Raw genomic sequence first — 72089 nt, 5'->3', positions numbered from 1 at the left:
AATGATGATGATAGCTAATAGATAGTGCTTCCTATGTGTTAGGCAATGTTCTAAGTGCTTTATATCTATTCAGGTAGCATTCAAGAATGATGAGCTATTGCTGTTTCTTTTGTTATTATTATTAATTCCAAATAGTTTGGTTTCCTTAGTGGGCATTAAGGGAGGTTATAGATGCTGGTTTGGTGTTCCAGAGGCACTACTGTTCTGATGTGAGGTTAATGATGTCCCCTGAGACCTCTCTGGAAGTAGCAGAGAAAGTGGGGAGGGGGCTTCCCTAGAACAGAGACCCACAGGTCTCCAGAACTGTGTGTCAGCTCTAGGGCCACCTGGCAGACAGCAGAACTGTCCTATGGGAGGGCTGTGTCCCACTGTGATAACTGAATTCCTTCATGTAGGCTGTGCTTTAGGCCTGTTCAGAGCTATATGTGAAGGTGTCTGGACATGATGAGAACTTTATCTGGGTTCTTCAACTCAACTATTATTTACTGACCACTCATAGGCACCAGTGTATCTAAGCCTGTCATTGACTTTGAGAAGTAGAGATGGTTATCCCCATTCTCCAGGTCAGGAAGCTGAGGCTTACAGAGGCTAAATAACTTGCCCAAATTCACACAGCCAGTGAGCATCAGAGCCAGGACTGAAACTGGAATACCCTAAATTCAAGTTCGGACTTCTTCGTCTCCCATGCATGTCATTTTTTTTTTAACCAAGTTTTGAGGAGGTAGGGCTATGGCCAAATTTTAAAAACCAAAACCAAGACCTAGAAAGACTTCACCTTCAATATGCTAGCAGGGGAAGGGAAATGGGCAAAGGACATAGGTAATTTGCAGAAGAGGCACACAAACACCAAAAATAAAAAGTGAATAAATGCAAACACACATTTTAAACATTTTAAACACACATTTTAAAAATATACACACATCATTTTAAGCCCATGAGATTCATTTTTTAGATGTATAAAAGTCAGAAAATAACAAGCCTTGGAAAGGATATGAGTAACACAACCCCAAGACACTATTGTAGATTTGTGCAATGACCACAGAGAGCAAGATAATGACCACAGTGAGCAAGAAATGCTCACTCCTGAATCGTTTGAACCCAAGAAGTGGAGGTTGCAGTGAGCCAAGATCACGCCACTGCACTCCAGCCTCAGCCACAGAGCAAGACTCTGTCTCAAAAAAAGAAATGCTCACTTCCTACAACCCAGCAATTCCACTCTAAGTAGAGTCCACAGAGAAACTTCTCTCACTTGTGTGCAAGGAGAAATATACAAGGACATTTCCATCGGTAACAGGAAACAGGAAACTATTTAAATGTCCAATATTAGAGAATGGATACATTAAAAGAGGTAAATTCACACTACATACTGTCTAGTAGTTCAAGTGATTAGACTAGATCAAAATATACCATATATGAATAGATCTGAAATGGGCAGACTTGATGGGAAAAGGCAGGTTTGCAGAACGATGCATGGAATATGGTATCATTGACTAAAAGAAGTGATTTGTAGGAAAAGTATAGGTCCTTGAACTAGCACAGAGTGAAGAGGGGACATATTTAGGGCCAGAGGATCTGTGGTTCAAACTTCTTGACATGTTTGTGTCAAAACTCTCCTCATTTTTTTCCAACTCCCTCCTCACCACTGTCTCCCCCTCCCTCCCTTCCTCCTTTCTTCTCTTAGAATCTCCTAATCTAAGTTCCATGAGTGGGTTTCAGAGAAACTGTAAATCCCCTAACATTTTAAGTAAAAAAAAAAAATTGTATTTATGAATATTTTTCTGGGGAATGGGTCCATGTCTTTCATCAGATTCTCAGAGAGGTTACAGACCCATAAGATTAAAATTCATGGAAAAAAATGTTCAGAGCATAAATGTAGCTTTGATGCAGTTTCACTGGTCTATCATGCCTTGGGAGTAGGAGTTATTTCTCATCAGAAGGAAAAAAAAAAACGAGAGAGAGAAAATGTGAAGTGATTTGTTCTGACCCTGTTTCCACTCGTCCTGTGCCCTAGGAGAAAATGCCCTGCCTTAAGAAATAGAAACATCTCCATCCTTCCCGGCCTGCCGGGCCGCTCATCCATCATCTCAGGCAGGCTCTGGGTAAATGCAGCCAGCTTCCTTTTCTGCCATTCATGACCCTTTCCATCAGATGTCCGGGTCTGACTCTGGCCAGCGTGTTGACAGTTATGAAGATTTTTCTAACCCAACCCAACAGCCTCTGCACCATCAGAACACTCCAGCTAAGGAAACTACAAGAGATCAGGAAGGGATAAACAGTTTTACAAAGGATGCCCCAGGAGAGTGTCCAAATTCATAGGTCCAAGCACAACAACAAGGAGTCCCCAGGGCCTGAGGATGCTGGGATTGAATTAGGTTTCTCCACCGTCTAGAGCTGTGGGATGCCATAGTTCTCTGCTCTAAACTCACAGGTCCTCTGGGGAGACCAGTGAGATGAAAGCTATCAATGCACACATCTTGGGGCAGCTGATGGTCAGCCATGTGGCTCTGCTGATCCTGACTGGCTTGCTCTCATGTCCAGGTGTCAGCTGGCTATCCAAGCACCTGGACTGGCCTCTGCGGGGCGGCTGGGCTGCTTCAGCTCTCCTGCAAGTGTCTCTCATGCTCCAGCACACAAGTCTGGGCATGTTCTCACGGTGAGGGCAGAGGGACAAGCGACAGCAAGTGCCAGCATGCAAGCCTATTTCAAGACTCTTGCATCACATCTGCAAATACCACATTGGCCAAAGCAAGTCACAGGACCCAGCCTGGAGTCACGGACAGGTCTTGATGCCCTGCCTACAGTGAGAAAGCATGGCAAGCCAAGTGAGAATCTGCAATATTTTTTAAATAATTTCACCTTTTATTTTAGTTTCGGGGGTACATTTGCAGTCTTGTTGTGTTAGTACATTGCATGATGCTGAGGGTTGCAGTATGCTCGATCCCATCACCCAGGTAGTGAGCATAGTACTCAATAGTTGTTCAACGCCTCCCCCCATCTCTTCCTCCCCACTCTAGTAGCCCGCAGTGTCTGTTGTTTCCATCTTTATGTCCATGAGTACCCAACATTTAGCTTCCACTTATAAGTGAGAACATGTAGTCTTTGGTTTTCTATTCTTGCATTAATTCACTTAGGATAATGGCCTCCAGCAGTACCCATGTTGCTGCAAACGAAATGACTGGGTTCTTTATTTATGGCTGTGTAGTATTCCATGGTATATATACACCACAATTTCTTTATCCAATCCACCACTGATGGGCACCTAGGCTGATTCCATGTCTTTGCTATTGTGGATAGCGCTGCAATCAACATGTGAGAGTCCATGTGCTTCTTTGATAGAATGATTTGTTTTCTGTTAGATATATACCCAGTTATGGGATTGCTGGGTCAAATGGTAGTTCTGTTTTAAGTTCATTGAGAAATCTCCAGACTACTTTCTACAGTGGCTGAACTAGTTTACATTCCCAACCACAGTGTATAAGCAAGAACCTGCATTTTGAGGTCAAGCTCTGCTTCTCACCAGCTACGCTGATGTCTTTTAAGTTCTCTGAGCAAATAAGACACTACTTTTCATCTATCTGATTAGTGAAGTTTTTTTTAATGTAATAATACACAGTGAATAATAAGGCAAAGAAACAGGCACCTGAATATGCTCTTGGTGGGATTTTATTCTGTTTTCTACAGCAACTGAATCATACTTATCATGGTGGATTGCAAAATACCCCCTAATTCTTCTCATCTTTGTATGCACTCCCCTTTACAACGTTACTTAGCAGCTCCTACCTCCATGAATCTGGGTTAGTCATGGGCCTTGCTTAGGTCAAGGAGAGAATGGGAAATGTAATGCAACAGAGGCTTGAACATTGGAATTGCCTCCTTTGCTGTGCTTGGAAGCCTGAGGCCACCATGTGAATGAGCCCAAGCCAGCCTGCTATAGAATGAGAGGCCACGTGGAGGAAAACTGAGGTGCCTCAGCTGACCTTAGAAGCATGAGCAAGCCCAGTTAAGATCAGCCAAGCCTGGTCTAGAACAGAAAAGCCAACCACCTCAGCCCACCTCTAGTTGCCAAATCCCAGAATTATGCATGAGCTAGTAAAAGATGCCAATTCATTGTATCACATCCTCATTAAGGTCAGTGTCTTTCATAAGCAGAGCTGTGATGTAGCTCCATTTGACAAATATTTATTAAGCCTATTATTATATGCTAGGATTGTCTAGGCACTGATGAAATAAAATGAAAAAAATAAAAAATGAAAACATGTGTCTGCCCTCACGAAGCTTACATTCTAGAGGTAAGAGACAGAATATTGTTTTGTTTTTTTTGAAATAGGGTCTTGCATTGTCACCCAGGCTGGAGTGCAATGGCGCGATCATAGCTCACTGCAGCCTCAACCTCCCAGGCTCAGGCAATTTTCCCCACTCAGCCTCCTAAGTAGCTGGGACTGCAAGCCCATTCCACTGTGCCAGCTGATTTTTGACTTGTTTGTGGTAAAGATGAGGTCTTACTATGCTGCCCAGGCTGGTCTCCAACTCCTGGGTTCAAACAATCCTCCCACTTCGACCTCCCAAAGTGCTGGGATGACAGGCGTGAGCCACCATGCCCAACCATAGAATTATTTTATTTTTTTTAAATTACTAAGTGTAACAGATTGAACAACAGTGATGAGTTGCTCTGGAGAAAGAGTAACACTATGCATAACACTATGATCCAGGAACCTTTCAAATGAGGGTGGAGAGTGTTGAGAGGGGTTGTAATAGTAAATGAGAAGGCCAGATGAAACCTCTATAAGGAGTTGACCCAGTGAAGATCTGAAGCAGGTGAGGGAATGAGCCTCACTGATATCTGGAGAGGAGTCTTCCAGGGTGAGGGAATAGCAAGAAGAGTTTCTGAGGATGGGCTGGGGCCATATATAGGTGTATAGGATTCAAAGACAGAGAAGTAAAAGGGGGGCCTGATTGCATCAGGTCATATGGCGACTCTAAGGAATCTTTTGTAAATTCTTGTATAGATCTAATATTTTAACCACGTATGTGGTTTATAATTTTTAAAAAACATATATAGATCAAAAACAGGCTGGACGCAGTGGCTCATGCCTATGATATCAGCAGTTTGGGAGGCCAAGGTGGGTGGATCACCTGAGGTCAGGAGTTCGAGACCAGCCTGGGCAACATGGTGAAACCCTGTCTTTACCAAAAATACAAAAATTAGCCAGGCGTGGTGGTGCGTGCCTGTAATCCCAGCTACTCAGGAGGCTAAGGCAGGAGAATCGCTTCAACCCAGAAGGCAGAGGTTGCAGTGAGCTGAGATCACATCATTGCACTCCAGCCTGGGTGTCAGAGGGAGACTCTGTCTCAAAAACGCATACCTGTGTGTGTGTCAAAAACAAATAGCAATCCTGAGCTGCACCCACAGATTGCAGTATTAATGCACTCTACATGAATTTTATTATAATCCCTGGCCCCAAATTCATAGAGCTTGCCGGAGACAGCAAAAGAGAGATGTCATTTTTGGGCACAAGCTGCCCTCTGCTGTTCACTTTTGGATTAACAGCCACCGTTATCACCTGAAGAAGCAAATGCTGTCCTGGTGGAAAACAGATAACTAGTTATCAGGACACCCGTCTTCCTTGCCAATAAGTTTAACTATCTCCAGAAGCTCTTAAAAAACAATATAAGAGGAAAGGATATCTCCCAAATCTTCATCATTCATTTCTATCCAAATATTACACTATCACTTTTTTCTTTTCTTTCTCTTTGTCTTGTCTTGTCCAGTCCTGTCCTGTCCTGTCTTGTCTTTCTGATGGGTCTTGCTGTCTTGCTCAGGCTGGAGTGCAGTGGTGTGATCATACCTCACAGAAGCCTCAAATTCCCAGGCTCAAGCGATCCTCCTGCTTTAAACTTCCAGCTGGGACTACAGGTGCACACCACCCTGCCTGGCTAATTTTTTCATCTTTTGTAGACAGGGTCTCACTATATTGCCCAGTCTGGTCTTGAACTCCTGGGCTCAAGGGATCCTCCCGCCTCAGCCTCCCAAAGTGCTGAGATTATAGTCATAAGTAACCAGCCCTGGCCTATATATATATATATGTGTGTGTGTGTATGTATATATATGTGTGTGTGTGTGTGTGTGTATATATATATATATATATATTTTTTTGAGATGAAGTCTCACTCTGTCACCCGGGCTGGAGTGCAGTGGTGTGATCTCGGCTCACTGCAACCTCCGCCTCCCAGGTTCAAGTGATTCTCCTGCCTCAGCCTCCTGAGTACCTGGGATTACAGGCACCCACCACCATGCCCAGCTAATTTTTTGTATTTTTAGTAGAGATGGGGTTTCACTATGTTGGCCAAGCTGGTCTCAAATGCCTGACCTCGTGATCCACATGCCTCGGCCTCCTGAAGTGCTGGGATAACAGGCATGAGCCACCGCACCCGGCCTTATTTTTTATTTTTTTAAGATTTTTTTTAAAAGCAGTTTTAGGGTCATAGCAACATTATGAGGAAGGCAGAGAGATTTCCCATACACCCCCTTCCCCTACCCATGCATAGCCTCCCCCATGATCAACATCCTCCACCAGAGTGGTACAAATTGTTGCAACTGAGGCACCTACACTGATGCGTCATTATCACCAAATCCCTAATTTACATTAGGGTTCACACTTGACGTTGCATATTCTGTGGGTCTGGACAAAGGTATAATGCCATGTATCCACCATTACAGTATCACACAGAGTATTTTCACTGCCCTAAACTTCTGTGTTCCGCCTATTCATCCCTACCTACCCACCCCTAAACCTTGGCAATCACTAACCTTTTTATTGTCTCCATGGTTTTGCCTGAAAATCTGAAAAGGCTGTATACTGTATGATTCCAACTGTATGACCTCCTGGAAAAGGCAAAACTGTTTAAAGATCTAAAATATTCACCCACTTGTTCATTTGATGTTCTGCAAATGCCTGTGAGGTGAGCTGTGTGGGCAGTGTTAGCCCTTTTTGCAGATGAGAGAACTGAAACTTTGGAAACTTGTAGAACTTGCATTTAGTCTCATTAGCCAGTGCATGGTAAAACCAGGATGACAGTCAGAATGTTCTAACTCAGCTGGGTGCAGTGGCTCACGCCTGTAACCCCAACACTTTGGGAGGCCAAGGTGGCAGGATCGCTTGAGGCCAGGAGCTTGAGACTGGCCTGGGAAATACGGGGAGTCCCCCATCTCAACAACAACAAAAAAATTTAATTAGCTGGGCATGGTAATGCACACCTGTAGTCCCAGCTACTCAGAAGGATGAGGCTGGAGGATTGCTTAAGCATCAAGTCTGCAGTGAGCTATGACTGCATCACTGCACTCTGGCCTGGGTGACAGAGCAAGACCTTGCCTCTTAAAAAAATAAAATATGTCCGGGCACGATGGCTCACGCCTGTAATCCCAATACTTTGGGAGGCCAAGGCAGGTGGATACTAAAAATGCAAAAATTAGCCAGGCATGGTGGCACACACCTGTAGTCCCAGCTACTTGGGAGGCTGAGGCAGGAGAATGGCTTGAATCTGGAAGGTGGAGGTTGCAATGAGCCAAGATCACACCACTGCATTCCCGCCTGGACAATAGAGTGAGACTCTATCTCAACAACAAAAAATAAATAAGAACCTTCCAACCCACTTCAGTACAACTGAAGTGCAAAGAGGGTAAAAGACTTGCTCAGCATCACACAAATTTTAAGCAACAAATCCAAGATAAAAAGCCATGAGTTTTCATCACTCTAACCACAGACATGTCCAAGGAGAAGCCCAGGTAAAGACCCAGGGAGGAGACGGCCATCTACAAGTCAAGGACAGAGACCTCAGAATCAGCCCTGCCAATACCTCGATCTCAGGCTTCTAGCCTCATGAATTGTGAAAAAATACATTTCTATTGTTTAAGCCATCCAATTTGTAGTACTTTGTTATAGCAAATGACTACAAAGGGTCTCCTCTTCTTGATAATGATATGATCATTATGATATTAGAAAAGTCATACAAATGAAGTGAACAGAGCAAACAGTAATTACAGGCAGAACAGCATATGTGCCAGCCAGTTCTACCTCGGCGGAAGCTCCAGGAAGTTGTTCAGAAGGCTTTTGAACAGCGGACTGAGTTTAAGAGTGAATGTGGGCTTAGGGTGTAAATTCAAGGGATTGGGCTGCTGCTGGGAGCTCAGGACATTCTTGGCTACTGCAGCCCTACTTTACCTTTCATTGGCATGGTCATAACTTAGGTGGAAAATGTTGTTTAATCATGTTGCCTTACTTTTTGACCCTGATAACCATTGATCAGTGGAAAGAAACACCTGCACAAGTCAAAGCAGGGCTCATTCCTCGGACGGCTTTGTGAATTGGCTTACTAGCACTCAGAGAGCTTACTGCCTTGTTTGCTTTCTTTATCCCTTGCTGTTACTGAGAAAGATTTGGCCTGATTAGAGAAATTAGGATATACAGAAGGAGTCAACAAACTGCATCAATAATCTCCAATTAAAAGACAAGGACTCAATATAAGGATAGACAAACCGATCGATGGAACAGAATAGAGTACAGGAATAGACCCACACATATTGAATCCACTTATTTTTCACAAAGGTACCAGGTCAATGCAATGGAGAAAGAGAATTTTTTAATAAAATGATGCTGGATTCGATATCCATATAGAAAAAATATAAAAGAACTTCTACCTCTACTTCACTTCATATATAAAAATGAATTAGGGTACATGTTCTCAGGGTTTCCTGAGGCAAGCTGTGTCATGGGCAAAAAATGTTTTTCAATAACAAAATTTAAAGGCTGGGCATGGTGGCTCACGCCTGTAATCCCAACACTTTGGGAGGCTGAGGCTGGTGGATCACCTGAGGTCAGGAGTTCAAGACCAGCCTGGCCAACATGGTGAAACCCACCTCTACTAAAAATACAAAAATTAGTTGGGCATCCTGGCGGGTGCCTGTAATCCCAGCTACTCAGGAGGCTGAGGCAGGAGAATCACTTGAACCCAGGAGGTGGAGGTTGTAGTGAGCTGAGATCGTGCCACTGCACTCCAGTCTGGGTGACAGAGCGAGACTCCATCTCAAAAAAAAAAAAAGTAATGAATATTAATTATTAATGGAACATTTACAGGGTTAGGTCCCACATTGTGATAAAAAGGCTCATGTATACTCTGTCATGTAATCCTAGGAGATGGGTGTTGGTACTGATTACATGGGAACATGAAGCTTAGTAAATTTAAGTTAGTGGCTCTCAATGGCATGCTAATATCATCTTGGGAGATTTTATTTTATAAAAAATTCTGATGATTGGGCTTCATCCCAAGTCTACTGGGTTAGAATCTCTGTGGATGGTGTCCAAGCATCTGTATTTTGTAAGTGCTCTCAGAGGTGACACTGATGTACAACCAGGGCTGAGAACCAATGTGAATGTTAGAGAGACTGGAATTCAGGGCTTTACTGCCACTTCATATACAGAAGATGATATAGATATAGATGTTGATAGTAATATCAATATATATAGACATAGATGATATAGACATAAGTACAGATGTACATACACCTAGTGTATTAGTCCATTTCACACTGCTATAAGGAACTACCTGAGACTAGATCATTTATAATGAAAAGAGGATTAATTCACTCACGGTTCCACATGACTGGAGAAGCCTCAGGAAACTTACAATAATGGTGGAAGGAGAAGGGGAAGCAAGGCACATCATATGTGGTGGCAGGAGAGAGCGCAAGCTAGGAATTGCCACAATTTTTTTTTTTTTCTTTTTTTTTAGACAGGATCTTGTTGTGTCACCCAGGTTGGAATGCAATGGTGTGATCTTGGCTCACTGTAATCTCTGCCTCCCAGGTTCAAGTGATTCTTCTGCCTCAGTCTCCCAAGTAGCTGGGATTATAGGTGTGCACCACCACACCCAGTTAATTTTTGTATTTTCAGTAGACACAGGGTTTTGCCATGTTGGCCAGGCTGGACTCGAACTCCTGATCTCAGGTGATCTGCCTGCTTCAACCCCACAAAGTGCTGGGATTACAAGCATGAGCCACTGCATCCAGCCTACACTTTTAAACCATCAGATCTCATGAGAACTCACTCACTATCACAAGAACAGCTTTGGGGCTGGGCGTGGTGGCTCACGCCTGTACTCCCAACACTGGGAGGCTAAGGCAGGTGGATCACCTAAGGTCAGGAGTTCGAGACCAGCCTGGCCAACATGGTGAAACCCCGTCTCTACTAAAAATACAAAAAAAATTAGGCAGGCGTGGTGGTGGGCGCCTGTAATCCCAGCTACTCAGGAGGCTGAGGCAGAATAATTGCTTGAACCCAGGAGGTGGAGGTTGCAATGAGCCGAGATCGTGCCACTGCACTCCAGCCCAGGCAACAAGAGTGAAACTCCGTCTCAAAAAATAAAAAAGAAGAGCTTTCGCAAAACTGCCCCCATGATCCAATTACCTCCCATCAAGTCCCTCCCCCAACACGTGGGGATTACAATTTGAGACGAGATTTAGGTGGGGACACAGAGACAAACTCTATCACCTAGTATTGAATTTGTTTTCAATTATTGATGAACATCTCAAGTATAAAACCGACTGGCACTGTTTCCTCTCCTTACTCCTTTCAGTACTTCCATCCTCATGTTGCTGCTTTCTCTTGTGGTCACTGAAACTCCTGAGCAGTGAGAGTCCAGATAACTCAGAAACTGACCAATCAGAATGCAGCACAGAAACTGACCAATCAAAATGGATGCTGGACTTATCGCTGGAGCAGGATTGAGAGGTTAACGTTTTGATCACTGGATCCTGAAGTGTGAGGATTCCAAGGGAGAGCAGCAGTAGGGAGCCATTCAGAGGGCTCAAGAAAGCAGCTGTTTTCCAACTGAAAGTAATGCCAGTGTCTGCCTGTGCCTTGATCTAAAAAATTGAAAATACCTACTATTTATTGAGAATTATGTGGCAGATACTGTGATACATACTTAATAAACATTATTTTATTCCATTTGGTCATTGTTGAAAACATTTCCTTTTTTTTTTTTTTTTTTTTTTTTTTGAGACAGGTCTCCCTCTGCCACCTAGGCTGGAGTGCAGTGGTACAATCATAGCTCGCTGTAGCCTCAAACTCCTGGGCTCAAGCAATCTTCCCATGTCAGCCTCTTGTGTAGCTAGGACTACAGACATGCCCCACCACACCTGGGTAATTTTTTCAGGGGAAGGGGGGCACTAACAGGGTCTCACTATGTTGCCCAGGCTGGTCTCAAACTCCTGACTGTGCCTCAGCCTCCCAAAGTTCTGGGATTACAGACATAAACCACCGTGTCCAGCCAGGTCTGAGTATTTTTTAAAGGTAACGTTAAGATGGCCTGTCAGACATCTATTTCATGTCTCTACTCAAGGATTGCTTCTTGCGTGTTGGGAGGAAAAGGAAGAAGCTAGCAGGCAGTCTGCAGTCCACACTGGGCTGCCCCCACCAGCTGTCGTGTGCCTGGCAGCGCTGCTTTCAGCCCCATTCATTTCCAACTCCAAGGGGGTTTGTCACTTTGCCAGTTGTTGCCACATTTCCATCCTGAAGTGGCAGCTCCAGTTGTGTTTCCCAGATAATTTCCAAGATGCTAATTGCCACCTGCTGATTTCCTGTAAACACTGTACTTTACACATGTGATTAATCAGAGAGCTGTGGACTGTTCCGAGGAAATGTGTGTGCATGTTTGTGTGTGCGTTTCATTACCGTGGTGGATTTACATCACGGGCAATGTTTGCTCACAAAGCTGCATTAGCAAAACAGCAGGGAAAACAAAATTACAAAATACCATAAACTGCAAGTTCACAGACTGTATACACAACAACTCAAGTCAGCCCAACAATTCCCTGACTAAATTCTGGAACCAAGCAGCAGGAAGGTAGCATCTCTAAAGGAGACTTTGAAGACTCTGAACCATTTCTTCTTCAGATTCAAGATCAACCTTGTGCCAGACCTTACCTTTTCACTGCAAGTTACCTGCACCTTTAAACCTCCATCTCCTCATCTGTAAAAATGGATAATTTTTGAGTCACAGAAGATACCATGTAATATGTTTATTTTGTATATCAGTCAGAATTGTGTGAGTTGCAAGTGACAGTAATTGAATTCAAAGTGACTTAACCAAAACAAGGGAATATATTGGCTCAAAAACCTAGAGACAGGGGTCTAGTTTCAGGTGCAGTTGCATCTAGGAGCTCAAACAATGACTTCAAACTCTGTGGCACCTTCTCTGTTTTTTGATCTTGCCTCATTCTTTGAAGACTCTCCTTACAGCAACCTAGTAGACTTGCCAACAAGTCCAGGCATATATTTTATCTTCTCAGCAACCACTGTAAACTAGTGTAGATAGCATCTCACTTGGGAAATGACCCACTAGCGTAAGAGTTAAAGGAACATGAAAAACAGCTTAACAGTCAAAGTCAGGTTTTTTTTTGAAGAATAAACCTGAGAGGGGCTTCTGGCCAATTTCGGTCAGGAGTACTCTCTCTTACAGACTAAGGATGTTTAAGGATATAGAAAGTGGGGAGCTTATCATAGAGTCACAATGTTTCTATGTGAGGGAAAGTTTATTATGGGGTTGGAAGGTCTCTGGTTGGTGGTGAAGCTATCTCGGGGTTGGCATGTTTCTGGTTGGAGCAGGGTTTATCTTAGGGTTGAAATGTTTCTGGTTATGCTGACATTAGCCATTAGACTGATGTTTTGCGGCTGGATTTAGGCAGTTTTGTTTGTTTGTTTTGTTTTGTTTTTAATCAAGGGGAACTTAAAATGGTGGGGTTTGTCCAAGATGGCAACGCTCCTGCTCTGTCCGCTAACCCATTCTCAGACCTCCTGATTTGGGTAGAGTTAATTGCCTACTTGCTTACACCTACCCAAACTCCCAAGACATGCACAGAATCAGCCACATACATGAAGACACTGCCAGACCTCTGACCCCCAAACCAAACCAGATGGTTGTAGGGACAGCCTGGCACCATCTGATGTGTTTGTAAGAGAAAAAAAAATGGGGATTCCAACATCAGGATATGGATTTCATGACGGATACTCAACCTCCCATACAAACCTATGTGCTGAGTGACAAGAGGGAGACGTTTACTCAACTCGGAAGTAACTGGTCAGCCCCTTTTACACATGCCTGTTTCAGTCTTGGGTCCAACAGTGGAAAATGGGTGGTTCACAGACCCAAATACAGGCACATCTGGCCAAGGTCACTATTTGCCATTTTCTGTTTCTAAGCCTCCCCAAGCCTCTGTGGCTATTTATTTATTATTGAGATGGAATCTTGCTATTGCCCAGGCTGGAGTACAATGGTACGATTTCAGCTCACTGCAACATCTGCCTCCTGGGTTCAAGTGATTCTCCTGCCTCAGCCTCCCGAGTAGCTGGGATTACAGACAAGTGCCACCACATCCAGCTAATATTTGTATTTTTCAGAGAGACAGGGTTTCATCATGTTGGCCAGGCTGGTTTCGAACTCCTGACCTTAGGTGATCCACCCACCTCGGCCTCCCAAAGTGCTGGGATTACAGGTGTGAGCCACTGCGCTGGCCTCTATAGCATTTCTTATAGGAAATACTCATAGAATCCCAGCCTGAGATTCTGGTCTTGAAGTATAGAACCCATTGCTCTATCTAATCACACAGCCCCTTTTTCCCATCCTACTGGGGCAAGATCCTATCCCCTGATCCCTTCATTTCCATTGTTCCTCCTCTTCAACTTCTTCCCTAGTGGGAAGACAGTCATTAGTATAATACATGAAAGCTATCCTGTGAGAGTTGACCAATATTAGCCATAGAAGTTTGATGGTCTTTGGGTACCCTGCTCTGAAAAAATGCGAGAACTCAGGGAAAAGTGGTCTTATCAAGACAGATAAAAAGAAGCAGGTGCAGATAAAGCCTGGAGCCCTTGTTAGAAAAGAATGGAGGGATGGAAATCAAGATGAAGGGAATTTCTTTGTGTCTACAAAAGGCAAACTCAGCCTGACAGGTAATGCACAGAACAAAGAGATGTTGGCAGCATCCTCTGCATTCTCAATCTATTCCCGACTAACAATGATGAGCATTAAGTCCTTTCTGACAATTAAATGAGCTTACTTGCCTTATTTTCTAGTCATCGTAAGTTAAAATAACAGGGTTAGATGCAGCATAAAGTAATGGTTAAAAGCACAAACTCTTGAGTCAGGCCACCTGGATTTGAATCCAGGATCCTCTACTCAGCAGCTAGAACAACTCGGGCATGTTACTTCCCTTTGCTTTAATTTTCTTGTTAGTAAATGGAAATACCGATAGCATGTACCTCCCAGTGTTGGCATGAGAAAGAAACTAGTTATTGCATATAAAATAGTCAAAACCACACCTGGCTCATAATGAATTAATTCAATACATATTAGCTATTAGACAAGCAGCAACCTGGACTTCCCTGCCTCCAGGGAAATTCCCTTGTCTACACGCACATAGTTGATTGGGTGAATCCCCCAAGAGGAACACTGGACCTCTCTAGGGACTCACAGAGACCAAGTGGGAGCACCCAATAGAAGTGTGGCTTGCACATAAGGAGCTTTGACTTCCTTGCAAGCTGTTCCTTGCTTGTGCTTCACTTGATTTTTAAGATTTGGGGGTACATGTGCATGTTTGTGGCAAGGGTATTACATGCATAATGGTGTGGGTTGGGCTTCTAGTGTACCTATCACCTAAATACCAGCCATTGTACCTAACAGGTAATTTTTCAACCTTCCCCCCATCCCACCCTCCCCACTTTAGGAATCCCCAAAATCTATTCTCTCCATGTTTATGTCCAGGTGTAACCTTTATTTAGATCCCACTTATAAGTGAGAACATGCAGTATTTTTCTGTTTAGTTCACCTAGGATAATTGCCTCCAGCTCCATCCATGTTGCTGCAAGGGATGTGATATCATCCTTTTTTATGGCTGCATAATATTCCATGTTGTAGATCTGCCACATTTTCTTTTTTTGTTTGTTTCCTTTTCTTTTTTGAGACAGGGTCCCACTCCATCAGCCATCACAGCACATCACAGCTCACTGCAGCCTCCACCTCCTGGGTTCAAGTGCTCCTCCCACCTCAGCCTCCCTAGAAGATGGGACTACAGGTGCATGCCACCACACCTGGCTAATTTTTTATTTTTATTTTTGTCATTATATTGCTCAGGCTAGTCTTGGTCTCAAGCAATCCTCCTGACTCAGCCTCTCAAAGTGTTGGGATTACAGGTGTGGGCCACCGTGTCCAGCCCACCACATTTTCTGCCCGTCAACCATTGGGAGACACTTAGGTTGGTTCCATGACTTTGCCATCGAAAACAGCTGCATTTGATCTTCTGATTAAGAGGGATTTTTCTTCTGTTTGACAGTGTTGCAGCAAGCTCTCCCAAGGCTTTACTCTGAAAATAGGGAAAGGCCTGCAGCATATTTTCCTTGTCCCAAGCTAAAATGACTTGGCACAATCAACTACAAGCGGTGAGCTGGATTGGTCACAGGAGGGCATACATGGACATCAGAATTCTCCAATAACTAGAAGCCTTATCACAAAGTAGGCAATGGGGTCAGTAACAGGTGTTCCCAGAACTCCAGAGACAAAGGCCAGCTAGAACCCAAAGGGCTATCCATGCATCCCAGACAAGAATAGGGATTAGACCACAGGCCAGCTCAAGTAAATTTTGTCAAAAGGTTTGCTTGCAGCTGTCTTGGCCAACGTTATCCTATCAAGGTAATCAAAGTTCTGGCATTTGCAACCTCTTTCCCTTCACCAACTACCCACTCAGATCACCCTGGTCCGTTGAATGTACTCTAGTCCCGCCCACCTCTAGAACTCCTCTTATCAATTCCTGCCCATTCCTCAAGCTTAACTAAATTTCAGTCTCATCCATGAAGTTTGTTTTGACCATTTCCAAACCATCTGAACTGACAGCTCTAATTGCCCAATATAATCATATGGAATTATATATGGTTTTATGAGACCTCATCTACTAGAGCCTTGAGGGAGAGTGAACATCCCTTGGTTTTACCTGTATAGCATCTTTTATCCCTTCTTCTAGTAGTAGCATCCACTCAATTTTTCTTTAGGAAAAAAAAAAAAAAAAAAACCCTTCCAAACTCTTGGACCAGGTGGCTCAGAAGGAGCTGGCCACACACCACAGCTCCAGAGTGGACACGTGACCCAGGCCTCACCAAGCAGGAATTCCCTCTCCCTGGTCACAGTGATTGGTTCAGGATGGGCACATGACCCAAGTCAACCCTATGAGGGTCAGCCCCAGGACATTTGCTGAAACTACTTGGGGGTCCAGGGGAGTGTACTCTCTTTCAGAAGGCCAGCAGCTACTACATGGGGAGAACCGACTGAAAATAAGGGTGATTCAGGAAAAAGCAGAGCTGAAAATAGAGGGGAATCAATTGCCTGAGGACATCATCTGAGGACAGAGCAAGACACTGCCTCAAATTTTTGCCACTTTCCTGTAACACTTTAAAGGGTCATGTCTTATGTATCTGCCTATCCCATTAGTACCTGGCACGATGCCTTATAGAGAGGCATGTAGCTTAGTTAAGAAATCATTATTTGAAAATATTAATACTATGTCTGAAGTAGACACCAGTACACACATACCCAATCTTCTCATTTCTACTTTTCAGTTTGTAACAAGTGGATCAGATTTGGCATAAAAGAAATGAGAAGGCTGGGCACGGTGGCTCACACCTGTAATCCCAGCACTTAGGGAAGCCAAGGTGGGTGAATCACTTGAGGCCAGAAGTTTGAGACCAGCTTGGCCAACACGGTGAAACCCTGTCTCTACTAAAAAAAAAAAAAAAAAAAAAAATACAAAAATTATCCGAGTGTGGTGATACACACCTATAATCCCAGCTACTCGGGAGGCTGAGGCACAAGACTCTCTTGAATCTGAGAGGTGGAGACTGCAGTGAGTCAAGACTGTACCACTGCACCCCAGCTTGGGTGATGGAGTATAAAAGGAAGGAAGGGGCCGGGCGCGGTGGCTCAAGCCTGTAATCCCAGCACTTTGGGAGGCCGAGACGGGCGGATCACGAGGTCAGGAGATCGAGACCATCCTGGCTAACACGGTGAAACCCCGTCTCTACTAAAAAATACAAAAAACTAGCCGGGCGAGGTGGCGGGCGCCTGTGGTCCCAGCTACTCTGGAGGCTGAGGCAGGAGAATGGCGTAAACCCGGGAGGCGGAGCTTGCAGTGAGCTGAGATCCGGCCACTGCACTCCAGCCTGGGCGGCAGAGCGAGACTCTGTCACAAAAAAAAAAAAAAAAAAAAAAAAAGAAGGAAGGAAGGAGAGGAGGAGGGAGGGAGGGAGGGAGGGAGGGATAGAGAGAGAAAGGAAAAGAAAAAAAAAGAAATGAGAAATAACCCAGCACGGTGGCTCATGCCTGTAACCCCAGCAGTTTGGGAGGCCAAGGTGGGCGGATCACTTGAGGTCAGGAGTTCGAGACCAGCCTGGCCAACATGATGAAACCTCATCTCTATTAAAAATACAAAAATTAGTTGGGCATGGTGGCATGTGCCTGTAATCCCAGCTACTTGGGAGGCTGAGGTAGAATTACTTGAACCTGGGAGACAGAGGTTGCAGTGAGCCATGACTGTGCCACTGCACTCCAGCCTGGACAACAGAGCGAAACTCTGTCTCAAAAAAAAAAAAAATGAAAAAAAAAAGAAAAGTAACAGGCATTACTAAAAATTTCTCTTAAGAGTTTTTATTTTTTATTTTCTACCCAACATAGGCATAGATATAATTTCTTAGCACTTTAATGCATATTTAATGTTCACGTTTACGGTGACCCTACATTAGATCCCACTGGCCAACACCAAGTTATAGTTAATCAGCTTGCCGGCCAAAAGGCTGGTGGCTCAGCATCATGGATAGAGGAATCTGGTGCAAAAGTTGAATCTGCGCCTACTTACAAAGTAACAGCAGTGAGCTGTGATATATGATGTTCTACCAAGGAAAGATTAGTGTGAACATTCTTCCTGGCATCAAAGGAAGAGCGTGGCTCTGGGTTTGGATCAACTCAGAGGATTGAGGTCTTGAGAAAATAACCACTCCTTAAAGATACCTCTGAGTACCATGACTTGCTTCATTTACTGACCTATATATTGATCCACTAATTCTTCGACAATCTGCTCTTCTGTTCCCAAGACACCATTTTCATGCTGAACTAAATGTAAACACCTAGTTAGCAAATGTGGAGGACATCTGTTCTTTTTACATGTCCAGCATCTATAACCCTTTTTTCTTTTGCAAACCATCCTTCAAACGAATTAGCTGTCCTGAGTTTGCTTTTTGTTGTTGTTTTGAAGAAATAGAGTCTCACTCTATCACCCAAACCGGAGTGTAGTGGTTCCCTCATGGCTCACTGCAGCCTCGACCTCCCAGGCTCAAGTTATTCTTCCACCTCAGCCTCTTGAGTAGCTAGGACTACAGGTGTGTGCCACCACACCTGCTTAACTTTTATCTTTATAGAGATGAGGATCTCACTATACTGCCCAGGCTGGTCTTGACCTTCTGGCCTCAAGCAATCATCCCCTCTTAGCCTCTCAAAGTGCGGAGATTATAGGAATGAGCCACCACACCTGGTCCAAATTAGCTGTTTCTTTAAATGGTATTAAGGAATTGTTGATAGAATTGTGAAGGGCTTATGATTATATTGAAGCTATGTTTAAAATAAGAGTTCCTGGCCAGGCAGAGTGGCTCACGCCTGTAATCCCAGCACTTTGGGAGGCTGAGGCAGTCGGATCACTTGAGGCCAGTTCAGGACCAGCCTGGCCAACAAGGTGAAATCGTTTCTACTAAAAAGACAAAAAGTTAGCTTAGAGTGGTGGTGCACGCTTGTACTCCCAGTTACTCGGGAGGCTGAAGCAGGAGAATCATTTGAACCTGCGAGGTGGAGGTTGCAGTGAGCTAAGATCACATCACTGCACTCCAGCCTGGGCGACAGAGCAAGACTGTCTCAAAAAAAAAAAAAAATTTTTAAAAGTTCCTGTCTTTACACAATACATTCTGACAGTTTCAAATAAAATAATATCATGTCCAGAATTTGCTTCAAAATAATCCAGGATTAGAGCAGGCGAGACAAGATTGGCCATGAATTGATCATTGTTAAAGCTGGAGGACAGAAACGTGAGGATTCTATTTTATGTTCGAAATTTTCCATTAAATATATACATATGTAAATATATATATACACACACATATGCATATATATGAGGCTGTGTGTGCGCACTTGTGTGTGTTAGTGAGAGGCTACCAAAAAATTGTAACAATAATTCCTGAACAACTTATGATCCTGCACCTGAGCAATAATAAAGAGCAAGCCTGATTCCCTCTGCTCCCTGAGGAGCTTTCAGGAGGCAAGGTTCTAAATGCCCCATGCAGACCTGAGATTTTTCTCTTGCTCAAGTCCACGTGATGGAGCAGGAAGTTCACATGTCCAGGGATGATCACTTTCGCAAGATGTCTCAGGACAGCAATTTCTAAGAAATGAAACCTTTTCATGCACTTTTCCCTGACAAGCAGCTGGGAGCAGGGACTGGGCCAAGCGTAAGTGAAAGCATACCTGATTGTGGTCATGGGCCCCAGGTCAATACATAAAGTCTAGGTGAGAACCAAAGCAACAGCAGCAAAATATTAAATATGAAATGGGTTAGATAACTAGAGGGAGCCAAGATATAATGCCAAGCACATTAGGATGGAGAAAATGTAAAATACGAAGATGGCAGAAAGGTACAAACTGAAGACACAACTAAGTATTCCCCTAGGGAGCCTTTTGGGGGACTTTTCATGCAGCAGCCACATCAGGACAAATGAGGTGCCAGCAGAAAGACTGGTGGATAAAATGACTATAAAACTGCTTCCAAAACTGTGAAACCATGCGCACATGGGAGGAATTGCTTAGAGGCTACATATCACAGATGAGGTTGAGTGCTTACTATGCGTAAGGTACTTTATAAGCTCCCAGTACACAGTGGTTAAAAACATAAAATGTCCTGCTTCATTGAGCTAACATTATAGTGAGGCAAACTGATGTAACTGTCAATTATTTAAAGGTGTGATAACTTCACCTAAAAATACTGCCAGCTTCTCTTTAGAAATCAGAAGATCTAGGCCGGGCGCAGGGGCTCACTCCTGTAATCCCACCACTTAGGGAGGTCAAGGCAGGCTGGTCGCTTGAGCTCAGGAGTTTCAGACCCTGTCTCTGCAAAAAAAATATATAAAAATTAGCCGGGTAGTGACACATGTCTGCAGTCCCAACTGCAGTGACCTATGATTGCACCACTGCACTCTAGCCTAGGTGACAGAGCAAGATTCCTTCTCAAAATAATATTAATTATCAGAAGATCTAGCAAGGCTTGGTCTGTATTCCTGCATGGCAACAAGAGGCTGGAACTAGTGGCTGCTTCCTTTACAGGAAATGTGGCCTGCAGCTCACCACAATCCCCACCATTCCCTATTGTGTTATACTCTGCGTTACTTCACTCTATGTTATCTGCCTGAGCTCTGCAAGCTTTCAAGTTTGTGACTCCTGCTCCCTCGTGTCCCCAAGTTGTGATACTTGCCTCTCCTAAAACCACCAGATAGCCCGAGGAGAATGTAAAGGACCCCACTCTTATTTGAATCTGAATCCTGGGTTACCATTTAATCTGATGTAACCTTGGGCAGTGACATCACCTTGCTGAAGTCTCAATGCCCTAAACTCTGAAATGGAGGCAATCACATCTGGTTTATAGGATTTTTGTGAGGACTAGGCTTTGCCTAATTAGCTCTTACTCCTCCTTTGGATCTCACCCCTAGCACTGCTTCTTCAAAAAAACCTTTCCAGACCTCCCAAATAGATCAATACCTCTGACAGACATAGGTTCTCAGCACCATGTCTCTTCTTGGTGGCACCCATCTCCCTTAGAATTATACATCAGTTGGTGGATTACTTGCTTAATTCCTGCCTCTCCCACCAGTCTGAAAACTCAATAATGGGAGGGGAATCCTGCTTTTGCTCCCTACCTACCACCATATCTGGCATTAAATAGGTCCTCAGTATTATTTAGAAAGAAAAATGAGCTGTGTACGGATGCTGATACAACCCCTGGCATATACGAGGTGCCCCACTGATTCTCTCTGCCCCACCCTCAGCTAATGCCTGTTATGTACATGGTACCCTAAGCTTCCGGGGCTAAAATTGGCTCAATTTTTAACATGTGGGGAAGAAGTGATTAGGTTGTGTGTTCTAACAAGCTATCCACCTCCCAGAATAAGGATTTTTGTTTTGCCCACTGACATACATGTAGCCGAACTGGTGTCCAGGCCACTCATCGCCTGAAAGCTAAAAACTCAAAAGACAAGCTTTGGTGAAAATAAAGTTAGCTTTATTCAAGAAACCAGCAACCTGCAAAAGGCAGTGCACTAGGGTTCAAAGACCTCCTTTTTCAGTTGTGCCTCTAGATCCAAGAATTTTAAGGAAAATTAGGAGAAATAATCATCAAAACATTCTTGTGGGCCAGGGGCAGTGGCTCATGCCTGTAATCCCAGCAATCTGGGAGGCTGAGGCAGGTGGATCACTTGAGGTCAGGAGTTCGAGACCATCCTGGCCAACATAGTGAAACGCCATCTCTACTAAAAATACAAAAATTAGCCAGGTGCGGAGGTGCACACCTGTAGTCCCAGCTACTCAGGAGGCAGAGGCTGCAGTGAACCAAGATCACTGCACTCCAGGCTGGGCGACGGACCAAGACTGTCTCAAAAAACAAAACAAAACAAAAACATTCTCGTCAATCATGCACAGTCTCAGATGGGCAGTTAATCATTACTTTCTTGGTCAACACCTTGTGACTAGATTGTGTAGGGACCATCAGCCTGTTCCCAGAGCTGCTGGTCTGTGTGTTTTATCTGTTGAAGGTCCTGTTTTTGCTGTAACTGTTTTTAGTGAATAATTTACAAACTCAGGCAAAACAATAATTATACTCAAGCAAGCAAGCTTTTCTCTAACATAGAGTCAGTACTGCTGTTACCCGTTGCAGGGCCTAGGGGACTTAGCTGGACGCCTACCTGCCTTTTGTTACCCAATGCAATGCCTCCATGACATAGCTAAATGCCTACTCATATTTAACTCTGCTTATTTTTAGAAAACAGTATGTCTGTGGTCATAGGTTCCTTCTTAGCTTACTCAACCTCTCAAGAACCTCTAGCTTCATCCTCATCCAACTTCAGTACTAAATGGCATTCCCATTGGTGCCATGACAGTTGACAATCACCATTATGACCCGAAAAGACCAAAAAAGGACAAAAAAAGAGGCAGCTCCTTGATTCCAGGAAAATCTACCTCCCTTCCCAAGAAAAAACATGAATATTCCTCCTCCTGTTCTTTTTTTTTATTTTTTTAGAGACAGGGTCTTGCCATGTTGCCCAAGCTGGTCTCCAATTCCCGGACTCAAGCGTGCCTTCTGCCTCCTTGCCTTGCTCTTAACGCCCAGCCCCTTCATTAAGGACACCTGAGGACTAAGCTCTGCTTTGTATGTTTTTTGTTTTCTGTTTTGTTTTTGACCCAGTCTCAATTCGTCACCCAAGCTGGAGTGTGGTGGCACTATCTCGGCTCACTGCAACCTCTGCCTCCCGGGTTCAGGCGATTCTCACATCTCAGCCTCCCCAGCAGCTGGAATCACAGGTGTGTACCACCATGCCCAGCTAATTTTTGTATTTTTAGTAGAGACGGGGTTTCACCATGTTGGCCAGGCTGGTCTTGAACTTCTGACCTCAAGTGATCCACCTGCCTTGGCCTCCCAAAATGCTGGGATTACAGGCGTGAGCCACCACCCCCGACCTAAACTCTGATTTTTAAAATCCTGCCCAAATTCCTATCTAAGGGATCTGGGGAGTCATGCCCTACAAACCATAAATTCTCATCAGATTGGTTTTATTTAACCCTCTATATGATGACTTACTTTCTAATCTGACTCTGGCATAACATTACGTGACAAAGAAGAAAGTCAAAATTATTTTACCCCAAAACATGTTTCTTTGCCCTATTTTGCAATTTCTTCCATAAAGGACAGTATTTTCCCCTAAAACCTATCCTTTGTGGGGGAAAACGTGCCTCTGTAAAGAACATCTATTAACATAGCTAGATCTTTTTCTTCCAGGCCCTTCCAATCCTAAACAGATTAACTAAAAGTCTAACACCTTTTGAAGATCTGAGTAGGAAACATTTGTCACCTATTATCTCTAAAGGCAGCCACCATAAGACTTCAAAAGAACTTTGGTCTCCACTTTTATCTTAACCTGTACATTTCCTTTCTATCAATCCCAGATCTTTAGACAAACTCAACCAATTGTCAAGTACAAAATGTTTACATTTACCTATAGCCTGGAAGCCCCCACCCCTTTGAGTTGTCCTGCCTTCCTGGACCAAACCAATGTATTTCTTTAATGTATTTGACTGATGCCTCATGCATCCCTAAAACGTATAAAACCAAGTTGCACCCCTGACCACCTTTGACACATGTTCTCAAGACCTCCTGAGGGCTGTGCCACGGGCCATGGTCACTCGTATTCGGTCCAGAATAAATCTCTTCAAATATTTCAGTTTTACTTTTCATCAACACTTCCTATTACCTGTAAATTCTGTTTTCAAGAGCTGAGAGCTTGACTTGCGAGCTACGCTCCCGCTCCCACTTCTCCAATTCCATGGCCACTGAAGGGTGAACTGCCTGACACACTTGGTCTCATGCGCTAACTCTGCAACAATGGACAGACAAAAGCCCCTTTGGGAGAAACCTAGCACCCCCTGGTGACACTGTTGCCTCTGCCAAGTGCGCAAAGCGCAGCCTGGCACATAGTAGGTGCTCAAGAGAGGAAAGCCGGTCTATGAAATCGGGGACAGGGGCAGCACCATGAGGGAGCAAGCAGGGGCCTGGCTGGCGGAACGCTGGCCCTGAGACCCCTCTGCCGCCTTCTCCTCAAGCTCGACCACATCCACCTTCCCAACGCCAGGAGCAACAAGAAACCACTGAGCTGGGACAGCGCCGGGAAAGACCTGGAGCCACGCACAGATCCCTCCGCCGGCAAAGAAAAAGGCCACAACGCGCGCCTCCGCCAGGGCAAGAAAGTCCCACAGAGTCCGGCGCCAGGGCAAGAAAGTCCCACAGAGTCCGGTGACACGCTCCAGCCCCGACCGCGGCCCTGGTTCAGAAACACAGTACAGATCCCTCCGCCGCAACTCCGTGTCCCTCCGCCAGACACATGAGTCCGCGCTCCCGTGCTCTCCTTCCCCGGCAGCCAGGCCTCGGTAGCGGCGACTCCGCCTCAGGGAGGTCCCGCCACCGCCTGGATTCTCCGCCTGAAGCGGCACTCGCCTCCCGCTCCCATACTGTTCGCGATGGCAGGTGCCCTAGAGTCCCTCTGTGTCCCTCCGCTCCGGAAGGACCCTCAGCGCCCAGTCGCCGCGCAGCGCGCTCTCGCGAGAGTCCTCCACACGGGCCCCCTCCCCCAACCCCTAGCCCGCGAGGACGCCTCGCGCGGGCCCCGCGGCGCTTGGTGGCAGGCGGCGCATGCGTGGCTGCGGCTCCCAGCGCCCCCCGCGCTCTCCGCGGGCCGAGTGGACGAGGCCAAACGCGAGGAGCCGGCCGCTGCCCCTTGCGAGGCCTGGCTTCGGCCTGCGGCTCTTCTCCTCTCCTAGGCGGAACGGTTTTTGCGGCCTTTCCTCAGTGGGCAGAGGTTTCCTGAGGACGGTTCGGGCTGTAGTGGGCCCGAAAGAGCCCGGCGCCGCTCTCGGACTCCGCCAGCTCCCAGCGGCACCCGCAGCGGCCTGGGCATGCTGCCGTGACCCGAGCCCGGAACCTGGCGCCGGGCGGGGCCTGCACATCCGGCCCCACCCACTCGAGGCCTCGCCTCTCGGAGCCCGACCCCGGAGTAGCGGACACACCCCCTCCTGGCCCGGCTGTCCGCCTCCGCCCAGCGTTTCCTCAACCAGCTTCATTTTTCTATTAGTCCTCCAGCCTCCCGGTTTCCGACTTTATCACTAAGAGGGATGCATCCTGGAAAACCACATTGCGGGGTCGCGTCTTGTTTGGAGAAAAGGCCGGGCTTTTGCATCTTAGGATATACATTCACCTTTTCAAGGGCCTGGCATAGATTTGATTAATCAGCCTGGAATACCCTGTACCTGCTGACCTGGCCGTTTTTACCTCCCTACCTTACCACACTCCCAGGAAGATTAAGCAGGGAGCGCTTGGAGTCTTCTTTGGGTCCCCACCTTGAGCTAGACGTGAAATTGACCCCTGGGCTGCAGCATGGCTGTAGCCCTCGACTCTCAGATCGACTCGCCCCTGGAGGTTGAGGGATGCCTAATAATGAAGATGGAAAAGGACCCCGAGTGGGCATCAGAGCCCATTCTGGAAGGATCGAATAGCTGTGAGACTTTCCGCAAATGCTTCAGGCAATTCTGTTACGAGGATGTGACCGGACCCCATGAAGCTTTCAGTAAACTCTGGGAACTTTGCTGCCGGTGGCTGAAGCCAGAAATGCGTTCCAAGGAGCAAATACTTGAGCTGCTGGTGATTGAGCAGTTTCTCACCATTTTACCCGAGAAGATTCAGGCTTGGGCACAGAAGCAGTGTCCGCAAAGTGGAGAGGAAGCGGTGGCCCTGGTAGTGCATTTGGAGAAAGAGACTGGAAGACTGAGGCAGCAGGTGAGAGAGGATTTTCCAAATTTTTGTACTTAGAAAAAAGGGAATGGGAAAGGCATGTGAGCAGGGATGTGTTGTAGAAAGAAGTGCTTTTCAGAGAAAGATAAATGGTACTAATAAAAGACCCTGTAAGGGGGTCTTTTCACTTTAAGTGAATCCACTTAAAAGGGGATCAGAGTTTCATATGAAATACAAAAGTAAAAGCTTTGGTTGAAATATTATCTTGCAATGGAAACCAGACATTATTCACCTAAGCATTTATCGTCATCTTTGGCATAATGTTTGCAACAAAACAATATAAGAGAACAATATGGTTTTGCGTCATAGAGGTTCACTTACGCATTTTGATCAAAAAAGGCTATTCTGTTCCCCCTTTAAAAAAAATAAATAAAAAGACTTCATTCGTTATCCCAGAGCTGTCTCCAAGCATTTACTTTTCCACTCACTGTCTTCTGAAGTGCTCTCATGCCGTCATTTCTGTCACTCTCCTCCAGTCTAACTGCCACATCTTCATTTCTCAGTGGCTTGCATGCTCTTCTAGTTGTTCTTCAACCTCCCTTTCATGAACCTCGTGAAATCCTGCAGTATTTGCAAGATTTGCAGTTTCGCCTTGCACCGGACTTGCATTGTGTATAGATCTATCAGCAGTTTGCTGTGTTGGTCAGGGATAGACGGATAGATGTGGATATTAATTTCGGAAGTTTTCATTTCACTAGTGAATATATTCATGTCCTGGTAACTTTTACTTCTTTGTGAATTTAACAAATATAAAGAGTCAAATAATATCTATTCTAGCAACAAGGAGGCTCTTTCACTCCTGGCAGATTTCCCCCTCTGTTTAGTAATAAAGATTACTCTGGCTGTGCGTGGTGGCTCACATTTGTAATCCTGGCACTTTGGGAGGCCGAAGCGGGTTGATCACCTGAGGTCAGGAATTCGAGACCAGCCTGACCAACATAGTGAAACCCCATCTCTACTAAAAAAATACAAAATTAGCCAGGTGTGTTGGTGCATGCCTGTAATACCAGCTACTTGGGAGGCTGGGGCAGGAGAATTGCTTGAACCTGGGAGATGGAGGTTGCAGTGAGCCAAGATCGTGCCATTGCACTCCAGCCTGGGCAACAAGAGTGAAACTCTGTCTCAGAAAAAAGAATACTCTTCTATTACCTTACACCCAGACTGCTGGACAGTACTCTTAGCCCAGCGCTCTCAGATACTCCATTGGGGATGGAGTGGAATTTTCATTCCTTCTCATGTCTCTGTCCTTCTTTGATGTCTTTCCTAGGAGAATTTCGCCCTGCTATGGGCCTGTTTTACTCCCTCTTATGGTATTGACTTCATTTCTCAGGTCAGCAGTCCCGTGCACCCGGAGAAGCATGCCCTGCTTGGAGCAGCGTGGGAGGTGGCAGACTTCCAGCCAGGGCAGGTGGAGACCCAACCCAGGGTGGTGTCTCGGGAGGAAGCTGGAAGCCTCCACTCAGGACACCAGGAACAGCTGAACCGAAAGCGAGAACGTCGGCCCTTACCCAAGAATGGTAAGAGGGAAGACTTGGAGCATGCCCAGTGCAGAGGCTGCGGCAGATTTCCACGGTACCCCCAACACTGTGAATGCTCAGTGGAGGGCCTCCCAGATACATATTCGAAATAGAGTATTTAAGGAGAAAGGTTTCATTCACTTCAAGAATTAGGAACATGTGCAATATAAGTGAAAAGGTATCATAAAGTTGGAAACTGAGTCTGGGAAACATGGGAAAACCCAGTCTCTACAAAATCGCAAAAAAAAAAAAAAAAAAAAATTAGCTGAGTGTGATGGCATGCACCTGTGGTCTCAGCTACTCAGAAGACTGAGTCAGGAGGATTGCTTGAGCCCAGGAGGTTGAGGCTGCAGTGAGCCGTGATCACACCACTGTATTCCAGCCTGGGTGACAGAGCGAGACCGTGTCTCAAAAAATAAAAAAGATCCAAACTGGGGAAACAGATTGCCTGGACCAGCTATGAGATCTTGTGGTGGTATTTAAACTCTCCACAGCTAGACACAGTGACCCACGTCGTAATCCCAACACTTTGGGAGGCCGAGGCACTACAGTAATCTTGTGTTTTTCAGTCCTGCCATGTGTATGTGCTCTTGGCTGACTAAACAAGTCAAAAAGCTCTTTGAAAGGGAACAAGACATTTGTGTTCGAAATTTGACTCACAAGGCATCACAGAAGTGGCATACGAGAGGGATAAACAGTTGAGACTTTGCAGAGGAGGGACCACTGACATTCATAGCTGCCCTGCACGTGAATAAATCAGGTCAAGTACTAAGAAATGATTACCCTGTCCTTCCCAGTCCACAGTGATCTCTCCATCTCCTGGACTGTGGCCTCATCTCAGGCTTAAAGAGAGGAATGGAAACATCACTGGACCTGCCGTCAGAAGTCTTCTGTTTATATCTTGTCTCTGCCACCCTCTGTCTGTGAAGTTGGGCAAATAATGTGAAAAGGAACATGAATGCACAGAGGCTAAGAGCTTAGGCTTTAGAGGCAGACAGACCTCGATTCAAAACCTAGCTCTGCCATTTTTTTTTTTTTTTTTAATCTATGAGGCCTTGGTCAGGATACTTCTCAAACTTTCCACTCTCTCATCTTTATTTTATTTTATTTTTTCTTTGAGGTGGAGTCTTGCTCCAGGTTAGAGTGCAATGGCACGATCTCGACTCACCGCAACCTCCGCCTCCCAGGTTCAAGCGATTCTCGTGCCTCCTGAGCAGCTGGAGTTACAGGCGTGTGCCATCACACCTGGCTAATTTTTGTATTTTTAGTAGAGACAGGGTTTCACCATGTTGGCCAGGCTGCTCTTGAACTCCTGATGTCAGGTGATCTGCCCGCCTTGGCCTCCCAAAGTGCTGGGATTACAGACGTGAGCCACCACGCCCAGTCCTCTCATCTTTAAAAGGGAAGTAACAAGGCCATTAGTGCAGATTAAATGAGGCAGCGTAAAGGAGCCAGTGCATGATAGTGCTCGATAAATGTTAGTTTCCTTTCCCCCAGAATGGCACAATTATTTTTAAACCTCAAGTATGTCTGACTTACACAGCTCTTCACTGAGAGGCAAGATTCAGTACTACTATACTTTTTTATGCCTCCCCAAGTTTGTATTATGATGGAATGCATTGCAAATGTCCATGGTTGAGAGAGAGAGAGGAAGGGAAAGGAAGGGAAAGAGAAGAGGGAGGAAGGGAAGGAGGGGAGGAACCACAGCCATAGTCTCACACTGAGACGTGAGTGGGACCAGAGCATTGGCGGTGCCCTTTCAATCAGATATGTGCTCTCCAGTTCCCACAGTCCTTACCTGGCCCCCTTCATCTTGTACTTTACTTGCTTACCCCCAGAAAGAATTTGAGGTTGTGATCCCAGCTTTAGGGTACTGTGGTTCTGGGCATTGTTCTCAACTCACAGAGAAAATGGTGAATTTATATTTGTTGGTGTTTCAATACATACTCTTCTCTTAAAACGAGAGACAGCATGAATTAAAGGGTCAAAGCCCAGATTACTAATCGTTTCTTTCTGTTCTTACAGCTCGGCCTTCTCCCTGGGTTCCTGCCCTTGCTGATGAATGGAATACCCTAGATCAGGAAGTGACAACCACACGGCTTCCTCCTGGGTCCCAGGTACATTGTAATTGTCTTTTTTTTCTTTGAGATGGAGTCTCACTCTGTCACCCACGCTGGAGTACAGTGGCACGATACCAGCTCACTGCAACCACCTCTGCCTCCTGGGTTCAAGCGATTCTCCTCCCTCAGCCTCCTGAGTAGCTGGGACCACAGGTGCATGCCACTACACCTGGCTAAGTTTTCATATTTTTAGTAGAGACGGGGTTTCACCATGTTGCCCAGGCTGGTCTCAAACTCCTGACTTCAAGTGACCTGCTCACCCCGGCCTCCCAAAGTGCTGAGATTACAGGTGTGAGCCACCATGCCCTGCCATAATTGTCTTCTCTGGCCTTCCTTACTAGGGTATTTAGGCACAATGCTTTTCTGTGCCTTCACTGTCCTCAAATTTTTATACTCCCCACAAGAGACTTTTTCCCCATTACTCCTTTTCCCAAAAAGATGGGACCCAGTCTTCTGAGTAATGAGACTCCTTGCTGGATCATCTTGCTTATCTTGTCATCTTATGATTCTTTCTCTTCTGCTTCATTTGGCACAAACTATCCACTTGTTCGTCGATTTCAGTTCTTAATTTAGGGTCCTTCTCTGCCTCATCCATGATTGTTCATCCTTTGAAGACCTGTGCAGTTATCTTGGTAGTCATTGGTGTTAGTGTCATTACAGGAACCAGTGAAAGATGTCCACGTGGCCAGAGGCTTTTCCTACAAAAAGAGTGTGCATCAGATTCCTGCCCACAGGGACCTCTACCGGGATTTCAGGAAGGAGAATGTTGGGAACGTGGTCTCCCTGGGTAAGGATTCCTTCCCTTTCCAAATATAAGACTTGGGGCTTTGTAATGTATTCATTTCTACTGATTAGAAGATAGTCAGATATAAATGTTAACACTTAAAGGATCTCTAAGGATTGTCTAGTGTAATTACTTAGCCAGGTTCTCTTCCTTCACCCATTCCTTCTTCCAGTAAAAAAATAATAATAATTTAGTGATTAAAACTTTGGAGAGGAGTTACATATGACTGTCATATTTGTATTATATAAAATGGTATAGTACAGTAAATGGTATTATTCCATAGGAAACTGAGGCTTAGAGAGCTTAAGGAACTTCCCCTGGTCAAAAAGTGAAAGAAGCAATGTAGCTAGGATTCAAATTACGACATGTTCATCTCTTTTGTATTGTAAGCTGGCACATTCTCAATTTGCTTTCTGTTCTTAACAGCTCTTTCCTATTAACCTCACCAAAATGTATTCAGAAGTTCTTTTTTTAAATGAAATATGTTATTAATGAAATATTTTGTTTTCAATAAGTACTTATGAAAATATATCTGTACCAATAATTTTCAAATGTGAACTCCCAGATTATCTTTCCCCTTCATGTAATAGAAGAGTGGATCTCAATCTCTTTTGAGGAGAAAGACGTCTTTGATGTGTCTCAGGACCACAAAGCTCTATCATAAGCTATACGGCTTTTTTTTGCCCACCCACCCTCAACCTCCTTAAGCAAAACAAGTCCATTTTATTTCTTTGATGTATGTATTTATGGGTTCCTGTAAGTTTTTGTTTGAAAATTAGGTTCTTCTACCTAATTTTTTTTGGCTTTACTGGGGTACAAATAAATTTAATATTTATTAAATATATGCAAATAAAGCCAGGCACAGTGGCTCATGCCTGTAATCCCAGCACTTTGGGAAGTCAAAGCAGATGGATCATTTGAGGTCAGGAGTTCAACACCAGCCTGACCAACATGGTGAAGCCTCATCTCTACTAAAAATACAAAATTAGCTGGACATGGTGGAACATGCCTGTAATCCCAGCTACTTGGGAGGCTGAGGCAGGAGAATAGCTTGAATCCAGGAGGCAGAGATTACAATGAGCTGAGATCACACCATTGCACTCCAGCATGGGCAACAAGATCGAAACTCCATCTCAAAAAAAAAATATGTATATATATGCAAATAAAATTATGTATATTTAAGAATGTCATATTGCAACTTGATGATTTTTTGTACATATACGTTGTAAAATAATAACCACGTTTGAGTTAACACATCCATCACCTTACATGGTTATGTACTTGTGTGTTGAGAACACTTAGGATCTACACTCTCAGTAAATTTCAGGTATACACTATAATATTATTAACTGTAACTATCATGCTGTATAATTAGAATTTATTAATCATGTAACTGAAAGCTTATACCCTTTGACCACCATCTCCCCTTACCTAAGCCTCTGGCAACCACTGTTTTCTTCCTGCTTTCTCTTAAGTTCAGCATTTTAGATTCCACATGTAAGTGAGATCATATTTGTCTTCCTCTGTCTGGTTTATTTCACTTGACACAGTGCCCTCCAAGTTCATCTGTGTTGTCTTGTCACAAATGACTGGATTTCCTTTTTTTTTTTTTTTTTTTTTGAGACAGGGTCTTGCTGTCACCCAGGCTGGAGTGCAGTGGTGTGATCTCGGCTCACTGCAACCTCTGCCTCCCAGGTTCAAGCAGTTCTCCTGCCTCAGCCTCCCAAGTAGCTGGGACTACAGGTGCATGCCACCATGCCCAGCTACTTTTTGTATTTTTAGTAGAAACGGGGTTTCACTATGTTGACCAGGCTGGTCTCAAACTCCTGACCTTGTAAACCACCTACCTTGGCCTCCCAAAGTGCTGGGATTATAGGCATTGAGCCCCTGGGCCCAGGCTTCTCCTTTTTTATGACTGACTACTACTCCATTATATATTTTTTTCCCTGTATTTTCACATTTTCAATATTCATTTGTCAGCAGATTCTTGGGTTATTTCCATGTCTGAACTATTATGAATAGTCCAGTGACTATTCACTGTGAACTGTGAACACGGGAGTATGGCTATCTCTTCAAGATGCTGATTTTGTCTCCTTGGGATATATACCATAAGTGGGATTGCTGGATCATATTGTAGTTCTGATATTTTGAGGAGCCTCCCTAATGTTTTCCATAATGGCTGTACCTGTTTACATTCCCACCAGTAGTGCACGACGATTCCCTTTTCTCCAAAACCTTGTTATTTGTCTTTTTTTAATTGACAGATAATAATTGTATATATTTATAGGGTACAATGTGATGTTTTGATACATGTTTACGTTGGGGAATGATTAAATCAAGCTAATTAACAAATCCATCACCTCAGCGTGGTGTGGTGGCTCATGCCTGTAATCCCAGCAATTTGGAAGGCCGAGGTGGGTGGATTACAAGGTCAGGAGTTCAATACAAGCCTGGCCAACATAGTGAAACCCCATCTCTGCTGAAAATACAAAAATTATCTGGGCGTGGCAGTGTGCACCTGTAGTCCCAGCTACTCAGGAGGCTGAGGCAGGAGAATTGCTTGAACCCAGGAGGCAAAGGTTGCAGTGAGCTGAGATCATGCCACTGCACTCCAGCCTAAGGGACAGAGGGAGAATTTGTCTTAAAAAAAAAAAAAGAAAAAAAAATTTATCACCTTACATACTTATTTTCCCATGGTGAAAATATCTAAAATCTACTCTTTTAGACCAGTCACAGTGGCTCATGTCTGTCATCTCAGCACTTTTGGAAGCCGAGGCAGGTGGATCACCTGAGGTCAGGAGTTTGAGACCAGCCTAGCCAATGTGGCAAAACAACATCTCTACTAAAAATACAAAAATTAGCCAGGGTGTGGTGGTGGGCACCTGCAATCCCAGCTACTTGGGAGGCTGAGGCAGGAGAATCACTTGAACCCAGGAGGCATAGGCAAGTTGAGATCGTGCCACTGCATTCCAGCCTGGGTGACAGAACGAGACTCTGCCTCAAAAATAAAAGAAAATCTACTCTTTCAGCAATTTTGAAATAGACAAAGCATTACTACATATTATAGTCACTATATAATAGATTACTAAATCTGTATAATAGATTACTAAAGTTTATTTCTCCCATCTAACTGAAATTTTGTACCCTTTGACCAAATCTCCACTTTCCCCATTCCTCCTTCCTCCTTCCCCAGCTTCTGGTAACCATCCTCTACTCTCTATTTCTATGAGTTGGGCATTTTTAGATTCTGCCAAGAAAGTGAGATCATGTGATATATGTCTTTTCTGTGCCTGGCTTACCTTAGTTAACATATGTCGTCCATGTTCATCCATGTTGTTGCAAAAGGCAGAATTTTCTTCTTTTTTAAGGCAGAATAGTATTCCTTTGTGTATAGAGACCACATTTTCTTTGTCCATTCAGCCACCTGGTTGCTTCCGTATCTTAGCTATATGTGAATAATGCTGCAGTGAACATGGTAGTGCCTCTTTGGCCTACTAATTTTAATATTTTTGCATATATACCCAGTAGCAGGATTGCTGGATCATATGGTAATTCTATTTTTAGTTCTCTATGGAACCTCTGTACTGTTTTCCATAATGACTTCCCAATTCACAACTCCGCCAACAGTATTCAGAGGTTTCATTTTCTTTTCACCAGCACTTCTTATTTTTGTCTCCTTGATGATAGCCATTCTGAAAGGTATGAAGTGATACCTCATTGTGGCTTTGATTTGCATTTCCCTGATGATTAGCGATGTTGAGCACCTTTTCATGTACGTATTTGCCATTTGTATGTCTTCTTTGGGAAGATGTCTATTCATGTCTTTGTCTTATTTTTTAATGAGATTGTTTGGTTTGTTGTTGTTATTTTGCTATTGAATTATAGGAGTTCCTTGTATATTTTAGATATTGACCCCTTAGCAGATGAGTGGTTTGCAAATCTTCTATTCCATAGATTTTTTCATCACTTTGTTGACTTGTTGTTGTTGTTGTTGTTGTTGTTTTGGATTAGTTTTTTTTTTGCTGTACAGAAGCTTTGTAGTTTGATATAGTCTCACTCATTTATTTTTGCTTTCATTGCCTGTGCTTTGATGTCATATCCAAAAAAATAATTGCCAAGACCACTGTCAAGGAGCTTTGTCCCCTGTGTTTTCTTCTAGGAGATTTATGGTTTCAAGTCTTACATTTAAGGCTTAATCCATTTTGAGTTCATTTTTGTGAGTCGTGTAAGAGAGGGGTCCAGTTTCATTCTTTTGCATCTGGATATCCAGTTTTCCCAGCACCATTTGTTGAAAAGATGACCTTTTCCTAGTGATGTGTTCTTGGCACTCTGTCAAAGATTATTTAGCCGTACATGCATGGACTTCTTTCTGGGCTCTCTATTCTGTTCCACTGGTCTTTGTGTCTGTTTTCATACCAGTACCATACTGTTTTGATTACTATAGCTTTGTAATACAGTTTAACAAAAAATTCTTGACTTCTCATCTCTTACAGTCCCAGTACATATATATGTATGTATGTTGGGGTGGGCATGGAGGGGAATGTGGGGAAAAGATTCACTTTATTTTACAAGTAACAAATACTGAGTAGAAGCATACCCTGAACCTAACACAACATTGGCTACTGAGAGGGAATCAAAGATTAAAAACGTATATTCTTACCCTTAAAGGTTTTCTTTTAAGAACTAGCTACGAAAAGAAATGGTACATACGTGAGAAGTAAAATGATCTTGTAAATTAGTAGGTGTTTGTACCAAGGAAGTCATGTAAAAATAAATGTGCAGTGTCACAGCTGAGAAAGGTTTGGGTGTGAACAAGTGACCCAGGAGAGCATGTGACAGCAGAAGATTGAGGCATGCAGTAATGACTTATATGTCTACCATGAAATATGTTTCTTTTACTATAGGAAGTACAGCGTCTACATCTAACAAGATAACCCGGTTGGAACAGAGAAAGGAGCCATGGACTCTAGGTCTGCATTCCTCTAACAAGAGAAGTATGCTACGAAGCAGCTACGTCAAGGAAAAGTCAGTTCATGCTATTCAGGTCCCTGCAAGGAGTACAGGAAAAACATGGAGAGAGCAGCAGCAGTGGGGTTTAGAAGATGAAAAGATAGCAGGGTGTCCATTGGAGCTATGAGGAAACAAAGACTTTCCTGGCAATTCTCAAAGAGTCTCGCTTTTATGAAACACTTCAGGCCTGTCCCCGAAATAGCCAGGTGTATGGTGCTGTGGCTGAATGGTTGCGAGAATGTGGCTTCCTTCGAACCCCAGAACAGTGTCGAACCAAGTTCAAAAGTCTCCAGAAAAGCTATCGAAAGGTGAGAAATGGCCACATGCTAGAACCCTGCGCCTTCTTTGAGGACATGGATGCTTTGTTGAACCCTGCAGCCCATGCTTCGTCCACTGATAAGCCAAAGGAGATGATACCTCTCCCCAGACTGAAGAGAATTGCCATCAGTGGTAAGGAACACATCAGCTTGGTGGAGGAGGAGGAAGCCGCAGAAGATTCTGATGGTGACGAAATAGGCGTTGAATTTATCCGCAAGTCTGAAATCCATGGTGCCCCTGTCTTATTTCAGAACCTCAGTGGTAAGAATTGTGCTTTGTTTCTCTGGTAAGAAAACAGATGTGTGATCTTGTGGAAAAAGGAGTAGACCAGAAGTGACCAAACCCAGGGGGGTGCTGTCACACACACCTCACCACTTTCACTGCAGTGTGGCCACATCACTGAAGTACTTTCAGGTGCTTGCTGCTACCCCTATTGTAGTCAGAGAGTAACAGCTCCAAGCAGCCATGGAGGAATCGTTTTCACTTTAGAGCACAGCATGGATTTTGAGTGTTTGGGTCCTCGTGGAAGGAAGACAAATGGAGTTAAAGGGTTCTAAGGATCTAGTATTATCTGATAATTGGCATAAAGTAATCAATTGTATTGGATTATAATAAGTCAAGCATGCATTATTACATTATCTAAAATAACCATTACAAAATTATGTAACAGTTTCAGCAGGTTTTCATTAAAAATGAAATAAACCTGTCTTGCGTAATCTAAAATTAGAAGACAAGAAAGGAGAGAAAAAGGAGAGAAAAAAGAATACAAAATAGATGAGTCAGATGGAAAAAAATAAGATATAAATCCAAATATATAATTAATTCCAAACTTAAAGGACTAAGATTATCAGACATTAATTGCTTATAAGAGGGCCATCTTAAATATAATACAGAGACATTAAAATTAAAAAGGCAGACAGATACACCATGCAAAAGAGAGCTGGTATTAAATATTTCGTGACTGAGAGATGCAGAATTAAATCGCCAGTTAATAACTGTGCGACAGTAGACACATCATGTAACTACTTTGAGTTTCAATTTTCTCATCTGTAAAATATGACTAAGAATACCTCATAGGGCCATATTTTCTTAATCCATTCTGTCACTGATGGACATTTGGGTTGGTTCCAAGTCTTTGCTATTGTGAATAGTGCTGCAGTAAACATACGTGTGCATGTGTCTTTATAGCAGCATGATTTATAATCCTTTGGGTATATACCCAGTAATGGGATGGCTGGGTCAAATGATATTTCTAGTTCTAGATCCTTGAGGAATCGCCACACTGTCTTCCACAATGATTGAACTAGTTTACAGTCCCACCAACAGTGTAAAAGTGTTCCTATTTCTCCACATCCTCTCCATCACCTGTTGTTTCCTGACTTTTTAATGATTGCCATTCTTACTGGTGTGAGATGGTATCTCATTGTGGTTTTGATTTGTATTTCTCTGATGGCTAGTGATGATGAGCATTTTTTCATGTGTCTGTTGGCTGCATAAATGTCTTCTTTTGAGAAGTGTCTGTTCATATCCTTTGCCCACTTTTTGATGGGGTTGTTTGTTTTTTTCTTGTAAATTTGTTTGAGCTCTGGTGGGAACTGAACAATGAGAGCACTTGGACATAGTAAGGGGAACATCACACTCACTGGGGCCTGTTGTGGGGTGGGGAGAGGGAGGAGGGATAGCATTAGGAGATATATCTAATGTAAATGATGAGTTAATGGGTGCAGCACACCAACATGGCACATGTATACATATGTAACAAACCTGCATGTTGTGCACATGTATCCTAGAACATAAAATACAATAAAAAAAAAAAAAATACCTCGTAGGGTTGTTATTAGTGTTAAATAGAATGATATAAATGAAGGCACTGTGAAAATGGTAAAATACAATTACAGCGTTGCCTGGTATCACTGTTGTTAGTAATGTTTCTTTACTCCAGCTAGAGATAAATTCTTTTTTTTTTTTTGGAGATGATGTCTTATTCTGTCGCCCAGGCTGGAGTGCAGTGGCAACCTCCTCCTCCTAGGTGGGTTCAAGCAATTCTCCTGCCTCAGCCTCCTAAGTAGCTGGGATTACAGGCACCCACCACCACGCCTGGCTGATTTTTGTATTTTTAGTAGAGACGGGGTTTCACCATGTTGGTCAGGCTGGTCTCAAACTCCCAACCTCAAATGATCCACCCGCCTCGACCTCCCAGAGTGCTGGGATTACAGGCATGAGCCACTGCACCCAGCCTATAAATTCTTACATAGAATGGAAAACTAAATCAGGCTAGGGAATGTATTCATGACTAAAACCATTCAAAAGAAATATCTGGCTGGATGCGGTGGTTCATACCTGTAATTCTAGCACTTTAGGAGACTGAGCTGGAAGGATCCCTTGAGGCCAGGAGTTCTAGAGCAACTGGGCAACACAGCGAGACTCTTTCTCTACAGAAAATAAAACAATCAGCCAGGCATGGTGGCACACTCCTGTAGTCCCAGCTACTCAGGAGTCTGAAGCGAGAAGATCGCTTGAGCCCAGGAGTTCAAGGCTTCAGTGAGCCATGATTGTGCCACTGCAGACCAGCCTGGGCAACAGAGTGAGATTATGTCTCAAAAAATAAAAAATAAACATCTGCTAAGATGGGAAGATGTATTAGGCCTAGACAGGTCTCACCAATCTGAAAATCCATCAACATGAGGCTGGGACTCTTGGGGTGGTCTCAATTATGGGAATCCAGTCATAGGCCTGGAAGAGACCACCTAGTAAGATAGAGGATAGAGATTTTTTCCTACTATAGATTACAAAACATACAAAAAGTATGTCTTACAAATTATATTTAGATATGCCCTGAAAAGTTTTATTCTGCTATAAATACAGAACATAGTCTTGTCATGCAGATCATTTCATCTCAAAGTAGAGGATTCAATGATGTCCAAAAACTACTCTGAACATAGTTCTGCTCCTTAAGGAAGACTGGTTACAAAAGTGGTAGGAAATTTGAGGGGAAAACTTCCTATTGGAAATTCTAGTCATGATTCTTAACCACTTTGGAAAGAGCCTTCTAGAGAACTAAATCATTTAGTTAATCACCGTAGCAATGGCAGATTTGGGGAGTGCATTTTTATTCTTCCAAATAAGCTTTGAGATTAGTTTACCAATTTCAATTTTAAAAATCTGATTGGGATTTTGACTATAGATTCATATGAGAAATGATATCTGTACAACTTGAGTCTTCCTATTCATAAACGGTGTCTCGTCATTTTTTCTAGTTTTATGATATTACACATTTTTATATAGACCTTCTCATTTCTTGCAAAGCTTATTCCTAGGCATATTGTAGTTCTTGTTGCCACTGTAAATGGAATTTTTTTACCTCTATATTTCTTAATGTATATAGTATAGAGGCTACAGACTCCTTTTCTTTCTTACATTGTGAACTTTATCCCCAAATGGTAGGTGTGCACTGGGGCTATGAAGAAACCAAGACTTTTCTTGATATCCTCCGTGAGACTCGGTTTTATGAAGCACTTCAAGCCTGTCATCGGAAGAGCAAATTGTATGGGGCTGTAGCTGAACAACTTCGAGAGTGCGGCTTCCTCCGGACACCAGAACAGTGCCGAACCAAGTTCAAAAGCCTTCAGAAGAGTTACCGCAAGGTGAAAAATGGCCACGTGCTAGAGTCCTGTGCGTTCTACAAGGAAATGGATGCCCTGATTAACTCTCGGGCACCTGCTCCTTTCCCCAGCACCCCAGAAGAAGTCCCATCACCTTCAAGGCAAGAAAGAGGGGGTATTGAGGTTGAACCCCAGGAACCTACAGGCTGGGAACCTGAAGAGACCTCACAGGAGGCAGTAATAGAAGATTCTTGCAGTGAGAGAATGAGCGAGGAGGAAATTATGCAAGAGCCAGAATTCCAAGGACCTCCAGGTCTGCTGCAGAGCCCAAATGGTAAGGTGCAAAACCAAGGAGTTTTAGTCCAAAAGAGGAGTAAGTGTGATTTACTGAAAAATCAGTAGATCTTGCACATAGCTCATGAATATTCCTTCATTCAACAAATATTTGAGTGCCTGTGCTACTTGAAGAACAGAGGATATAGCAGTGAATGAAACAGTTCCTGGCCAGGTATAATGGCTCACACCTGTAACCCTAGCAGTTTGGAAGTTGAGGCGGGTGGATCACCTGGGGTCAGGAGTTTGAGACCAGCCTGGCCAACATGGCGAAACCCTGTCTCTACTGAAAATACAAAAATTAGCTGGGTGTGGTGGCGGGCACCTGTAATTCCAGCTACTCAGAAGGCTGAGGCAGGAGAATCACTTGAAACCCGGGAGGCGCAGATTGCAGTGAGCCGAGATCGTGCCATTGCACTCCAGCCTGGGTGACAGAGTGAGACTCCATCTGAAAAAACAAACCAACCAAAAGTTCCTGTTCTCGTGGTGCTTCTCTTCAAAGGAGAAACTCACTTTAGAGTGACTCAGTCCTTGGGTTCTCAGCCTTGGTTTTTGTCGGTATGGGTCAGACAGGGTTTTTGTATCTCCTGGAAGTACCGTGGGGAAGAAAAACTTGGAATTACACATGAGAAAAATCTTGGATGAAGGAAGAGTGTCAGTAAGCACAAAAGAAGAACATGTTATAGTTACTTGTGGTGTGCAAGACAAAAAAGATAGGCAGAGACTAAATGAAAGACTTTATTCTGGTCCTGAGCTCCACCTGCATGTTTCCCCTGCATGTTAGGCCCTCGTGGGCCTGTCACTAGTAACTCAGGCTTAAGATGTTCAAAACTAACATCACCATCTTCCTTACTACACCATGGCTCTTCCCTGTGGGCTCCCGCCCTCATCCAGACTATCACATCTATCTGTCCCCTCTTCAGTTACCATTAGCCACTGTCTAGTTCAGTCTTCTCTCTCTCTTGCCTAGACTGTTGTAAAAGCCTCCAAACCAGTTTTCCCCACCCACACTCTTATTAAGGTTTCACAGCCATTTTTGATCTGAGCTTATCTTACTCTTCTAGTCTACATGTTAGTGTTTTCCTTCCTCAACTCTGTGCTTATTCAGAGCAGAACTACTGCCTATTTCCTACAGACACCTCAAGCCCTTTCCCATCCAAACTTTAGCTTGTGATGTTCCCTCCAGCTTGAATGTCCCTGGCTCTACATATCTCCATGTCTCACCTCCCATACTTTGTCTGTCTCTGTCTTATGGCACTGAACACTTTAGATGTAAGATCTCGCAGACATGGTGAGCTCCTGAAGGACAGGAGCTCCATCTTCCCATAACACTACATTAAGCACCCCCGGCAATCAGTTGAATGTGTGGGATAATTCAGGACTAGTTTATTGAAGCAAATGACTCTAGCTTAGTATATATATATATGGGAAATGATAGTATGAAGGCTTGAATTAAGTCCTGTAGAACCCTGGCTTTGATTACTCTGGAAACAAAGTCCTTGTGAATCTTGTTTTTAAAGTGAGCTCCAGACACATCGTCAAATTATCAAGCTTTCTCTAAGCCAACTGCTAGGCTATGACTTCCTCCAAATCCCAGAATAACATTGTACTCAATCAGAAAACTTCAAAAGAAGTACTGACATGCCAGGTGTGGTGGGCCCATACCTGTAATCCTAACACTTTGGGAAGCCAAGGTGGGAGGATCGCTTGAACGCAGGAGTTCAAGACCAGCCTGGGCAACATAGACCCCATGTCTACAAAAAATAAAAAATTAGCTGAGAATGGTGGTGTGCACCTGTAATCCCAGCAACTTGGGGGGTTGAGGTGGGAGGATCACTTGAGCCTGGGAGGTCAAGGCTGTGGTCAGCTATAATCATGCCACTGCACTCCAGCCTGGGTGACAAAAAAAGTACTAATAAGTGAAAGATGGAATTGTTAGGGCTTTTTACTTAAGTGACTAGATTGATTGATGGCTGCCCTCCTTTCCCCTTCCCATGCCACAGCCTCCGCACTTGGGATTGAGAGGTTATCTGTGGTTTCCACTGAATGTATGGAAGGAAGGTAATGTTGCAACTGGCAATAGAAACAAGGCAGGAGAGCAGATGTTTCAGAACAAGGGTTTGGGAATCAACTCAACCTGAATTGGGCCTAAGTTGCACAGCTTGTGAAATGTTTACGGATGAAATAATGTGATGTCTGGAATTGGCTGCAAAGTAGTCTGGATTGGAGGAAGCAGGGAGTGTGTGGGAGTGGAAATGAAATGGGATTGGCCATGAATAGGTCATAGTTAAATGTAGGTAAGTGGTTCACGGGAGTTTATTATACATACTGTTGTTCTCCAGACTTTTCTGTGTTTGAATTTTCCATAATAAGTTAATACAAGGCCGGGCGCGGTGGCTCAAGCCTGTAATCCCAGCACTTTGGGAGGCCGAGGCGGGCGGATCACGAGGTCAGGAGATTGAGACCATCTTGGCTAACACGGTGAAACCCCGTCTCTACTAAAAATACAAAAAAATTAGCCGGGCGTGGTGGTGGGCGCCTGTAGTCCCAGCTACTCGGAGGCTGAGGCGGGAGAATGGCATGAACCCAGGAGGCGGAGCTTGCAGTGAGCCGAGATCGCGCCACTGCACTCCAGCCTGGGCGACACAGCCAGACTCCGTCTCAAAAAAAAAAAAAAAAGTTAATACAAAAAAATCACACAGTTAATAACTGACCAAGATGGGACCAGACCCAGAGCTGTGTAATTCCAAAGCTTGTCTCTCTTCACCATGTCATGCTCTCTGTCCAGAAAACTTCACAGAAAATCTGGATCCAAGATGTAGTGAACGTGGATGTAGATGAAAAGAGTGAGAAAATAATTCCAATTTGGGGAACAGTGAGAATTAAGATTTCAATTAGTGTGGTTTATGGGACAGCCTGGAAAATAAAGTGAGAAGAACATTTGAGAAGAAACAGATACTCTTGGATGGGATATGATTAGCTATGTAGAGGAATTTAGTTACTCAAGTCCCTCAAGGAACTTCGACTTGGTCAGAATCTAATCTATAGATCAGTGTGATGTAGTGTGCCTTAGTATAGAGGTGAACTTATGAAAATAGGATGAATTAGAGTGGAACTTCAGGGAGATAAGCCAGGTTGCCCTCATGTTAATTGGGATATGGATGGGGAATGATGGCTTGGATTATAATGCAGGAACCATTTCTGAAGGCCTACTCTGTACTGGCTGTTATTGGCCTGTTTATGAATGGAAAGAAATACAGCAGAATGAATCAGGGAAGAGTCACAGGGTCTGAGGTTAGAGAAGTGTATGGAGAGCAAATGGATCAAGCCTTGCAAGCCAGGTTGTTTATGGTTAACGTCAGACTTGTATGAAATTTGTATTGTCTTTTGTTTTTTCAGATTTTGAAATTGGAAATAGCATCAAGGAGGATCCAGCAGAGATAGTTTATAAGGACATGGAACAGCATAGGGCATTAATAGAAAAGTCAAAAAGAGTTGTTTCCCAGAATACCGACCCCAGCAAATATCGCAAAAGGGAATGCATCTCAGGAAGGCAATGGGAGAATCTTCAAGGAATTAGACAGGGAAAGCCAATGTCTCAGCCTAGAGATTTAGGGAAAGCCGTTGTGCATCAGAGGCCTTTTGTGGGGAAGAGACCCTACAGACTTCTCAAATACGGAGAAAACTTTGGAAGGAATGCTCGTTTGATGTGCCGGATGACCCACCACAAGGAGAATCCTTACAAGTGTGGTGTCTGTGGAAAGTGCTTTGGTAGGAGCAGGAGCCTGATCAGACACCAAAGAATCCACACAGGCGAAAAACCTTTTAAATGTCTTGACTGTGGAAAAAGCTTTAATGACTCCTCAAATTTTGGTGCCCACCAGAGAATTCACACAGGAGAGAAACCCTACAGATGCGGAGAGTGTGGAAAATGCTTTAGTCAGAGCTCTAGTCTTATTATACATCAGAGAACCCACACCGGTGAGAAGCCCTATCAGTGTGGAGAGTGTGGGAAAAGCTTCACCAACAGTTCTCATTTCAGCGCCCACCGGAGAGTTCACACTGGGGAGAATCCCTACAAATGTGTGGACTGTGAAAAAAGTTTCAATAACTGTACAAGATTTCGAGAACATCGGAGAATACACACTGGAGAGAAACCCTATGGATGTGCCCAGTGTGGCAAACGTTTCAGTAAGAGTTCTGTTCTTACCAAACATCGGGAAGTTCATGTGAGAGAAAAGCCTCTGCCACACCCTCCATCTCTGTATTGCCCTGAGAACCCACATAAGGGAAAGATTGATGAGTTTAGGAAAACTTTTTGATGATGATCTTCTCTTCCTAAATGCTCCTTTAGCCATTTTACCCTAATCTCATTCTTGGAAGCAATCTTTTCTTAGCTATGAAGTGTAATTCCCAAGATAAACTTGAGAATATAAATAAACTAGACACTTTCATCCTGTTCTCACCTCTGCCTCTAACTTGATCAGTCTGTTCCTCTTCTGTGTGTCTCAGCTTCTCCTTTAAGAATGTGGAGAAGATGTGTTGTCCAAGTTCAGAATGAAATACTCCTCAGTACGTTGAGGCCACTGCAGCTAGCTGGATTGCTAAGTCTGGCAACATTCAAGATCTTTCCATGTGGATGAGAATTGTTTGCAAGGATATAAAAAATGCTAAAAGTGTTTTTGTTGTTGTTACCTACTCCATGAGATCCTGGATGCAACTTGATAACAGATTTTCACATTTAGGGAGAACTTTGAGGAGTCTGATCAGAACTACATCAAATCCATCTTGGTTTTGAAGAGATCCACAAAAGAAGAGTGAAGATTTTATAGCTTTCCTCAGAAGTCCGTTACAGTGTACCTTTTTTTGTGTCAAGAAGTTGATCCAAATAGCTGGGGCAGAATCCCTGTATTGTTACTGAAGTCCTGTACTAATGCCTTGCCCTACGTGGAGGTGAGAAGCAATTGATCACCCCTCATCCTTTTCTGTACCTGAAGACTTAAATCCACTGGCTGCTGCTTCTCCGGTCTATAAGTAATCCCAGGTCCTTGTACTGTTTCTTGTAGCCCTGCACTTACCTCTCAGTTGCTCTGGGTGCTCCTGCCGACCTCTTCTGAACTACCATGCCCTCCTCAGATGGAATAGGAGGCCTGTTCATGGTGTGTCTCACTAAAGTAAAGCAGGATTTCAGACACGTTCTAGTTCTATCCTCTAATTTCTCTGGCTCTTATTTAGAACATGACTGGTATGTTGGCATATTTCGTACCTCCCACCCCCACACTGCAGTATAATAATAGTGTTTCTAAAACTTTAAGGGGATAGGGAAGAGGTAATAGACACCGGAAACATTTCTAAGACCGGTTGTACTCCTTTGGCCTGCTGTAGATCAGATGGCCGTCTCAGCTTAAACCAGTGCTCTCGGGGCTGGCTGTTAAATCTCCCAGTCTCTATTCCTGAGGGTTCTAGTCCCTGTTCACCACATCAGAAACCTAACTGTAGTGCCCCAAGTAACTTATACAACTCTAGAGCTCACTGGGTGAAAAGTGGGAACATTCATAAAAACCTCAGTCCAGAAATCCAGAACACTGTTTTGTTTTCCTCATTTACCTGTTTTGTCTGAAAAATCTCTTTTGAGAACCCCCAGCAGTAACCCAGTAAACACTGAAGGAAAAGTTCTGATGGGAGATGGTTAATTCACTTTTGAAGTTAGAGATAGAACCCAGAAATTTGATTTTCCAGGGCCAGTTGCTTCAGAATGGAGCCAGTGGTGTTTATTCCCGTAGTATGTAGGTAACCCAGGGTGGCTTTGCTTTGGCAAGGGAGAAGTCACAAGTTTAATGGGAAGGGAACCAGAGTCAGGGCTGTTTGTAAGTGATTATTTTGCTCTTATCTCTCCCTTTCTTTGTCAAATGCTCTTATTTGAAGCCATCTGGAAATGATATTGTTCCTTTTGGTACGTTTCAATCTTTTGAAACTTGTTCAGCAAAGTACCTAGGAGGGTAGGCGCTGTACAAAGAAATCTAATTTATGGTGCCAGAATGGGGTGTGGCCTGTTGGAAGGCAGGTGACTCAGGTAAACATTGATAAATGTTTCTGATTTACGTTTGTTGGAAATGTTATGACTTTTCACATCTCAGTAGGTTGATTTTTCTGTGTTTTCTAAGTTAAAGATTTCTAATGCTAAGTACAGTTCCATGTTGGTAGTATGCATAGCAGAGTAAGATGTGTGTGGTGCCAGTGGGCTTGTGTTTATATTGTGTAGATGTTCTGGAATTCCAGCTCTAGAGAAGATGCACATTAATAGAAATAACCACTTAGTAATACGTACACAGGATTGATATTATATGGAAGCATGATTCAGGAAAGTAGATGACTTATTCATAAATACGAAGCACTGTTATATGTAAGGCCATGTTCTAGCCACAGTGAAGGATACAAAAAGGAAGGAAGGGGCATGGTGCCTGGGTTCAAGGAACTCACCGTTGATAGAGGAATTATCACAGCAAAAGGTGGAGCCACTTACACCATGGCAGCTACAGAGGGCCAGGAGCTCAGTCATGAGAACATCACCTTCACCTGCAGAAGAGTTTGGCTAGGTTGCCCAGAATCATATTCTGTACCTTCATCTCTCACCCTTCCCCAGTGGCAGGAAAGGGTCAAGAACCTTTCCCTTTCTAGTGGGACAAACTGATTCTATTTAACTCTTATATGCCTGGGAGCAAGCTGAGGCGGAATTTGGGTTCCCCTACCTCTACTCCTAATTGTAAATGGGCTGTCTGGAAATGTGTTACATTAATTTGATGAACTTTGTTCTGAAGAAATGGAAGGTCTATCCCCCATTTTAGACCAACACTACTTGTCTCCCTGCATTTTATTTGTTTTCATCTGGTACATGTAAGTCAAAATGAATAATCATGTTCTGATCAATGTGTCTTTTAGATCATATAACATTGCCTTTATGAAGATTCATAGAAAAAGGTTTTTTTTATCTAGATCTCAGTACCAAGGAAAGCCTGATCCTAAGCGCAGTATATATATACACACACACGTCTACATATGCGTGTAGATCTGTATGTATGTATCACAAACACTGTGATTTTTGTAACTTAAGCTGCTTTTTCTCTCTCTCTTCTGGCTGCTGGAAAGCTCAACAAAACTTACAGCCCACCTCAACCACCTACCCCAACCTATATTTATTTCATTTTGTCTTATTTCCTTGTAAATTGTGTCAAATCCTGTTTTTGAAAAACAGCATAGACTGACAACTTTTCACTGTCATCTTATCAAAGGCATTTTGGAAACTGGGCTCGTATGTCCCACCTAGGCTTGCTTTGTTACTGCCACAGATACCTCCAGTTCTTACCAGTGATGTTATTAATGCATTCAACCTAATTCATTCATCTGGAAAGAAACAGTTTTTAAAAGAGGGAAACCTCACACACAAATGGCTCAGGGCAGCCTGCCTTGGTGGAATGAGTATGAGACCAGAAGCTGAAAGAGACAGTTTTAGTCTTGTCACTACTTAATGAGCGTTGTTTGATACATCATAGCCTCTCTGGGCCTTGGCGCCTCATCTGAAGAGAAGTTGAACTTGATTGCCAAGTTGCTGTGTCTCTAATGTTTCATGAGGCTGTGGAGTGTGATACAGATGCGGAAGACGTGAGAAGACCAGGCTGCTGGCCCAGCTCTCCTGTGCCTGCCACATCTGGCCATACCAAATCCATCTCATGCTTCAGGAAAGGGAAGGGATGCTGTGACAGCAAAGTCAGCCCAGGAGCTTGTTCAGGAAGGAGAAAGGGCAAGTCCCTCATGATCCACAGCAGGCAGCCCCCCAAGCACCTCCATAACCAGTGGCAGGTAGGCTGAAGTGAAGGAAGCCTGTCAGGAGGTCTGGCTCCCAGTGACAGACAAGACTCAGCTGTGAGGAGCTGGAGCAGCCCTGGCTAAAGGAGTGTCTGAGTAACTTGTGAAACTGGAAGCCTCTGCCTCTGAATGCATTCCAAGACCCGGAGCAAATAGATGTCGATTCATTGTTTTGTATCAGTGTTCACTTAGATGTCTTCTTGAAAACTTGTTCGTGGAATAAATGTCTAAAATAAATGGCTCCCATTGGTTTCTGCCATACTTTGAAGGGCGTCATTCTATTAAGGGAAAATATAATGTATCCAAAGAAGTTGATAAAAGCTGATCCTAGTAGCGAATGAAAAGATTTCCAGTCTCATTCGAGTTCACTGCTGTCACCCGCAAGTAGCAGGGGTCTTTTGTGAGTCCACAGCTGTCTATGGGCAGCAGTCCTCTGGTGGTTGTCCCTGCCATTGTCCCAGTAATGGTCGTCTCCAGTGCTAGGAGGGAATTAGCCTTGGATACACGTGCTGCGTGCTGCCTGTGTTTCGGAGGCACCCCCCCCGTAGCCTAATTGGCGGAAGAAGCCTTGAAAGTTTCTTGGAAGATAGAGTAACAGGAGGGACAAAACTTTACTCTTTTGGGGTCTCAGGCTAGGCGTGAGGATTGAAATAACACAAAACAGGTAAGAGAAAAGCATACATGGGAGTTTCCACAAGAAATGAAGACCCAAAGAAGTAGCAAAACCTAACTGTATTATGGATTGAACAAAGAGTCAGTTGTGGAAAAGTACCTAAAATGTGGGGAGAACCAAAGGAAGATAAGAATTATTTTAACAAGGTCTGTACAGATTTCCCTCGACCTTGTCTCCCCATCTTGTGATAAGAACATTTCTTTCTTCCCAGGACAAGGAGGGCATCTTTCACTTGGGGGTTCATCTCCTGCTTTCAGGAAGTAAAAGAGGAGTGAGAGCACCGTGTGGCACCTGCTGTTTCTCAAGTGCCTTTAACTCAATCCTTATTCCCAAAAGGGCACAAATGGGGGTGGCATCTTCTGTCATCCTTCAGCGTTGCTTTTGATTGACAATTTTGGCATACAGGAAGTGTTCCAGTGGCTTCCACTTAGCCCTTCCTGACTCCAGCTGCATGGGTTGTAAAGGCAGGGTAGAGATTTTACCACTTGCTGAGGATCTATTTCCAACTATACCATCAGGAACTGTAGGAAGAACTATAGGATGGGTCCAGAGAGCCAGTTCACCTAAACATGAGGTCAATTCCAGACTAAAGTATCTGTCACGTGGACTTGATAAACCTCTGCTCTGTGCAGCGTGCTACAGTGGAACCCAGAGACCTTGTCTGTAGAGTATCCATAACTAGATGAGTCCCCCTGTATTTTCCTTGAGTAAATGGCCACAAAACTTTTTGGCGAAAGCCAAGATAAAGCTCGTTATCTTCACAGGCCGTGTTCCATCAGGGTTCTTCCACAGGGTTACCTGACCTCCCATTCCTTCACAGAGACTTAAGTCTACGAACTCACTCAGGTCTGGGAATTGGAAGAGAGACTAAGTCTCTGAGGGGAAAAACAATCTCTTAAGGATTACAAATTTTCGATTCCTAAAAATCAGTTGAGGCAATTAGACGTTAAGGGAGGAGAATGAATGCTTTGTGTTCCAAGCACGAAAAGGAGCGTTGCTCATCATAACCCCCAAACTTTATGATGGGTCCAGGGGCTTGGAGGGGGAACAGTGGCTTTGGGTTCCAAGACAGGTAAATATCTAACTCACTCTGAGGTGGTCGGACTCTGGAGGGAAAATGGTGGTGGTGGTGGTGGTGGTGCTGTGTGTAGGGATCTAGGGGGGCCAAGGGGAGGGGAAGGACCTGAAAGGCCATAAGCTTGCTTGGATACATATGCAGAGTCCATGGAGCATGCAAGTGTGCTTGGCATGGAAGTTGTGCAATTATCAGTAAAGGAGCCCTCTTTGAAGACACCAGTGTGACTTTGCTATAGCATACACCATTTCTGAGAACCTCTTGCAACAGCGGCACCATGTGGCAGCGGAGAGAACAGCAGCTGCAGGCACGAAGTAATTTCCCTACAACGTGCAAGGTGTTATGTTTCATTTTGTTTTTTTTGTTGTCTGAGATGGAGTCTCACTCTGTCACCTAGGCTGGAGTGCGATGGCGCCATCTCGGCTCACTGCAACCTCCGCCTTCCAGGTTCAAGAGATTCTACTGCCTCAGCGTCCCAAGTAACTGGAATTACAGGTGTGGGCCACCTCTCCCGGCTAACTTTTGTATTTTTAGTAGAGAAGGGGTTTCACCATGTTGACCAGGCTAGTCTTGAACTCCGGACCTCAGGTGATCCACCCACCTCGGCCTCCCAAAGTGCTGCGATTACAGGCATGAGCCACTGCAACTGGCCCATGCAAGTATTAGTAAGTATCAGCACACTTCCCTTTTGGCTTGCTTAAACCCCCAGGGTTCTTGGAAAATGTAATCCAGTAGGGATACTAGAATTCCTAACAACATGGCATGTGAGGACCTCAACACAATTCTGGCAAAAGGAAATGGCTCCGTACTTGTACCCCAAGGGTCTGGAGAATTAAGTACACACCTGTTGCAGTAAAAAGGGCACTAGACTGTGTGTCCAAGATCCTGGATTCTAATTGAACTCTGCTGCTTGACAACTCTGTAATTACAGTCAAATTATTTAGCTTCTCTGGATTTTGAAATTTGGTGTTGGACAGGATGAATGGGTTCCAACCTTTTTCCCTTGGGAGGCCCTAATGGTCCCTATATGAGAATACTTGACTGAGAAAATACATATATGCCAAGTCTGTAAGTTTCTTGCCAAGGCTGGTAATCACGCCTGTAATCCCAACACTTCGGGAGGCCAAGGTGGGAGGACGGCTTGAAGACAGGAGTTCAAGATCAGCCTGGGCAACACAGTGAGAACCCATCTCTACAAAAATAAGTTTTTAAATTAGCAACTATGGTGATATACACCTGTAGTCTCAGCTACTCAGGAGCCTGAGGCTTGAGGATTGCTTGAGCCCAGGAGGTCGAGGCTGCAGCAAGCTGTGACTGCACCACTGCACTCCATCCTGGGTGACAGAACAAGATACTGTCTCTAAAAAAAAAAAAAGAAGAAATTTCTTGCCAAACCCCACCCCTTGTCATGATTCTGATACCTGCGAATTGCAAAACCTTTGATTAAATGGTAAATATAAGAGCTAACAGACTGTGTACTTACTATGTACTGGGCATTGTGCTGATACTTTATAAACGTTAATTTTCATAAGCATTCTGAGGTAGTAGTTGCATTTTACAGATGAGAAAGCTGAGGCTAAAGAATTTCAATAGCTTCTTCAAGCACATACAGCAAAAAGGTGACAGTTCTGAAACTTAAAACTTGGATCTTCCTCAGGATGTAAACTTACAGCCACCGTATTTTACTACTCTAATAGAGTTTCTAGCTCTAACACCCCTAAATTATGTGACCTCCTTGTTACTGAGAAAAAGGGAGCTGGGAGAGAGATGAACCTGATTATCTGCATGAGTTTTGGATTCCACTCTGTAGGGTCAGAATGAATTTGGAAGTCACTGGAATCAGCCTATGCCATTCTTACAGTCAGTGAGTACTGAGTCCCTTCTGGCCAGGCACGGTGGTTCACGCCTGTAATCCCAGTACTTTGGGAGGCCGAGGTGGGCCAATCACTTGAGGTCAGGAGTTCAAGACCAGCCTGGCCAACTTGGTGAAAACCCGTCACTACTAAAAATACAAAAATTAGCTGGGCATGGTGGCACACACCTGTAATCCCAGCTACGCAGGAGGCTAAGGCAGGAGAATCGCTTGAACCCAGGAGGCGGAGGTTGCAGTGAGCCGAGATCACACCGCTGCACTCCAGCATGTGCGGTAGAGCAAGACTCCATTAAAAAAAAAGAAAGAAAGAAAAAAAAAGAACTGAGTCCCTTCTATTCAGCAAATGCCAAACAGATAATGTACAGTTATTTAATACAAAGATGAATTTATATCCATCTTGCTCTTGAGAGCTTATAGTCTAGAAATGGAAATGAAAACCACAACCTGAAATCCAATTGCAAGTTTGAAATGAGAAGAGTTACAATGAATGTCTTTCCGTCCTCCTTTTTTTTTTCTCCCCCAGACAAAGTCTTGCTCTGTCACCCAGGCTGGAGTGCAATCATAGCTTGCTGCAGCCTTGACCTCCGGAGCTCAAGCGATCCTCCCATTTCAGCCTCCTGACTAGCTGGGACTACAGGCACGCGCCACCGTGGTTCTGTCCCCTTTTTAATGAGGAACTAATAGGCAAGTAGGAGACTAGGCAGAGGACATAATGTTGTCCCTTATTCAGAAACAGAAAAGTATGATGACAAAGGTCATGGACCCTGCAGCCAGATATACCTGACCTTCAGCAATTGCCCCACCAGTGCACTAACTGTGTAGCTTAGCCCATCCTTTGGAACCTCCATTGGCTCCTCCGCACAATGAGAATAATGAGAGAATCTACCTGTATTCGTTTCCTGGAACTGCTCGAACAAACACCACAAACTTCGTGGCTTAAGATGACAGAAACTATTCTCTCTGTTCTGGAGGCCAGAAAGTCTGAAATTAGACTGTCAGCAGAGCCAGGCTTCCCACAAAGGTTCTAGATGAGAACCTTCCTTCCCTCCCCCAGCTCCTGGTGACTCTTGGTGCTGTCTTTTGGCAGTATAACCCTAACGTCTGCCTCCATCTTCACGTGGCCTTCTCCTTTGTGTCTCTGCGCCTCTTTTACTGTCTCTTACTAGGAAAGGGCACCCTAATCCAGTGGGATCTCATCTTGACCCTTACTTTAATCGCATCTTCAAAGACCGTGTTTCCAAATACCGTCACGCTCTAAGACTGTAGACTGACACAAATTTCAGGAGGACACTATTCAACCCACTGTACTATCTCATAGGATTGTCATAGGGAGTAAATGACATAATATGTGTAAAGCATTCAGCACAGTGCCTAACATGTAACAAACTCTCCATAAATGTTAGCTACATACATGTAGGTATACATATATATGGATATATAACTTTTGTTGTTTACTAGATTTGTCAAAGATTTATTTCATTATTTCACCAAACAAAACAGTAACTTTTAACATTTTTTACTCTTCTTTTATTTTATTTTGTGGCAGGGTATCACTCTGTTGCCCAGGCTGGAGTGCAGTGGCTCGGTCTTGGCTCACTACAGCCTCTACCCCCTGGTTTCAAGCAATTCTCCTCTCTCAGCCTACCAAGTAGCTGGGATTACAGGTGCCCACCACCATGCCTGGCTAATTTTTGTATTTTTAGTAGAGACAGGGTTTCACCACGTTGGCCAGGCTGCTCTTGAACTCCTGACCTCAAGTGATCCACCCACCTCAGCCTCCCAAGGTGCTGGGATTACAGGCGTGAGCCAGAGCACTTGGCTTTTTTTTTTTTTTTTTTTTTTTTTTTTTTTTTTTTTGAGACAGGATCTCACTCTGTTCCCCAGACTGGAGTGCATTGGTGCTGTCATAGCTCACTGCAGCCCCAACCTCCCAGGTTCAAGCGACCCTCCCACTTCAGCCTCCCGAGTGGAGGAGACTACAAGCATGTACCACCTGCCCAGCTAATTTTTTTATTTTTTGTAGTTACAGGGTTGTGCCATGTTGCCTGGATGGTCTCGAACTCTGGGCCTCAAGCAGTCCTCCACCTCGGACTTTCAAAGTACTGGGATTGCAGGCGTGAACCACCGTGCCTGGCCCATTTTTAACTCTGTGTAGATGTCCTAATTTGCTTGTTTCTGGTTGTATCATATTTTTTTCCTCCCCTTTTCTATTCTGTCGAGTTGTCATCGTTATTCTGGTTTATTATCTCCTTTTCTCTGAGAATGGTTTGAATGTGTGGATATATCGTGAATCTATGTTCTCAGTGGGCAGTCTCTTATTGTAGTGGTGATTTTCTTCATTTTCACTCAAGACAGCATTTTGCTCATCTCGTTGAAGGGGGTTAGTTTTCGCTTGTTGTTGAGAGTGGTTTCTCCCTGCCCTTCTTTCTGGTGTTATGATGATCATCTTCCATAAATGACCCATTGATTCTTAGGGAGAAGAAGACACACACTCTACTTCAAAGGGGTGACTTCCAGAGTGTGTCTTTCCGTCCCTTCTTATTTGTTATACTCTTATCTTCCACCCAAGTGCCACTGGCTCTTCAGGCCTGTACTGTGTCACTTGTTCAGGATTCTATTAGGTTGGTGCAAAAGTAATTGCAGTTTTTGCCATTGAAAGTAATGGAAAAAACTGCAATTACTTTTGCACCAACTGGCTGGGCACGGTAGCTCACGCCTGTAATCCCAGCACTTTGGGAAGCCGAGGTGGGTGGATCACTTGAGGTCAGGAGTTCAAGACCAGCCTGACCAACATGGTAAAACCCCATCTCTACTAAAACTACAAACATTAGCCAGGCGTGGTGGCATACGCCCGTAATCCTAGCTACTTAGGAGGCTGAGGCAGGAGAAGCTCTTGAACCCGGGAGGCAGAGGTTAAAGTGAGCTAAGATCATGCCACTGCACTCCAGCCTGGGTGACAGAGCGAGACTCTGTCTCAAAAACAAAAAAAAAAAAAAGCAAAAAAAAAAAAAAAAAAAAACAATCTTTTGCACCAACCTAATATTTCCTCGGGAAATTCTTGCAGCGCACTCCAAGCCCACACCCCGCCCCCCACCCACCTCCCCAGCTACAGTGAATGAATGGGCTGATTCATGTCCTGGACAGCAAGGAACACTCAACTAAGGATAGCCCTGAGTACTCAGCCAGACCCTGGACTCTGCCTGGAGCTTTTCAGCAGGGTCCTGAGGTCTGTGATCTGGCTAGACTAGAGTCTGACTAGAGTCCAGTTGACTCTGACTAGAGTCCAAATTGGACTCAATATGCACTCTGAGCTCCAGGCAGAGCTCCAGGATGGGCCTGTCCAAGTGGGGACAGGCTCTAGGCTGGCCTGAACTCCAAATGCCTGCCGTGGCCCAGGACTCTGAGCTGGGCTGTAGGATCAGCAGCTCTGGACAGCCAAGGCCTAACCCCAGACTTTTTTTTTTTTTGCTTGCTTTCTCCTCAGCAGTGCCCATTTCTCAAATGAAAGGCAAGCCAGTAAGCACGTGGAAGGAAATACTGGACTATTTATTGCAAAGTGAGAATTGTCAGCTTGAGAAGCAAGGAAGTGGCCGGGCCCCCAGAAAGCCCTTCTACAACAAAACAATCAAGAAACAAGAGAAGGAGAAAGAAGCGGGGTGCGGGAATGAGCTCATGTGCAGAAACAGCCTCCTTGTCCAACTCAGGGACCTTCCTCTCAAGAAATATCCTCGTGTTGCGGTGTTTGCACCGCTCTCTGGGCAGCATGGGCAGATCCCAGGCTGGGATCTCTGATGAGCACAAAGGAATTCCAGGAACCTAGAGCCTCCTCAGCAGTCAGTCTATCTGAGAAACCAGGCCCCAGCAGTGAAAGCAGGGAGTGGCTCCTCCAGGCCTCTGCCTTGGCAGGAAATGCAGGAACTCTCTGGTTCTCAGTCTTGGACAGGTGAGCTGAGGACACCTGGAGCAGCAGGAATCCCACGAGCTCGGCTTCACCGAGCCTCCAGGATGAGGCGGGTCTTCCCATCTCCGATGAAGCACCTGAAAGAAAGATGACCCAGTAAGGTCTCAGCCCCGGAGGAGAGACCCAGCCCTTCGCCACATGTCTCCAGGCTCAGAAATCTCCAGAGAGATGACTTCCTGAGCCTCCCCAGCCTCAATAGCCAGATTCCCTTGGGGAGAGGGAGACACTGTTTCCTGCTTGGTTTCTTTTTTTTCCTTTTTTGTTTTTTTAATTGAGACAGAGTCTCACTCACCCAGGCTGGAGTACAGTAGCGTGATCTCAGCTCACTGCAGCTTCTACCTCCGGAGTTCAAGCAATTCTCATACCTCAGCCTCCCGAGTAGCTGGGACTACAGACAAACACCACTATACCTGACTGATTTTTGTATTTTTAACAGAGATAGGGTTTTACCATGTTGACCAGGCTGGTCTCCAACTCCTGACTTCAAGTGATCCACCCACCTTGGCCTCCCAAAGTGCTGGGAGTACAGGCGTGAGCCACACGCCTGGGTCCTGCTTAGTTTCTAACCCTTTTCCTGAAGATGCCCATTGCTGCCACTCTGAAAGCCCAGGAAAAAATGAATAGTGATGGCCGGGCACAGTGGCTCACACCTGTAACCCAGCGCTTTGGGAGGCAGATCACCTGAGGTCAGGAGTTAGAGACCAGCCTGGCCAACATGGTGAAGCCCCATCTCTACCAAAAAAAATTACAAAAACTGGCTGGGCACGGTGGCTCATGCCTATAATCCTAGCACTTTGGGAGGCCCAGGAGGGTGGATCACATGAGGTCAGGAGTTTGAGACCAGCCTGGTCAACACAGTGAAATCCTATCTCTACTAAAAATATAAAAATTAGCTGGGCATGGTAGCAGTGCCTGTAGTCCCAGCTGCTTGGCAGGCTGAGGCAATGAGCCAAAATCACACCACTGCACTCCAGCCTGGGCAACAGAGCAAGACTCCATCTCAAAAAATGAAAACAAAAATACTGTAGCGGAGCGTGGCGGTATGCACCTGTAGTCCTAGCTACTCGGGAGGCTGAGGCAGGAGAATAGCTTGAACCTGGGAGGCAGAGGCTGCAATGCACTGAGATCGTGCCACTGCACTCCAGCCTGGGCGACGGAGTGAGACTTCGTCTCAAGAAAATAGTGACGCTTTTCACTGAACTATAGGCTGGGTCCTGCAGACCCCAGGACCGCTGGTGGGCAAGGGAGCAAGTCGTCTAGATCAGGCCTGTTCCAGGGCCTGTCCTCTCCCAGACAGTGCAAGGTAGGCCCAACTTGTGTTTACTAAATCCAGACAGTGATCCTTGCACTCCTGGAGTCCAGAGTCCAGAAGGAATGGGACATAAGAAGAGAGCCCATGGAGAAGAGGCCAAGCAGGATGCACGGGGACTCTAGTCTTTTCCATCTGGAATCCACTTATCCTTCTGACAATATCAACCTTCTTATCTACTGCAGCACTCCGGGAAGCACCGCTCACATTGTATTTCACGTGAATGGCGTCTTCCAACATGCATACCCTTGGGGGTGCCATTTACATGATTTTCCCATGTAGATGGGGTCCCCTGGAGTTGTACAATACCCCCACGGGGAACTACTCCTCCCCTACTCTCGGTCCTATTGGCGGTGTTCAGGTAAGGCTGACCTCACCCCCACTTCAGGCTTAGGTTCTTGCTCCAGACATTGCCAATAGGAATGCCTGATCGGCTGGGCTTGGTGGCTCACACCTGTAATCCCAGCACTCTGGGAGACTGAGGCGGGCGGATCGCTTGAGGTCAGGAGTTCGAGAACAGCCTGGCAAACATGGTGAAACCCCATCTCTACAAAAATACAAAAATTAGCCAGGCATGGTGGCGTGCACCTGTAATCCCAGCTACTCAGAAGGCCAAGGCAGGAGAATTGCTTGAATCCAGGAGGCAGAGGTTGCAGTGAGCTGAGATTTTGCCACTGCACTCCAGCCTGGGTGACAGAGAGAGACTCCATCTCAAAAAAAAAAAAAAAAAAAAAAAAAAAAAAAATAGAAAGTGCCTGACCCCTGTAGCTCAGTGATTGATTCTGAAGTGAGCAAATCATCCACGCACAGTGGGCCAGTTCAAACCAGTGAATACCAGACCCTAGCTTTTTGCTAGATCTTGTTGTTCTAATTCCTCTAGAGTTGTTAAGCTGCTAAGATACAAGCCTCGAGTGGCTGGTAAACATCTTCGCCTCCATTGGAGAGTCTATCTAAGCATGAAGCCCACCCGGGGGAAAACAGAGCCTATGAGAAAGACCAAGGCAGGGCACAGTGGCTCACACCTGTAATCCCAGCACTTTGGGTGGCCTAGGCAGGAGGATCACTTGAGGTCAGGAATTTGAAACCAGCCTGACCAACATGGTGAAACCCCATCTCTACTAAAAATACTGAAAAAATAGCCTGGTGTGGTGGCAGGCACCTGTAATCCCAGTTACTTGGGAAGGCTGAAGCAGGAGAATTGCTTGAATCTGGGAGGCAGAGGTTGCACTGAGCTGAGATCACACCACTGCTCTCTAGCCTGGGCAACAGAGGGAGACTCTGTCAAAAAACAAAAAAAAAAGGAGAAAGACCAAGTCTGAGCACCCCCTGAAACCACTGCGCCCTGTGAAGTTTCTGATGATGTGAGCCAATGAATTCCTCTTTGTGGCAAACTGCTGTTTTGAAATAGATCTCTGTCACTTGCAACCAAAGCTCCTAGATGGAGCCATTTTCTTTGCCTCTAAAGAGGCTCCCTCTTTTCTCTTCCAAACCCAAGTGAGAGCCTAGCCCTCTAGCCCCGGACTCTCTGGGAGATGTTGCCAAGTGCCCATTCCATGGGCCAGTGACCCTGTGTCACACTCCTACCTAATGAGCAGTCCAACAAGCAGGCCAGCCAGGAGTGGGCCCAGCCAGTAGATCCAGTGGAAGTCCCAGTGGTTGGCCACCACCGCAGGTCCAAAAGCACGGGCCGGATTCATGCAGCCTCCAGACACAGTGCCCCTGCAAACACCCAGGCACCCTGGTCACCAGGATCCCAGCCAGACCCCACCTCACCTCACGTTCACGTCCCCAACTAGGCCTAGTCACACACCACCCAGGAACCCTCTCTAAACTCCCACATCATGAGCTCCTGGGTAGATCCTAAAGAAGGTAGAGAGGCTGTCAGCACTAGAAAGCAGAAGGTGTGACTCCCCACTGGGCGTGCAGTCCAGCACTCCCCACAAACTCCTCTAGAATGCCCAGCAAAAATGCCTGCTCAGCGACGGCAGGAAGAGAAGCTGGATCTACATCTGTTCCAGAGTCTACAGAGCAAAGTCCATCAGTTTCAGTCCTTTTGGAGTCAAGCTGACCTAGATTCAAAACCCAGCCCACACATTATAAAATAATGAAAAGTGTATCATTGGATTGTTTGTGACCCAAAGAATAAATGCTTGAAGGGTTGAATACCCCGTTTACTTTGACGTGATCATTACACGTTGCTTACCTGTATCAAAACACCTCATGTAACCTCAGCCAGGCACGGTGGCTCATGCCTGTAATCCCAGCAGTTTAGGAGGCTGAGGCAGGCAGACCACTTGAGGTCAGGAGTTCAAGACCAGCCTGGCCAACATGGTGAAACCCCGTTCCTACTAAAAATACAAAAATTAGCCAGGTGTGGTGGCGCATGCCTGTAATCCCAGCTACTGGGGAGGCTGAGGCAGGAGAATTGCTTGAACCTGGAGATTGAAAGTTGCAGTGAGCCATGATCATGCCACTGTACTCCAGCCTGGGTGACAGAGCAAGACTCTGTCTCAAAAACTAAAACTAAAACTAAAATAAAATAACGAACAGTATAAGTGGATTGTTTGTAACACAGAGAATAAATGCTTGAGGGGATGAATACCCCATTTACCCTGACATGGTAATTATGCATTGCATGCCCATATCAAAGCGTCTCATGTAACCCAGAAATGTATACACCTACTAGGTTCACCCACAAAAATTTAAAATATATATATATAAAGAAAGAAAAACCCCGAGCCCAGATAGTTCTAGTTGTGGGGAGCTCCATGAACCCATGAACCTCTCTGTATTCAAGTGAGGTGAAAGTGACTATCCTGTAGGTTGTCATCAGGAGTGAATGAGAAAATGCAAATAGGAGCCCACACCTTGAATATAATTAATGTACAAAAAGCATTAACTAATCTAACTGATCCAGATGAGGCCCTTGTTGCACCACAAGCTTAAGGCCCAGAATCTCTTACAGGGAGACTCTTCCCCAGGTGCACCGCTCTCGTTCTGGGGCTCTGTCTTTACCCCATTCTCTCAAGCTGGGGGCCTGTAGACCTCATTCCCACCCTGTGTCCAGCTTCGAAGTCAAAAGATTTGTAAGTGAATCAAAGACCACTAGGGGGCAGCAAAGCATGGCCACAACTTTACACATGCCCCAGCCTGCCCCAGGCTTCACCTCCCAAAGCTGAGGGAGAGCTGACCCAGGAGAAAGGTTAGACTTTGTTCTGTGTCCAAAAGAAAGGAAAGAGTCAGACATTAGGGAGAGGCTCCTTGGGCCGGGCAATGTGGCTCATGCCTGTAATCCCAGTACTTTGAGAGGCCAATGCAGGAGGATGGCTTGAAGCCAGGAGTTCAAGACTAGCCTGGGCAACATAGCATGGCCCCCATCTCTAAATAAAATAAATAAGAAAAATAAAAAGGGCTCACTCATCCTCTTGTCCCAAATCTATCACTTAATTTGCCACTGCCCACTGACCTTAAATAAGTCACTTCTGTCATCTCTGAGCCTCAGTTTCCTTATCTATAAAACGGGAGACATCATCCCCAATCTTGTTGCCTTAATCCCTTCCAATACCTGCTGGGAAACTCAAAATAAAGGAGACAACAGCTACAGATGCTTTTTGTAATCCTGAGGCTAAAACCTGGCTGCCCAGTGAGCAAATGAACACAGTTCACAGAAATGTTGTATTTACGCTACGAAAATTGGAAAACATCACATACAAATTTAAATTTCTGACTTCCTTTGAATAAAATCATCACCCCAAACCCATGTTCCCAGCAATAATTGACAAGAGCTGAATTGACTGGAGCGCCTCCGACACCACAGTCCCCACCACTCCCTGTTGTCTGCCTGATGCCAGCCCACCTCCCCATTTGCAACACCTTCCTGGCCCCTAATAGCAACTGAATCTGTGGCCCTCAGGCCTGAGCTCCTCCAGAGCTGAACAGTGCAGATCTGGGCATGGTCGCCCCACTGCCAAGGGACACTTACCCAGCCAGGATATCCACGGTGACAGCAAAGCCGATGGAGAATGGGGCCAGAGGGCCCTTTGTCTTCTCATTGATGGCACCCATGCATACTGCCAGGGCCAGCAGCGTCGTCAGGATGATCTCTGCCACCAACGCCCCTGCCACCTGCCCCTGCTCCTGGACAGGTCACAAAGGCTGCCCCAGATGCATTCCAGAACCTCTCCTCGGGACTCACTGCCTGCACAGAGAAGCTGCTCAGCCTTTCGGTGGGGCAGAGAGACAGCTGGAAACTGAGGGGAGAGGGCCTAAAACATGCTTGCCCACCGTAAGGGCCAGTGAAGGGTTATGTCCAATTTCAGTGACATAGACCTGAATCCACATCCCAACTCTGCCAGATTTTACTCTGTGACCCTGTGTGAGCTACTGAACCTCTCTGAGCCTCACTTTGTTCAGCTGAAAAATAGGAATGGGGCTAGGCGTGGTGGCTCACGCCAGCAACCACAGCACTTTGGGAGGCCGAAGGTGGGTGAATCACTTGAGCCCAGGAGTTCGAGACCAGCCTTGCCAACATGGTGAAACCCCATCTCCACTAAAAATACAAAAATTAGCGGGGTGAGGTGGCGGGTACCTGTAATCCCAGCTGCTCAGGAGGCTGAGGCACGAGAATCACTTGAACTCTGGAAGCGGAGGTTGCAGTGAGCTGAGATCACACACACCACTGCACTCCAACCTGAACAACAGAGCAAGACTCCATCTCAAAAAAAAAGAAAAGAAAAAAGAAAAAGAAAAATGAGGATAATCTAGTCATGGCTCCAGGTTACAGGCCTAAAGCTTCTATAATTTAGATGATCCTCTTTGAGAAAAAGAACATAAACTATCTTTTTTTTCTTTCTTTGAGACAGAGTCTAGTTCCATCACCCAGGCTGGAGTGCAGTGACCCGATCATAGCTCACTACAGCCTCGATCTCCTGGGCTCCAGTGATCCTCCTACCTCAGCCTCTCATGTAGCTGGGACCACAGGTGCATACCAACCTTGCCCACCTAGTTTTTTTATTATTATTTTTTGTAAAGATGGAGGGTCTCACATGTTGCCCAGGCTGGTCTGGAACTCCTAGGCTCAAGTGATCCTCCTGCCTCCGCCTCCCAAAATGCTGGGATTACAGGCATCAGCTGCCATGTGCGGCTCAAAATACCTTACTCTTACAAACTTTACAAACACATATGATCAGGTGAATTCATTGCTAGGCCCCCATAGAACCGTGGAAGGGGCATATGCAGGAAGGCCCTGAAGCCTGAGCTCAATTACTTCTACGGACAGTCAGCCTCAGGGCTATCACAGCCCCAAAGGGGAAAGACAGCACAGTGTGCAAGCTTCTGGACTCTGGACCCAGTCGGGGCTGCGCTGCTTACAAGCACGTCTGAACTTGAGCAAGTTGCCTGCTTCTCTGCCCCTCTGTTTTCTCATCTATAAAACAGGGATGATACTGGCAGCTCCCGGCTCACAGACAAGGCCGCTGGTGTGCCTGGCACAAGGTAAGCGCTGTCTATGAACTGACTGGTTTCTCGTAAAGTTGCTGGGAGATGAAATAAGAGAATATGTGTAAAACATTTAGCAGGGAGAATGTGCTCAGGGAAACGTGCTGTCCCACAAGTGGCAGAGCCGTGTTTGACAGGTTTTAAGTGGCAGGGCTTGAGCTAGGTCTGGGCACTGCTTTTCCTAAAGAAGCAGAGCAGGAAGGTCCCGGGCATGTTCCATAGATAGGGGAACAGACTGTGGCTCTCAAATGGGAGCACGGAGAGACCAGGGCAGGGGATGACAGTAAAGTGAAGCTTGAGAACAAAGTCTGCGGTGGGTCAGCACTTACAGCTTCAGACCCTATCGCAGTCAAGCTAACAGAGCTCCCATCCACCACCCCCCACACACCCGCCAAGCAAGGCCCACATCTTGACGGGCTTGAAGGGTCCCTGGCTGAACTGAGACTTAAGGGCAAAAGGAAAGAAAGAGAGAGAGGAAAAAAAGAAAAAGAGGGATGGAGGGAGAAAGTCTATCCAAGGATTTATACGTAAAGCTATGAAAACTCTGTGGCTGGCCAGGCTCGGTCACTCATGCCTGTAATCCCAACACTTTGGGAGGCCAAGGCAGGAAGATCACTTGAGACCAAGAGTTGGAGACCAATGTGGTCAACATAGTGAGAGCCCACCTCTACAAAAAAATTTTTTTAATTAGTTGGGTGTGGTGACACACACCTATAGTCCCAGCTACTTAACAGGCTGAGGCAGGAGGATCACTTGAGCCCAGGAGTCCCAGCCTGCAGTGAGCTATGATTGCACCACCACACTCCAGCCTGGACAACAGAGTGAGACCCCATCTCTAAAATAAAAAAGAGAGGCAGGGCCCAGTGGCTCACGCTTGTAATCCCAGCACTTTGGGAGGCCGAGGCAGGCAAATCACTTGAGCTCAGGAGTTCAAGACCAGCCTGGCCAACATGGTGAAACTCCGTCTCTACTAAAAATACAAAAATTAGCCAGGCGTGGTGGCATGCGCCTGTAATCCCAGTTACTCAGGAGGCTGAGGCAGGAGAATTGCTTGAGCCCAGGAGGTAGAGGTTGCAGTGAGCCGAGATCATACCCCTGCACTCCAGCCTGGGTGACAGAGCGAGACTCCATCAAAAAAAAAAAAAAAAAAAGCAAATAAATAAAAATAAAGTAAAATGCAATAAGAAAGAAAGAGAGAAGAAAAACGTCCACCAATTCCACTGGCAGAAATAAGCAAAAGATTGGACATTTCCCCACTCCTCACTGTCCCCCCGACACACACACACATCATGCACCTCCAGCAGCCCCATCAGAGAGGAAGCCACTAGCCCAGCCCCTGGGGTTCACCCACCTTGGCCAAGGCAGCCCCGAGCAGCCCTCCGAGCAGCTGTGAGACCCAGTACGGGAGAAGCATCACCACGTTGAGGCCTCCGATCAGCGTGGCTGCCAGGGACACCGCAGGGTTGAAGTGTCCACCACTGTAACCCACAAGAGAGGAGGGAGTCATGAGCCCAGGGCTGACCACATGGCTGGCACTCGAGACAGCATGTCCCAGCCAAACCACCAGGCTGGTTTCACAGGGTGAGAGTCAGTCCAGGGCCCAGCTCAAATACAAAGAGATGCCAAATTGCTTCCAATTTCCCTGAGATGCCAGGCAGAGGGTAAGAGATAAAGGGCAGCCTCTACGTCCTAAGTCCAGCCCCCAGGATGGCCCTGGAGGAATCGCGTGTAGGAGACCATCCCTTAACTCCTCCCTGACTCCCTCCGAGCCTCTCTCCAGCCCTTCAGAGCTGTGGCCACAGGTCAGATTGAGACACCAAGGCTCCAAGTTAGTAGCCCATGAGCCATATCCAGGCCTCCCCTTATGATTTGTTTGATTTTATGAGACGGAGTCTTGCTCTGTTGCCCAGGCTGGAGTGCAGTGGTATGATCTTGGGTCACTGCAATCTCCACCTTTTGAGTTCAAGCAATGCTCCTGACTCAGCCTCCCAAGTGGCTGGGACGACAGGCGTGTGCCACCATTCCCGGCTGATTTTTGTATTTTTAGTAGAGACGATGTCTCACCATATTGGTCAGGCTGGTCTCAAACTCCTGACCTCAAGCAATCCACCCACGTCGGCCTCCCAAAGTGCTGGGGTTGCAGGCATGAGCTACTGTGTCCGGCCCAGGTCTCCCCTTATGAGTAGCTAGGCCCTGAATAAGACCTCCTGATTGGTTGAACTGCTCAGCCAATGAAAACCCTACTTGTGGTCTGAAAGTGTGATGGATGTAAAATGCAGATTTGGAGTTCGGGCTGGAAATGGCATGGAGAATCATGGGGTGGAATTGGAGGTTCGTGACCAGGTTGGGGACTGGGATTGGGAATTTGGGGTGTGGAAGAAAATTAGACAAGTCAGAACCTGAGGTCGAAGGGCAGGTTGCAGTTGATCAGCCACTCCCTGGCCCATGGGTAAAGAGCCTTCCTGTTCACCAAGATGTTCAACCAGCCCAGGCCCCAGAGCCAGGGTGGCTGCACTCACCAGTGTCTCATCCAGTCCCACTCTAATGGAGGAACTATTGTCACAGTTTGGCCTCCTGAATCCATCTGGTTTCCAGGAATGGATACTCCCCAATGAGACAGAAAGGTACCCCAAGACTCCCCATGTCACACAAGAACCAAAGTGCCCCCCAAATGTTAAGAGCCCACCAATGAGCTTACCCATCCTCTAATGGGCATAGGACATTCAGCTGAGACTGGACAGAGGACCTCAGCTCTACACAAAAGGACTTTGTCCAACACCCTGATACCTCGAGATCAGCTTCCCCAACTTGTCTGACTCAGCTCTGGGCCCAGACCCTCATGCATGGTTTGCTTTGATTTGATTTTTTTTTTTTTTTTTTTTTTTTTTTTTTTTTGAGATGGGATCTCACTTTGTCACCCACGCTGGAGTGCAATGGTGCAATCTCGGCTCACTGCAACCTCTGCCTCCTGGGTTCAAGTGATTCTCCTGCTTCAGTCTCCCAAGTAGCTGGAATTACAGGGGCATGCCACCACGGGGTTTTGCCATGTTGGCCAGGCTGCTCTTGAACTCCTGACCTCAGGTGATTCACCTGCCTCGGCCTCCCAAAGTGCTGGGATTACAGGTGTGAGCCACCGTGCCCAACCTCCATGCATGGTTTGAAAGCACCAGCCAGTGCTCAGACTCCACAGGTTGGGAAGAGGGGCAGCCAGGCCTACTTGGCCTCAAGTAGCTTAGCCTGGGCTCTGCTGAGATATACAGATGGAGTCAGGGTGAGGCGGCTTCCCACGGGAGCCCCAGAGGGGAGAGAAACTGTCATTCAGAGTATGGCTCTACCAGGAGGGCCAGGTGACGAGAATCACACATTTCCTGGTTTATACTCATTAGCAATAAAACAATCAAGACACATTCATTCCTTCATTCATTGTTCACTCAGCAAATATTTCTCTAACACTTACTATGTGCCAGGTGCTGTGGTGCTTATAACTTACATACATAACTTATCCTGGATCCAGTGAACAACCTCAAAGTCAGTGTCTGGCACGCAGTAGGTGCTGAATAAATATTTGTCAAAAAAGCCAAACAGAGAGGCAGTATTTGCAGTGCCAAAGAGATGATCTTTCCAGCCAGCTGGCCTGGGTTCAAAGCCCAACTCTGCCACTGAAGAGCTGTGTGGCATTGGCCAAATTACATAACCTCTTTGTGCCTCAATGATCTCTGCCTGAGAAAGCTATTGCAAAGATATAAAGAATTAATACGTGTACAGCTCATAGTACTATCTATGGAGTTAGCATTAAATAAACATCAGCTATTATTATTACTCACATTTATACCACTGCACACAAAGGCTTCAGCAACTTGCTGTGGTCACCCAGCTAAGAAGTGATAAAGGTTGCCTTCAATCTCAGATCCGTCCAAAGGGAGTATCATATACTTTTTCTTTCACTCACAGCCTCCCTTGGACGTCTAAAGAGATGTGGCTTTGTTTGTTTATTTGATTGTTTGTTTGTTTGTTTGTTTTGGAGATGGAGTCTCACTCTGTTGCCCAGGCTGGAGTGCAGTAGCACAATCTTGGCTCAATGCAACCTTCCCCTCCTGGTTCAAGCAATTATTCTGCCTCAGCCTCCCAAGTAGCTGGGACTCCAGGTACCTGCCACTACGCCCAGCTAATTTTTGTATCTTTAGTAGAGACAGGGTTTCTACTAAAGAGACAGGCCAGGCTGCTTTCCCACTCCTGACCTCAGGTGATCTACACGCCTCAGCCTCCCGAAGTGCTGGGATTCTAGGCATGAGCCACTGCACCTAGTCTAAAGAGATGTTAAAGCTCTTTTCCATTCTGGTTTTCTCAGAAACAGTATTTCTGTTTCCTCATTCAGATCTATGTTTTGAGTGAGATTTAATACAGACCAACCATGTCCCAGATCACCCTGCCAGGCACCCCATTCAAGATCTTCGTCATGATGGCTGGCTCTCCTGGGAGCCAGCAGCCATGTCCACAGACCTTCCCGCTGATCCTCTACCCAGATGAGAGCTAAGTCAGAGAAGCCTGTCCCTTTCCCTGCCCCTCCTTCTTGATCACCTCTTGATAAGCCAGGACCACTGCAAATCCCTGCATACCCAGGTGGGAAAACCTGGCTCACATCTTCTATGCATTTCTGCTTTCCCTAAAACCCCCTTCTAGTGGTAACAATAACACAGCAACCAATGCCCATTGTGTGTGTGGTGTGTGCCAGGTGCTCTACTTCATTTAATTCTCACGCCTCCCCCATGAGGCACTTGGATTTGAACGCTGGAGCCAGACAGCTTGTTCTTGACTCCCGGCTCTGCCACTTTCTGGCCCTCTAAGCTTGGACAGATTACACAGCCTTTCTCTTTTGCAGCTATAAAATGGGGTTAATAACAAGACCTACCCCACAAGGCTTTTGTGAGGATTAAATAACTAATATCTATAAAGTAATTAGACTAGTGCCTGGTATATAAATGTGTTGGCTTGAAAAAAAACCATTTAAAAGTATTCTACTATTCCCATTTTATAGGTGGGGAACTTTGGGTTTAGAGAGTGACTTGCCAGCCAGGCATGGTGGCTCACGCCTGTAATCCCAAAACTTTGGGAAGCCAAGGCAGGAGGATCGCTTGAGACCAGGAGTTTAAGACTAGCCTGGGCAACATAGTGAGACCCCGTCTCTACAACAAAATTTAAAACTTAGTTGGGTGCTGTGGCACATGCCTGTGATCCAGCTACTCAAAAAGAGAATGACGCCCAAAGTCACAAGCTCACAGGCTGCGGGGTCTGGCGTTGACCCCAGACAGTCTGACTTCCAACCCCATAGTTATCCAGAGCGCTCCTTGAAATCCCCAATATATGCACCCAGGGGTCCTTGACAATGGCTTTGCTTTCCACCCCCAGCACCCCAAGTCAGCACCAGGCTGAATCCTTAGAGCTGGTCTCACCTGATATTCCCCAGCGTGGCAATCACGAGCCCCAAAGCCAACCCGTGGGCCAGGGCCGGCTGCAGCAGTCCAGTGTCCTGTCCCATTCTCAATGACCGACAGGCACCCGATGAAGATGAAGAGAGCAGAGCCCAGCAGTTCGACCAGGCACGGCTGCACAAACCGTTCGTACCAGGACACTCGCCACCTGCCACCCGCACTCGACTCCCTGGCCTTGCCATTGCCAAATTCAGGCTCACACATGGCTATCTGTCGTAGGGAAAAGGGGACAGAGGACACGGGTGGGAGGCAAGTCCAGATACAGAAGGTCCCGACCCCCAACCTTGAATTAATTCACAGCCCCCCTCGCTCTGCCAGCCTGGAGAGGAAGATGCTGGCAGAGGGCTCACCTCTCCAGACGTCAGGATCAGATGGCATAAACATCAGGCTGTTGCCTGAGCTGCTGGGAAACCTGCACCTGCTGCCCGGGACGCTGTTATCTCCTAGGGACGGGACCTGCTGGTCACACTATAGGCTCTGCCCCTTTTAAAGGGCTGCAGAGGCTCAATCCAAGTGCAGAGAAAGCAATAAACCTCAGGTAGGAGGCGGCTCTGAGGCCCAGAAGAGGAAATTTTTTAAAATCTCAACAGGGCAGGATGAGGGAGTCAGGGATTGCTGAACTTTCCACCAATGAGGGAAAAACATGCCAGCTTGGCTGTGTCATCTGAGAGCACACTCCAGGCTGTAGAAGGTGGGAGATGGGTCCAGCACCCCAGCTCCCCATGGTCCAAAGCAGGACAGCCCATGTAAGTGGTCCCCACTGGGTTGAAGCCTCACATGTTAAGAAACAGCAAACTCAACCAGGTGCAGTGGCTCATGCCTGGAATCCCAGCAGTGTGTGAGGCCAAGGTGGGTGGATCACTTGAGGTCAGGAGTTCGAGACCAGCCTGGCCAACATGGTGAAACCCCATCTCTACTAAAACACAAAAATCAGTCGGGCGTGGTGGTGCATGCCTGTAATCCCAGCTACTTAGCGGGGCGAAGGCAGGAGAATCATTTGAACCTAGGAGGTGAAGATTGCAGTGAGCCAAGATCGTGCAACTGCACTCCAGCCTTGGCAACAGAGCAAGGCTCTGGAAAAAAAAAAAAAAAAAAAGGAAAGAGAAAGAAGAAAGAAGAAAGAAAAGAAAAAAGAAAAGAGAAAAAGAAAGAGGGAGGGAGGGAAGAAGAAAGAGAGGGAAAGGAAGGAAGGAAGGAAGGAAGGAAGGAAGGAAGGAAGGAAGGAAGGAAGGAAGGAAGGAAGGAAGGAAGGAAGGAAGGAAGGAAAGAAAGAAAGAGGGAGGCTGAGGCAGGAGAATGGCGTAAACCCGGGAGGCGGAGCTTGCAGTGAGCTGAGATCCGGCCACTGCACTCCAGCCTGGGTGACAGAGCAAGACTCGGTCTCAATAAAAAAAAATTTAAAAAAAATAAAAAAAAAAGAAAGAAAGAAAGAAAGAAAGAGAGAGAGAGAGAGAGAAAGAAAGAGATGGTGTGTTGGTGTTTGCCTGTAATCCCAGCTACTCAGGAGGATGAGGCATGAGAATCACTTGAACCCAGGACCCAGAGGTTGCAGTGAGCTGAGATCACACCACTGCACTCCAGCCTGGGCAACAGAGTGAGACCCTGTCTCAAAAAAAAAAGAAAAGAAAGAAACAGCAAACCCATTTTCAAGTATTTTTCCACTGAGTTCCACAGCTTCAAACACCTCCAGTCACCGTGACAACCTGAGCCAGGACTGAGTGTATAGATGACGATCCTTCACAGACAGAGGCAGCAGAGACTAGCAAGAGGTAATGCAATGCAGTGGCAAGACCCATGGACTTTGGAAACAGGCTGCTTGGAGTTCAATCCCAGCTCTGCCATAAACTAGCCATGTAACCCTTGGGCACACAACTTGGCCTCTCTGGGCCTTTGTTTTCTCATCTGTTTGGTGTGGATGTTTGTGTTTGTACCATGTCATAGGGTCGTTGGGAATTTTAAATGAGATAATGTGGGTAAAGTGCTCAGGACAGTGCTAGACACACAATACCAGTGTCCACGAATTTACAATGCATGCTTGGCTGTAACTAATAGCTAATAGTGAGCATGTTCTATGTGCCAGGCACTGGGGCTAAGTGCCTTCTATTATCTCATTTAAACCTCACTGCCACCCTGTGAAGCAGGTACTATTATAGCCATTTCACAGACGAGGAAGTGGAGTGTCAGGAAGATTGAGTTTCCCAGGATTATACAGCTTATATGATCACAGAACTTGTGGGCTGTCACAAAAGGATAAATACTGTATATGATTCCACTTGTATGAAGTACCTAGACTAGTCAAATTCATAGAGACAGAAGTAGAATGGTGGTTTCCAGGACCCGAGGGGAAGGAAGAATGAAGAGTTTGTGTTTAGCGGGTATAGATTTCCTGTTTGGGAGGAAAGTTTTGGGATGGATGATATAGTGACACAACAATGTGAAGTACTTAATGTCACTGAAATGTACACTTAAAAATGGTTCAAATTGCCAGGCGTGTTTGGCTCACACCTATAATCTCAGCACTTTGGGAGACCAAGGCAGGCAGATCACTTGATTTCAGGAGTTCAACACCAGTCTGGCCAACATGGTGAAACCCTATCTCTACTAAAAATACAAAAATTAGCTGGGTGTGGTGGTGCACACCTATAATCCAAGCTGCTTCGGAGGCTGAGGCAGGAGAATCGCTTGAACATGGGAGGCAGAGGTTGTAATGAGCTGAGATCACACCACTACACTCCAGCCTGGGTGACAGGACGAGACTCCATCTCAAAAAAAAAAAAAAAAAAAAAAATAGTTAAAATGGCATATTTTATTTTATGTGTATTTTACCACAATTGAAAAAAAAATACTTGTGAGCTAACCCACTACACTCTACTGCCTTTCTAAGAGGGATGGATGGATGGATGGATGAATGGATGGATGGATGGATGGATAGATAGATGGTTGGGTGGATGATGGATGGATGGATAGACGGGTGGGTGGATGGATGAATAGATGGATGGATAGATAGGGTGGGTGGATGGATGGATGGATGAATGGATGCAGATGGATGGATGGATGGATGGATGGATAGATAGATGGTTGGGTGGATGATGGATGGATGGATAGACGGGTGGGTGGATGGATGAATAGATGGATGGATAGATAGGTGGGTGGGTGGATGGATGGATGGATGAATGGATGCAGATGGATGGATGGATGGATGGATGGATGCAGATGGATGGATGGATGGATGAATGGATGCAGATGGATGGATGGATGGATGGATGGATGCAGATGGATGGATGGATGGATGGATGGATGCAGATGGATGGATGGATGGATGGATGGATGGATGGATGGATAGATAGATGGTTGGGTGGATGATGGATGGATGGATAGACGGGTGGGTGGATGGATGAATAGATGGATGGATAGATAGGTGGGTGGGTGGATGGATGGATGGATGAATGGATGCAGATGGATGGATGGATGGATGGATGGATGCAGATGGATGGATGGATGGATGAATGGATGCAGATGGATGGATGGATGGATGGATGGATGCAGATGGATGGATGGATGGATGGATGGATGCAGATGGATGGATGGATGGATGGATGGATGGATGAGATAGATGGTTGGTGGATGATGATGGATGGATAGACGGGTGGGTGGATGGATGAATAGATGGATGGATAGATAGGGTGGGTGGGTGGATGGATGGATGGATTGAATGGATGCAGATGGATGGATGGATGGATGGATGGATAGATAGATGGTTGGGTGGATGATGGATGGATGGATAGACGGGTGGGTGGATGGATGAATAGATGGATGGATAGATAGGTGGGTGGATGGATGGATGGATGGATGGAAAAAAGGGAAGAAAGAAAGAAAAGGAGGAGGGAGGAAGGAAGGGAGAAAGGAAGGAGGAAGGAAAGAAAATGAGATGAGTTCCTTATCCATTCATTAACTCACCAAACATTTAAATAGCTACTGCAAGTCAGTCACTGTTCTAAGCTGGCTGGAGATGTAGCAGTGAACAAGACAGGCAAAATCCTGCTCTGTGCACATAGCTTTATCTCTGAGTGTTTGTACGCACTAATAGAGAAGTCATGCTGGAGCTAAAGGAATTTTAATGATTATTTCTGACATTTCTCAACTACTCACTACATCTCCAACACCATGTTAAACTCTCTATATATATTCGTAACCCCCCTTTGAGATAAGTCTTATCACTTATTATCACCATCTTCAGATGATAAAAATGAGGCACAAAGAAGTTAAAGAACTCACCCATGGCTGTGTACACAAAAAATATCTGCTTCAGGACAGAAGTGGATATATCTAGAGAAGAGTGTGACAGTTTGTTGACAGCCCATGTCAGTGAGAGGCCCAGGAATACAGGGTCTCTGCCCGATATCTTCGCCTCCAGGAAGGTTATCTTTAGCCCTGTTCTCTACCTCCTCCATATCCCACATATCCCACAGCACATCATACAGGATGTTTCTTAGACCCTTCCTTCCACGTCCTATAAATAGCAACATAAGATAGCCTGACCCAAGGCTGCCCCATCCCCCTCATTGTTTACTCAAGTCCTGCCAGTACTGCTTCCAGAATAATTCGCTCTTGTTTTCACCCATGCCTTCATCTGTTCTTGCTTAGTCCCTTGAACAAAGAAAAACTAAGCTGGGCGCACTAGCTTGCACCTGTAATCCCAGCACTTTGGGAAGCCAAGGCGGGCGGATCACGAGGTCAGGAGTTCAAGACCAGCCTGACCCACATGGTGAAACACCGTCTCTACTAAAAATACAAAAATTAGTTGGGCATAGTGGCACACGCCTGTAATCCCAGTTACTCAGGAGGCTGAGGCAGGATAATCACTTGAACCTGGAAGGCGGAGGTTGCAGTGAGCCGAGATCGCACCACTGCACTCCAGCCTGGGC

General features: G+C 45.4%; 2 protein-coding genes across 2 annotated transcripts; one reads left to right on the top strand and one right to left on the bottom strand.

Moving 5' to 3' along the window:
* The first annotated feature begins 25073 nt into the window (after positions 1–25073).
* ZKSCAN2 (zinc finger with KRAB and SCAN domains 2) lies at positions 25074–47545 on the top strand. The gene is given in 8 exon segments (XM_010362521.2): positions 25074–25726; positions 27072–27258; positions 29284–29375; positions 30039–30165; positions 35067–35278; positions 35280–35751; positions 38935–39426; positions 42825–47545. Coding segments are annotated over 8 exon segments (2904 nt in total). The 5' UTR covers positions 25074–25327; the 3' UTR covers positions 43748–47545.
* A 6889-nt stretch (positions 47546–54434) lies between these two features.
* AQP8 (aquaporin 8) lies at positions 54435–67489 on the bottom strand. The gene is given in 7 exon segments (XM_030925394.1): positions 54435–54947; positions 57764–57898; positions 60162–60322; positions 60324–60377; positions 63027–63153; positions 67126–67202; positions 67204–67489. Coding segments are annotated over 7 exon segments (768 nt in total). The 5' UTR covers positions 67369–67489; the 3' UTR covers positions 54435–54898.
* Between the last annotated feature and the right edge of the window lie 4600 nt (positions 67490–72089).

This window comes from Rhinopithecus roxellana, chromosome 20, assembly GCF_007565055.1.
Source record: "Rhinopithecus roxellana isolate Shanxi Qingling chromosome 20, ASM756505v1, whole genome shotgun sequence".
Classification (NCBI taxonomy): domain Eukaryota; kingdom Metazoa; phylum Chordata; class Mammalia; order Primates; family Cercopithecidae; genus Rhinopithecus; species Rhinopithecus roxellana.
This window is presented reverse-complemented; position numbering and strand designations above follow the sequence as displayed.